Raw genomic sequence first — 72,089 nt, forward strand, 5'->3', positions numbered from 1 at the left:
GTTGCATGCCATCTTGGACAAAGTCTCCCATCCACTACATAATGTACTGGGTGAGCACCGGAGTACATTCAGCCAGAGACTCATTCCTCCAAGATGCAGCGCAGAGCATCATAGGAAGTCATTCCTGCCTGTGGCCATCAAACTTTACAACTCCTCCCTTGGAGGGTGTGACGAGAATACACATAAAATTAAGATGTTTGCTGGCCTGGGTTAGCATCAGTGGCATCAGCAGTTGGTCTGCCACCTGTCCTCAGGGGAAGGAGAGATAAAGAACAATGAAGCAGCATCTGGAGATGTGTAATGAAGGGACGGGAGAGAGAGAGCTGTCTGGAGCGGCTCCCCCTTTGAACCCTGAACTGTTTGAAGTGATGGACAGGCCATACCCCAGCAGGGAGATAAAAAGGGACAGGTTCGCTAAGGCAGGACACACAACACCGGAGATAACGAGACCCTGGAAGCGGTGCGCCTCTCACGAGTCGGTGGGAAGTACCAGACCTTAAACACACAGGGTGGAAAGGTACGATCAGCGGGAACCCGGTGTGTGTCCACCCTCGCTTGGGTGCCGGGTTCACTGCAGAGGATTGACCGCATCTGGAGGAGGGATCACAGTCGGTGACCTCAGGTGAAATCACAAAGGACCCACCCGAAAGCTCCTTGTGAGCAATATCGCTGGTCTGTGAGTGGAAGCCATTTCTGAATGATCAGTCGTTCTTGCTCTCTCTCTCTCTCTCTCCCCCCCCCCCACGTTGTCCATCGCCATGGCAACGATTACTGCGAACTGAACTATTAAATCGAACTGGACTTTTGTGTCACTTTGAAATTGGTCATTTACTCCTAGACAACGATAGAGCTTGATTGATCCTGTTATCTTAATTCTGTGCACATGTGTGTTTATCATTGCTGAACTGTTGCATTTATTTTCCTTTTGATTACTGTGTTGCTTGTTTCTTTAATAAAACTTTCTTAGTTCTAGTAATCCAGACTCCAACTGAGTGATCCATTTCTGCTGGTTTGGCAACCCAGTTACGGGGTACGTAACAAGGGTCAGACACCCTGAGCCAATAGGCTGGTCCTGGACTTATTTCATAATTTACTGGCATAATTTACATGTTACTATTTAACTATCTATGGTTCTATTACTATTTATTATTTATGGTGCAACTGTAATGAAAACCAGTTTCCCCCAGGATCAATAAAGTATGACTATGATTTTTAAAAGACCTTCTTGTACCTGGCTCTACCACCTTCACTGGCAATGCATTCCACGCACCCACCACTCTCTGTGTGAAAAACTTACCCCTGACATCCCCTTGTACCTACTTCCAAGCACCTTAAAACTATGCCCCCCTCCCTCGTGTTAGCCAGTTCAACCCTGGGAAAAGCCTCTGACTATCCACATGATCAATTCCCCTCATCATCTTATACAGCTCTATCAGGTAACCTTTCATCCTCCGTCGTTCCAAGGAGAAAAGGCTAAATTCACTCAACCTATTCTCTTGAGACACGCTCTCCAATCCAGGCAACATCCTTGTAAATCTCCTCTGTGCTCTCTCTATAGTATCCACATCCTTCCTGTAATGAGATGACCAGAACTGACCACAGTATTCTAAGTGGGGTCTGACCAAGGTCTGATACAGCTGTAACATTACCTCACAGGTCTTGACCTCAATCCCACAGTTGATGAACCTTCTTAACTACACTGTCAACCTGCGCAGCAGCTTTGAGTGTCCCATCGACACAGACCCCAAGATCTCTCTGATCCTCCACACTGTCTTACCATTAATATTATATTCTGTCCTCAAATTTGACGTACGGAAATGAACCACTTCACTCTTATCTGAGTTGAACTCCATCTGCTACTTCTCAGCCCAGTTCTGCATCTATCACTGTCCCGCTGTACCCTCTGACAACCTTCCAGACTATTCACAACATCCCCAACTTTTGTGTCATCACCAAACTTACTAAACCACCCTTCTACTTCCTCATCCAGGTCATTTATAAAATTCACGAAGAGAAGGGTCCAAGAACAGATCCCTGCAGAACACCACTGGGCTCCATCCTCCATGCAGAATATGAACTATCCACAATCAATCCTTGCCTGTGGTCAAGCCAATTCATGATCCACAAAGCAAGGTCCCCCTGGATCCCATGCCTCATTACTTTCTGAATGAGCTTTGCATGGGGAACCTTATTGAATGCCTGACTGAAATCCATATACACTACATCCACTGCTCCACCTTCATCACTGTGTTTTGTTACATCCCAAAGAATTCAATCAGGTTCGTAAGGCATGACCTGCCCTTGACAAAACCAGGCAGACTATCCCTGATCAGATCATGTCTCTCCAAATGTTCATAAATCCTGCCTCTCAGGATCTTCTCCAACAACTTGCCCACCACTGGGAAAAGGGGATGGGATGGTGAAGGACATGTGGGGGGCATTACCAGGGCCTCCTCCACTGTCATGATGAGTCTACGATTAGGTTGGAGGAACAACACCTTATATTCTGCCTGGGTAGCCTCCAGTCTGATGGCATCAACATCGATTTCTCGAACTTCCGGTAATGCCTCCAACCCCTCTCCTTCACTATTCCCCATCCCCCTTTTCCCTCTCCCACCTGATCTCCTTGCCCGCCCATCGCCTCCCTCTGCTGCTCCTCCCCCTTTTCTTTCTTCCGTGGCCTTCTGTCCTCTTCTGTCAGACTCCCCCTTCTCCAGTCTTATTTCTCTTTCACCGATCAACTTCCCAGCTCTTTACTTCATTCCTCCCCTTCAGGTTTCACCTATCACCGTGTGTTTTTCTCTCCCTTCCCCCACTTTTTAAATCTACCCCTCAGCTTTTTCCCTCCAGACCTGCCGAAGGGTCTCTGTCCGAAATGTCGTCTGTACTTTTTTCCATAGATGCTGCCTGGCCTGCTGAGTTCCTCCAGCATTTTGTGTGTTGCACCGTGTACATCGAGCCCTTCCTGGTGACTTGTGGTCAGTGGTGTTGGTCTGGAGGAATTGTGTCCGAGTTCATTAACGCAAAGTTCACATGCACAGGCGATAAACAAAGTCACTGACAGGAGCTTCGTGTTCCCTTGGACTGAAATCTGCAGCTCACGGAGGCGGTCCGTCAATCAGCAGGACCCGCTCTCATCGGCCGAGGAATGAGCCCCGCCCAGTGGGCCGTCCATTGCCACCGGGAGCGAGTGGGTCCGATCCGGGGACGGACCGCAAATCGGCAGCTGCACCTTGGGCAACCGCTGCAACACCGACCGGGGCTGCGCATCTTTTCCGTTGTGGAGGTGAGATGTTCCAGCTATACGGAAGGTGCCCGGCCTTTCCCCGCCGGGGATCGGGGCCTGCTGCCTGCAGCTGCCTCCAAAACCTGTCTCCTGCTGCAGGGAGACCGGAGCTGCGCCGCAGCAGCTGCTGATGGGTGGCTGGTGCTCTCACCTCTCTCCTGTGCAATCCGACAGACTGAAGGGCGAGGGAGGACAAGCACCGATGACCCCTTCTCCGGTCTTCAACCCTCCTCCTCTCCCTGGTCACGCCGCTCGGGTCTTCTGCCTGCTCTGGATCTTTACATTGCCAACTGCCGACAGGACATCAACCATCACCACTTCACCAATCCTTTCTCCAATTCCAACCTCACTACTTCCAAACGCTCTGCTCTCCACTCCCTCAGCACTAATCCTAACCTCACCCTCAAACCCGCAGATAAGTGGGGTGCTGTGGTAGTCTGGCATACTGACCTCTATCGTTCAGGCCCAGCGACAATTCTCAGACATCTCCTACTTACTTACCCCTCGAACAGGACCTCACTAAGGAGCACCAGGCCACTGTCTCCCACACCATCACCAACTTTATAAGCTCTGGGGATCTCCCATCCACTGCCTCCAACCTCATAGTTCCCACACCTCCCCTTTCCACCTCTTATCCAAGATCCACAAACCTGCCCGTCCAGGTAGACCTATTGTTTCAGCTTGTTCCTGCCCCACTGAACTCATATCGGCATACCTCGACTCGGTTTTATCCCTCCTGGTCCAGTCCCTTCCTACCTACAACAGTGGCACTTCACACACTCTGGATCTTTTCAATGATTTCACGTTCCCTGGCCCCAATCATCTGACTTTCACTTTGGTTGTCCTGTACCTATACACCTGCATACCCCACCAGGAAGACCTCAAAGCTCTCCATTTCTTTCTGGACACCAAACCACCCAGTTCTCCACCACCACTCTCCTCTGTCTGGCAGAACTTGTCCTTGCTCTCGGTAATGTCTCCTTTCGCTCCTCCCACTTCCTTCAAACAAAAGGGGTAGCCATGGGCACTCACAAGGATCCCAGCTATGTCTGCCTTTTATCAGCTACATGGAACAGTTTATGTTACTGGTATCTGTCCCCCACTTTTCCTATGCTACACTGATGACTGCAGAGGTGTTGCTTCCTGCACCGACTCTGAGCTCTTCGACTTCATCAACTTTGCCTCCAACGTCCACCCTGCCCTCAACTTTACCTGGTCCATTTCCAACACCTCCCTCCCCTTTCTCAACCTCACTGTCTCTATCTCTGGTGACAGCTTATTTACTGATGCCTGTTATAAACCCACGGACTCTCACAGCTACCTGGACTGTACCCCTTCCCACCCTGTTACTTGTAAAAATGCCATCCCTTCTCTCAGTTCCTTTATCTCCACCGCATCTACTTACAGGATGAGGCTTTTCATTCCAGAATTAAGGAGATGTCCTTCAAAGAAAGGGGCATCCCTTCCTCCACCATCAAAGCTGCCCTCAACTGCAACTCTTCCATTTTGCGCATATCTGCTCTCACCCCATCCTCCTGCCACCCCACCAGAGATAAGGTTCCTCTTGTCGTCACCGACCACCCCACCATCTCCTGCATCCAGCACATAATTCTCCATAACTTCCACCATCCCACTGCAAAGCACATCTTTCCCTCCCCCTCACTTTCTGCTTTCCACAGGTTTTTCCCCCTACATGACTGCCTTATCTATTCACCCCTCTCCACTGATCTCCCTCCTGGCAAATGGAACATGTGCTACACCTCCTCCCACACTACCGTTCAGGGCCCCAAACAGTCCTTCCAGGTGAGGCGACACTTTACCTGTGACTCCTGGTGTGGCCTCTTGTACATCCGTAAGACCCGGCGTAGATTGGGAGACTGCTTCGCTTAGCACCTATGCCCCATTTGCAGAAAAAGCATGATCTCCCAGTGGCCACCCATTTTAATTGCACTTCCCTTCCCATTCTGACATGTCAATCTATGGCCTTCTCTACTGTCGCGATGAGGCCACACGCAGGTTGGAGGAGCAACACCTTATATTCTACTTGGGTATCCTCCAACCTGATGGCATGAACATCGATTTCTCACCCTCTCCTTCACCATTCCCCATTCCCTTTTCCCTCTCTTACTTTATCTCCTTGCCTGCCCATCACCTTCCCCTATGCTCCTCCCCCTTTCCTTTTTTCCATGGCCTTCTGTCCTCTCCTTTTGGATTTCCCCTTCTCCAGCCAGGTATCTCTTTCACCAATCAAATTCCCAGCTCTTTACTTCACCACTCCCCCCTTCCCGGTTTTACCTATCACCTTGTGTTTCTCCCTCCCTCGCCCAACTTTTAACCCTGACTCCTCATCTGTTTCTCTCTGGTCTTGATGAAGGGTCTCGGCTCAAAACGTTGACTGTACTCTTTTCCTTAGATGCTGCCTGGAGCTGCTGAATTCCTCCAGCATTTTGTGTGTGCTGCAAAGGTAAACATATTTTTTAAGAAATTAAACTTTATTTATAATAAAATATCTGCAAGAGAATTAAACAGTTCAAATGATATTTAACATTCTTTATGTCATACGGTCAATACACTCAGCAGTGTTGACACTGTTTGAACCATTGTCATTCAGATCGCCTCGGGGATGTTGCAAATTTCAGTGTTCGTGGGGCTTCCCCACCTGACCCAGGCCCACCATGTGTGGTAGCAGAAGGAGCCTCAACTGTGGGCCTCCTCCCCAGAGACTTTGCACTGGCTGCACCGATATCCACTGTGTCCCTCAGCACGTCCTCCTGCAGCCTGGACTGTGCCTGTCGACAGTGTTCCCTTCCCGACATCTGGCTGTGCTGGGAGACCAACAGGTTTCGGGCAGAACAAACAGCGTCTCTCACTGAGTTGATGATCTTCCAGCAGCAGTTCCCGGGCTGAATGACTCAATGGAGAACGTGGTGAGTCAGTGTGTGTGGAAGTGAGAAACAGGAAGGGAACAAGTCCTCTGTTCGAAGCTAGGGGATTGGGAAGCTTTTAAAAACTAACAGAAGGTAACTAAAACAACCGGAATTCTGCAGATGCTGGAAATTCATGCAACACACATCAAAGTTGCTGGTGAACGCAGCAGGCCAGGCAGCATCTGTAGGAAGAGGTGCAGTCGACGTTTCAGGCCGAGACCCTTCGTCAGGACTAACTGAAGGAAGAGTGAGTAAGGGATTTGAAAGTTGGAGGGGGAGGGGGAGATCCAAAATGATAGGAGAAGACAGGAGGGGGAGGGATAGAGCCAAGAGCTGGACAGGTGATAGGCAAAAGGGATACGAGAGGATCATGGGACAGGAGGTCCGGGAAGAAAGACCGGGGGGGTACCCAGAGGATGGGCAAGAGGTATATTCAGAGGGACAGAGGGAGAAAAAGGAGAGTGAGAGAAAGAATGTGTGCATAAAAATGAGTAACAGATGGGGTACGAGGGGGAGGTGGGGCCTTAGCAGAAGTTAGAGAAGTCGATGTTCATGCCATCAGGTTGGAGGCTACCCAGACGGAATATAAGGTGTTGTTCCTCCAACCTGAGTGTGGCTTCATCTTTACAGTAGAGGAGGCCATGGATGGACATGTCAGAATGGGAATGGGATGTGGAATTAAAATGTGTGGCCACTGGGAGATCCTGCTTTCTCTGGTGGACAGAGCGTAGATGTTCAGCAAAGCGGTCTCCCAGTCTGCGTCGGGTCTCGCCAATATATAAAAGGCCACATCGGGAGCACCGGACGCAGTATATCACCCCAGTCGACTCACAGGTGAAGTGTCGCCTCACCTGGAAGGACTGTTTGGGGCCCTGAATGGTGGTAAGGGAGGAAGTGTAAGGGCATGTGTAGCACTTGTTCCGCTTACACGGATAAGTGCCAGGAGGGAGATCAGTGGGGAGGGATGGGGGGGACGAATGGACAAGGGAGTTGTGTAGGGAGCGATCCCTGCGGAATGCAGAGAGAGGAGGGGAGGGAAAGATGTGCTTAGTGGTGGGATCCCGTTGGAGGTGGCGGAAGTTATGGAGAATAATATGTTGGACCCGGAGGCTGGTGGGGTGGTAGTGAGGTGGTAGGTGAGAAGGTAACTAAAGGTGAAATATGAAGATGAACTGGTTAGTAATATAAAGGAGGATATCAAAAGTTTTATCAGATATTTAAGAGTAAAGGAGGGGTGAGAGTGAAGCACCTTCAATAACTCCAAAAGACTGAGGTTTGGTAAAATACTGAAAGGCTTTTATTTGCTGTACAATACAACCTCCATGACCTCCACGGTGAGTGTCTGCCCCAGACTGAGGGAGAGGGGCAAGGCGAACACCTTTATACAGGACTCTATGGGAGGAGCCACAGGGGCAGTCAGCAGAGGGGTGTGTCCAGGCAGTTAACCCAGTTACAACATATATATATGGTTTACCACAGAGAGTGAATATCAAAGCACTAGAAACTTACATTGGAAATGTTGGACAAAGACATTAAGTACATTGTATCAGTCTTCATTGTGGAAGACACCAGCAGTATGCCAGAATTTTGAGAGTGTCAGGGCACAGAAGTGAGTGTTGTCACTATCACTATGGAGAAGGACCGTGGAAAACAGAAAGATCTAAAAGTTGACAAGTCACCTGGAGCAGATGAGTGAGACCCAGAGGTTCTTAAAGAAGTAGCTGAAGTGATTGTGGAGACATTAGTGCTGATCTTTCAATTTTCACTTGTGCTTTTGGGGGACTGGAAAATTGCAAATGTCACTCCACTCTTTAAGAAGGGTGGGAGGCAAAAGACAGGAAATTATAGGTGATTTCTTCTGACTTCACTGGTTGGCTAGAGTCTGTTATTATGGATGAGGTTCCAGAGTAATTGAAGACACACGATAGCTTGAAATCAGCATGGTTTCCTTCGGGAGAAATCTTGCCTGACCAATCTGTTGCATTCTTTGAGGAAATAAGAGGAAGGTTAGACAAAGAAGAGTCAATAGATGTTGTTTACTCGGATGTTCAGAAGGCATTTGACAAGGAGCCGCACATGAGGCTGCTAAGCAAGATGAGAGTCCATGGAATTACAGGAAAGATACTAGCACTGATAGAAGATTGACTGACTCTCAGGAGATAAAGAGGGGGAATAAAGAGGTCCTTTACTGGTCAGGTTTCGATGACGAGTGGTGTCCGCAGGGGTCGGTGTTGGGACCGCTTCTTTTCATTTTGTTTGTCAGTGATATAGATGGCAGAATTGCTGGTTTTGTGGACAATACAAAGATAGCTGGAGGGGTTGGTAGTGTTGAGGAAACAGGGAGTCTGCAGTAGGCCTTAGATTGCAGAATGGCCGAGAAGTGGTAGCTGGAATATAGTGTCGGGAAGTACATGGTCATGCACATTGGTAGAGGGAATAAAGGTATTGAAGGAATTAAGGTGCTTGCAAGTAGGTACAGAGGAGAAGTTGGGTAAGTTTTTTACACAGAGAGTGGTGAGTGCGTGGAATAAGCTGCCGGTGATGGTGGTGGAGGCGGGTACGATAGGATCTTGTAAGAGATTCCTGGATAGGTATATGGAGCTTAGAAAGATGGAGTGCTATGGGTAATCCTACGTAATTTCTAAAGTAAATACATGTTCAGCACAGCATTGTGGGCCAAAGGGCCTGTATTGGGCTGTAGGTTTTCTATGTTTCTATTAAACGTGCAGCAAATTCAGAAATCAAAGGTGGAGAGAGACTTGGGAATCCTAGTGCAGTATTATCCAAAGCTTAACATGCAGGCTGAGTCAGTAGTCAGGAAGGCAAATGCAGTGTCAGCATTAATTTTGAGGGTACAAGAATGTAAAAGAAAAGATGTAATGCTGAGCCTTGATAAGGCATTGGTCAGACCCCATTTGGAGTATTGTGAGCAGCTTTGGCTCCTTGTATCAGAAGGGATGTGGTGACATTGGAGAGGGTCCAGAGGTCGTTCAGAAAAATGATCCTGGTAAAGAACGGGTTAGTTAGAAGAAGCATTTGATGGTTCTGTGCCTGCATTTGCTGCAGTTTAGAAAAATAATGTTATCTCATTGTGACCAATCAAATATTGGATGGCCTACAGAGAGTGGATTTGGAGAGGATGTCTCCAATAGTGGGAGAGTCTAGGACCAAGGGGCACAGACCCATAATACAAATATCTCCCTTTTGTACAGCGGTGATGGGGAATTTCTTTAGCCAGAAGATTGTGAAACTGGAATTCGTTGTCACAGAGAGATGTGGGGGCCAAGTCATTGAGTATATTTAAAGTTGAGGTTGATGGGATCTTGATTAGTAAGGGCGTCAAATTGTCTGGAGGAGGCAGGAGAATAGGATTGAGAGGGTAAATAAGTCAGCCATGATGGATTGACCACGAAGACTTGATGGGCCGAATGGTGTAATTCTGCTCCTATATTCTATGGTTTTCTGGTCAAACTCACTTTGATCCTGTCTGTCAGAAATTTTCCCATCACAAATGTGAGGCTCAGCAGCCTGGAGTTCCCTGGGTTGTCCTTCCAGCCCTTCTCAAGTTATGCCCGTGAGCCACCCTGCAGTCGTCCGGCCCCTCACCTGTGGCTAAGTGTGAAGTAAATTTCTCTGCTAAGACTCCTGCAATTTTGACCTGGTCCTGATGTCTTTATGGAGATAAAGGGCTGGAGAAGGGGCAGTCTGATAGGAGAGGACAGAAGGCCATGGAAGAAAGGGAAGGTGGAGGAGCACCAGAGGGAGGCGATTGGCAGGAAAGGAAATAAGGTGAGCGTGTGAAATGGGAATGGGGAATGGTGAGGGTGCGGACATTACGAGAAGTTCCAGAAATCAATGTTCATGCCGTCAGCTTGGGGGCTACCCAGATGAAATATTGGGTGTTGTTCCTCCAACCTGACTATGGTCTCATTGCGGTTGGAGAGAAAGTCATGGGAATGTGAAGTAGAATTTAAAGTGGATGGCCACCAGGAGATCCGGCTTTTTCCATTAGATGGGGCTAAGGTGCTTGACAAGGCAGACTCGCAATCTATGTCTGGTCTGGCCAATATACAGGAGGCCACACCAAGAACACCAGATACAGTAGATGACCCCAACAGACTCACAGGTGAAATATTGCCTCACCTGGAAGGACTGTTTAAGGCCCAGAATAGTAGTGAGGGAGGAGGTGTAGCACTTGTTCCACTTGCAAGGATCAGTGCCAGGAGGGAGAGCAGTGGGGAGGGACGAGCGGACAAAGGAGTTGCCTATGGAGTGATCACCATGGAGAGTGGGAGGGAAAGGTGTGCTTGGTGATGGGATCCCATTGAAGATGGCTGATGTTATGGAGAATTATGTAATTATGTGCTGGACACAGAGCCTGGCAGGGTGGTCTGTGAAAACAAGAAGAACCCTGCCCCTGGTGGGGTGGCAGGAGGATGGGATGAGGGCAAGCATGCACAAAATGGAAAAGATAAGGCTGCGGGCAGCATTGATGATGGAGGAAGGGAAGGCCCTTTCTTTGAAGAAGGAAGATATCTCCCTCGTTCTGGAATGAAAAGCCTCATCCTGAGAGCAGATGAGATGGAGACAAAGCAATTGAGAGAAGGGGATGGCAATTTTACAAGTATTACGGTGGAAGAGGTATAGTCCAGGTAGCTGTGAAAGTCCGAGGGGAAGTGTTTGGATCTGATGTCCAAAAACAAATGGAGAACTTTGAACCTTTCCTGTTGGGAGATGGAGGTGATTTGGAACTGGACATCCATAGTGATAATAAGACGATTGTGGCCAGAGAACCTGAAATCTTTGAAAAGACCAAGAGCGAGTGAAGTGTCACGGATGTAGGTAGGAAGGGACTGAACCATGGGAGATAGAACTGAGTCATGGTGAGCAGATATAAGCTCTATGGGGCTGCATACAAGCTCTGTGGGGCTGTATATCTAGATTCAGTTCTATTCCCCCTGGTCCAATCCCTTCATGCCTACATCCGTGACATCTGACAGGAGGCTTGTCACTGGTGGTGTCGATGCTGAATATGTTCTTTGTCATCTATATTAATAATTTGAATGATAATATGGTTAATTGGATCTGTAAGTTTCTGTATGACACCATTTTGTGGGCATTGTGCGCAGCAAGCAAGCAAGGACCAGCTGGGAAATCAGCTGGAAAATGGCAGATGGAATGTCATGCAGGCAAGTGTGAGGTGTTGCACTTTGAGAGGACAAATAAGGGTAGGAGTTGCACGGCGAGTGAGGGGACACTGAAGAGTGCAGTAGAACAAATAGATCTGGGAATGTGTATCCATAATTCTATCCTAATTCCTCCACCATGAACATCATGGTTAAATTCTGTCAATATTAACCTTCTCTGGAAGCGGTGGAATTTAGTGTACGTTGGAATGTCATTTAGTGTAATTTAGAATGCAGTAAACTCAGCCCAAAGCATCACGGGCACCTCCCTCCACATCGATCGTATCTATAGGAGCTGTCAAGAAGGCAACATCTGTCATCTGGGGAATGCCAGCTTCTGATGACTGTGATCGAACAGGAGGTACAGAAATCTTTAGTTCCACATCTCCAGGTTCAGGAACAGCTACTTCACTTGAACCATTCTGTTCTCAGACCATCGTCACAACCCTCAGTACAGCAACACAGGCCACTCTGATTGTACTAAAGTAGATTTTAAAAATTCTATCTGCATCCTTTGTACCATCAGGGAGGAGGTACAGGAGTCTGAAGCTGCAATCTCAACAATGTAGGAATAGCCTTTTCTCCTCTGAACAGACCATGATCCTACGAACACTGCCTCTCCATTTTGCTTTCTTCTGCCCCATTCATTCATTCATTCATTCTCTCTATTTCATTATCTGCCCGTTTATTATCCATCTACTCGTTTATTTGTCTATTTTTGTAGTAATTTATATTTTTATGTATTACTCTGTACTGCAGCTTAAAAATAAGGAATTTCATGACATTCTGTAAGTCAGTGATAATAATTCTGATTCTGACTCACTGGATATCTCCCTTTTACTGGAATTGAAATTGAAGCTGAAAGCAACAATGAGGAGGAAAACTGTACGTTGACCTTTATTTCAAGAGGATTTGAATCCGGGTCGAATTTAAACTATATTAGTGTAATTATGAAAGAATAGAAACATAGAAAACCTACAGCACTATACAGGCCCTTCGGCCCACAAAGCTGTGCCGAACATGCCCCTACCTTAGAACTACTTAGGCTTTACCCATAGCCTTCTATTTTTCTAAGCTCCATCTAGCCATCCAGGAGTCTCTTAAAAAACCCTATCATTTCTGCCTTCACCACCACCGCGGGCAGCCCATTCCACGCACTCACCACTCTGCATAAAAGACTTACCCCTGACATCTCCTCTGTACCTACTTCCAAGCACCTTAAAACTATGCCCTCTCGTGCGAGCCATTTCAGCCCTGGGGAAAAGCCTCTGACCATCCACACAATCAATACATCTCATTATCTTGTACACCTCTGTCAGGTCACCTCTCATCCTCCGTCACTCCAAGGAGAAAATGCCAAGTTCACTCAAACTATTCTCATAAGGCATGCTCCCCAATCCAGGCAACATCCTTGTAAATCCCCTCTGCACCCTTTCTATGGTTTCCACGTCCTTCCTGCAGTGAGGCGACCATAATTGAGCACAGTACTCCAAGTGGGGTCTGACCAGGGTCATATATAGCTGCAACATTACCTCTCGGCTCTTAAACTCAATACCACGATTGATGAAGACCAATGCACCGTATGCCTTCTTAACCACAGAGTCAACCTGCGCAGCTGCTTTGAGCGTCCTGTGGACTCAGACCCCAAGATCCCTCTGATCCTCCACACTGCCAAGAGTCTTACCATAAATGCTATATTCTGCCATCATACTTGGCCTACCAAAATCAACCACCTCTCACTTATCTGGGTTGAACTCCATCTGCCACTTCTCAGCCCACTTTTGCATCCTATCAATGTCCCGTTGTCACTTCTGACAGCCCTCCACACTATCCACAACACCCCAACCTTTGTGTCATCAACATGTCACAATTCAAACATGTTTTCTGTTCTGATAGCGAGAAAGAGGGTTCCTCACATCAGAGCAGGGCTGCACAGAGTTAAAACCAGGTAGTTTTCCTGAAGCCATGTTTGAGTAATCCCAGTGTATCCAACATCTCACAATGTCACGATGCCACCGGATCGACCTCTTTATTCTGAAGATTGTTTGCATACAGTTGAAATTATTTGAATCACAGTTTCTCAAAAATTGTGTTTCACCTCCTGCTCTTTACCTGTATGGATACCCATGCCCTTTCTATCCTCCCTCATTTCAGTCTGTCCACTGCTCTGAAGAACATTAGGAACAGAAGAGGAGGCCCTTCAGCCCCTCACAACTGCTCTCCTATTTAAATAACATCAACATCACTTCCCTTTATGTTGCCATTTCCACAATTCCTTTCACAACTCCACATCCTGCATCTTCCTCCTGCATTCCCCACACAGACCCTCATTCACACTCCCCACTTTGAGTCCTGGCATCCCCCTTCTCACTGCATCCTCTCTTCCCCCACCTCTATGCAGTCCTCAGCCCCAGTCTTTTCCACTCACTCACTCTCCAGCCCTGTAAACTTGATTCCATTTGCCAAAAGGCTCGAACCAAGAAGTCAAGAGTCAAAGGTCTTTACAGAAGTGTGGATTTCTTTCTGCCCCTCTGATTCTCAGACTTCCAGTGCCTTGTTCTCTCTATCTGGGACTGTGCGACACCGGATTCTGACAGTATAGATGTTAGTAAAACAACTTCCATGGATAGTCAGCATTGGCGGTTCAGTATCTGGAGTACAGCTGCTACAGGTGTGATAGAAATGGAGGTAAGAGAGTAGGAGAGACATGATGTTGTTTAGGGTGAGCATTACTGCAGAGTTTAGAGGGATATTCCTGGGGGAAATATGTAGTGAGGGTAAACTGGTAGAAATTGAAAGTAATAGGGAGGCACACACTGGAACAATTTTCACTGCAGTACTTCATGCGATAAACATGGGAGTGCATTCAGTGAGACGATATTGGTTGAAGTTATAAATGAGAGAAGGATCATCACTTTGTTGGGATTTGATAGGAGCCCAACAGTCACTGAGAATTGTGAGAGCCCAGTTGAACGGAGATTGCAGATTACTGTTGGAATATTAAAATTGCAATAAAGGTGATTTTAACAATCTTAATATTGACGGGGACGGACATAGTGCTGAGGGATTTGACAGGGCACAATTTGTGAAATAAGTTGCTGAATGTTATGTCAGGATATATGCAGACAGTTTGACTAGAGACGGGATTCCACTTGACCGCCTCCCAGTAAGTGAGGCTGGGAAAGTGGTTAATGTGTCACTTTGCGCCAGTGAACATCTTTCTATTTGTTTTGAAATAATTATGGGGAAATCGGACCAGTGCTGAGCCTGCATCTACCTGGAAAGCAGAGAATATGTCTCAAGATCTCACACTCACAAACTATGAGCTCAGACGTTTACATTTATCCACAGCCTCGTCTTCACTTCCACTAACACCCAGTTTCATCTGAACCTCCCTCAACTTTGATCCCTCTTGTTCTCCCCCTCGGGATTTCCCCTGCCCCTTACCTTTTGTGCACCCTTCCTCAGACCTCATGCCTCCAACATTTGCCCACCCCTCCCTTTGCTGCACCTTTTGCTACGTGGTACCTTCCTGTGACCCCTGCATTGGGCTCTCCTTCCCACCCGAGCGGGTGAGACGATCCTGGCCCAAAGATCAGACTGACGACGAGGATCGCCACCTGCTGCTGGGAACCGGTACTGCAGGAGGAGCCGACAAAAGGTCGCAACTCTGCCGGGACACGTATCGGCAGCAGGACCAACATTTACTGCCCTTGAGAAGGTCGAAATAAGCGACTTCAACTGCTGCGGTCTTTGTGTGTGTGTGTAAACCGATGCCTTAACAATAATGTTACATTGTATTTATTAGGGTTAGTATTCCAGTATTCCTGTCCTTTTCTCCCATTCCGACATGGCGGTCCTTTGCCTTCGATGAGCACACACTCAAGTAGGAGGAGAAACACCTAATACGCCGTCTGGGTAGCTCCAACCTGAAGGCATGAACATCGATTTTTCCAATTTCTAGTAGTTTCTCCCTCTCCCTCTCTCTTCTTGCATTCTCCATTCTGGTTCCACTGCCACCCCGTCTCTTCTCCGCACCGGTCTATCACCTCCCACTGGAACCCTCATCCTTCCCTTTATTCTGGGGTCCACTCTTCTCAACATCAGATTCATTTCAGCCCGTCACCTTTACTACCTGTCACCTCCCAGCTTCTCCTTTCATGCTCCCACCCCCGCCTCACCGATCCTTAGCCTCCCCCATCTAATTTTGGCTTCTACTACTTTCTTTCGAGTCCCGATGAAGGTTCTCGGCGCAAAATATTGACTGTTTATTCCTTTCATTTAATGCTGCCTGGCCCGCTCAGTTCCTCCAGCACTTTGTTTGTGATTCTTGGGATTTCCAGCATCTGCAGAATGTTTTGTGACAGATAAACCACAAGACCGTAAGACAGAGGAGCAGATTTCGGCGATTCAAACCATTGAGTCTGCTCCGCCATTCCTTCATACTGACTCCGGATCCCACTCAACCCCAAACACCTGCCTTCTCACCATATCCCTTGAAGAAACGATCAAATGCCGCCTAAAATATACCCATGGACTGGGCCTCCACGCAGTCTGTACAGAGCAATCCTCAGATTCACTACTCTCAACAACTTCTCCATTCGCTGTTCCGGCACTCTGGTTCCCATCCCCCTGCAACTCTAGTTTAAACCTCACCATGCAGCATTAACAAACTTTCCCACAAGCATATGAATCCCCTTCCAGTTCAGGTACAAACAGTCTCTGTGGTACAGGTCCCACCTCCACTGGAAGAGAGAACAATGATCCAAAAATGTTATACTCCCCTCCCTACACCAAATCCTCAGCCACGTGTTAAACTGTATAATCTTCCCAGTTCTCACTAGCACATGGCACAGGGAGCAATTCTGAGATTACAACCCTGAAGGTCCAGCCCTTTAACTCAGTACAGAACTCCCTGAGCAGAAGCTGTCACTCGCCCGACCCATGTCACTGGTACCGACATGGACCACGGCTTCTGGCTGCTCACCCTCTCACTTGAGAATGCTGACGACTCGATCCGAGATGTCCTGGACCCTGACAGTCCGGCGTTTTGTACCACCGCTACATGTCCCGTCTTTCCAAGATTCACCCTGACCTCCCTCTTCCAGTCAGCACCACCACCTCTTGTCCCAGTTACCCGGTCAGTCCCGGTGGACTTTAGCACCCGGGGGAGCCGGGGAACTCAGGATTCGCCGCCCGCGGCTGCTGCTGAATCCGCAGTGTTTCTGTTCCGTTGACGGATGCGATGAACGAGTTAAAATTAATGGATCGATAATTCTCACATCGTGTTTATTTCACTCTCAGCACATTTATATTTACACTGACTTACTGCTGACGTCGGTCCCGGACCCGACCTGTTTACAGACCTGGAGTGGAACCGGAGCAGATTCTGAGCCACTCGTTTTCATATCCAATCGCGAATGAAGGATAAAGTTTCTCCGTGAATTTATTCCCAGTGAAGGTGTGGAGATGGGACTTGGTCTCCGCGTTGTAAAATGAAACTGTCCCGGACTCGTAACTGAGATAAACTCCCACCCTCCTGGGGATGGGACCGGCAGGGAGAAGGGACACAGGGGAGGTGAGAACCCACATCTCGTCATCATCCCGCCCGATTCTCCAGAATCCGGTCTCGGGACTCAGTCTGACCGATCCCATCCTCTCCACGGACTCTGCGACGACTCCCAGATCCCACCATCGACTCCCCGTCACCTCCACCTCCCAGTAATGTCTCCCCGATGTGAATCCCTCCGATCCCAGCACACAAGCCCGGTCTGTGAACCTCTTCCCGGTGTCAGGGAGATCCCTCCGGGTCCCGGTCCGTTTTACACTCTTCCGATCCTCAGACACCTCGAGCTCCGGATTCGCCGTTTCCACATCCAGGGTGACAGAGACTGGGGGGAGAAGCAGAGAATTTGAGAGTCCCCGGGGATCGAGGGGGAGACTCGAGCATCGCGAACCCGGGAGAGGCCGCTGGGCCTCAGGCGCAGTCGAGTGGCCGACAGAAATCTTTCTCGGGGTTTTGCCTACTATAACGGATGGACAACTAATATATTCCCGAGGATTTTCCCCGGGATGGAGGGCGGAGTTTTCCCGCTCAAAACACATAAAATTCTGGAGGAACTCTTTCGTTTAAGCAGCAGATGTGGAAGGAGATGAACTGTGGATGTTTCAGGTCCAGACTACCTCAAGAAGAGAAAAGAAACAGGGAGATAGCCAGTGAAAACGTTTATGAGGAAGGGGTGGAGCAACACTGGAGTCAGATGAGGATGGGGTGAGTGAATACTGGAGGCATTTAAAGTGGAGGTAAGGCAGACTGTTCGGTCGAATTCACTCGTGCTGACCAACTTGTTTCAGCGAGCTAGACCCAATTGCCTATTATTCCTTTAACCCTTTCCTACCCACATACCAGTTCAATTCTCTTTAAAAGTGTTTAACTGCACCCACCTCTACACTTCCTCTGGGGCCTCCTAAGCTCCAGGGAAAATTCCCAGCCTATCCAGCCTCTCCTTATAACCCAAGCCCTCCAGTCCTAAATGTCCAACAATTTTAGAGTCCTCCACAAATCTATGAAACATGTCACCACTTCCACTTCCAAATCATTCATATGAATTATGAAATACAGTGGACCCATCACCCATCCCTGCAGAACACCACTGGACAAAGGCCAGGTAATTCTGTGTCCAATTGGACAGATTTGTAGTGTAGCCCATGTGATCTGACTCTCTGGAATATTCTACCATAAAGTACCTTGTCAAAAATCTCACTAAAGTCCATGTAGACAATGTCTACTGCATTTCCATCATTTGTCTTCTCCATCCATGTAGAAAGCCACACTGGGTATCCCTGTTAGGTCTTGCCCTTCCAAATGGACTTAGATCCTGTCGCTCAGAATCCCCACCACTGATATTACGCTCACCGGTCTGTACTTCCCAGGCTTTCCCCGACAGTCTATCTTCAATAAATGTTCAGCAATAGTCACCCTCCAGTCTTCTGGCCCCTCACCCGTACCTACTGATGATACACATATTGTGACGAGAGCCCGAGGCGAGGACGGTAAGGACCCAGGTGCTGGAGTATCCGAGACGAGAATCGATACACGATACGAGACTGAGACGAGAATCCAGAGTCCAGCTGACAACTGAGCACCGAACCTTCTCCTTCCACTGACTTCTGCGCTAATGGCAGCTCGCACCGGTCAGGAAGGTGCACTACCGCCACCTACTGGACTGGAGTATGATAGGAGCTGTCATGGGGATCAGGTGCTGCCCCCCAAACCTCTTTTAATTAAAAAGTTAACCAGGATCCTACATGATTTAGCCAACCTTGCTTCAGGTGCCAGAATATTCTGCAGCCTAGGAACCACAGATCTGCCCAGTAATTGATTAAACAGCTTCCTATGTTATACCAAATATCTGTGGCACACCATGATCTCATGTTCCACTGTCTCTGGTACCTTAAAAAAAATCACACGACTCATTCCCATACTTACCAACAAGCACCAAAGTGGAGAGCAAATCTGTGTGTCCTAACCTCAATATCACCAACCATGCATCTTCCCTCTTATTCCTTCCCAAATGGTGCCTCCCTTGAACTCATAGGCAGCCGTCAATCCCAGGAGAACATGGTTTTGCTCCTCTAGTGGACTGTGTCCTCTCCAGGGTGCAAGCCTGGATGGGAAGATCTGAAGAACTGGCTGTTGCCTATGCTGTGGGTTCCCCCTCTCCATGTCACTGATGGAGTCCAAGGGAAGGGCAAGCACCGATACAGCTTGGCACCAGTGTCATCACAGAGGTTGCCAGAGTGAAGTTGTAAACATATCAAACTAATGATAATAGCCATAACTTCTGCTGTATAGACAGATAATCTCGGGATTACTGCCTGTGCCACGCGACAGTGAGAGTAGGAATGCGATGAGGTGGAGGATAAATGCGTGGCTGAGGGATTGGAGCAGGGGGCAGGGATTCAAGTTTTTGGATCATTGGGACCTCTTTTGGTGCAGGCGTGACCTGTACAAAAAGGACGGGTTGCACTTGAATCCTAGGGGGACCAATATCCTGGCAGGGAGATTGGCGGGGGCTACTGAGGTGACTTTAAACTAGAATGGTTGGGGGGTGGGAATCAAATTAAAGAGGCTAGGCGTGAGGAGGTTAGTTCACTACAGGGGGATGGGAACCAGTGCAGAGAGGCAGAGGGGTGTAAAGTGAGGGTAGAAACAAAAAGTACTATGGAGAAAAGTAAAAGTGGCAGGCCGACAAATCCAGGGCAAGCATTAAAAAGGGCCACTTTTCAGCATAATTGTATAAGGGCTAAGAGAGTTGTAAAAGAGCGCCTGAAGGCTTTGTGTGTCAATGCAAGGAGCATTCGTAATAAGGTGGATGAATTGAAAGTGCAGATTGTTATTAATGATTATGATATAGTTGGGATCACAGAGACATGGCTCCAGGGTGACCAGGGATGGGAGCTCAATGTTCGGGGATATTCAATATTCAGGAGGGATAGACATGAAGGAAGGGGAGGTGGGGTGGCGTTGCTGGTTAAAGAAGAGATTAACACAATAGAAAGGAAGGACATAAGCCGGGAAGATGTGGAATCGATATGGGTAGAGCTGCGTAACACTAAGGGGCAGAAGACGCTGGTGGGAGTTGTATACAGGCCACCTAACAGTAGTAGTGAGGTCGGAGATGGTATTAAACAGGAAATTAGAAATGTGTGCAATAAAGGAACAGCAGTTATAATGGGTGACTTCAATCTACATGTAGATTGGGTGAACCAAATTGGTAAAGGAGCTGAGGAAGAGGATTTCTTGGAATGTATGCGAGATGGTTTCTTGAACCAACATGTCGGGGAACCGACTAGAGAGCAGGCTATTCTGGACTGGGTTTTGAGCAATGAGGAAGGGTTAATTAGCAATCTTGTTGTGAGAGGCCCCTTGGGTAAGAGTGACCATAATATGGTGGAATTCTTCATTAAGATGGAGAGTGACATAGTTAATTCAGAAACAAAGATTCTGAACTTAAAGAGGGGTAACTTTGAAGGTATGAGACGTGAATTAGCTAAGATAGACTGGCAAATGACACTTAAAGGATTGACGGTGGATATGCAATGGCAAGCATTTAAAGGTTGCATGGATGAACTGCAACAAATGTTCATCCCAGTTTGGCAAAAGAATAAATCAAAGAAGGTAGTGCACCCGTGGCTGACAAGAGAAATTAGGGATAGTATCAATTCCAAAGAAGAAGCATACAAATTAGCCAGAGAAAGTGGCTCACCTGAGGACTGGGAGAAATTCAGAGTTCAGCAGAGGAGGAAAAAGGGCTTAATTAGGAAGGGGAAAAAAGATTATGAGAAAAAACTGGCAGGCAACATAAAAACGGACTGTAAAAGCTTTTATAGATATGTAAAAAGGAAAAGACTGGTAAAGACAAATGTAGGTCCCCTGCGGACAGAAACAGGTGAATTGATTATGGGGAGCAAGGACATGGCAGACCAATTGAATAATTACTTTGGTTCTGTCTTCACTAAGGAAGACATAAATAATCTTCCAGAAATAGTAGGGGACAGTGGGTCCAGTGAGATGGAGGAACTGAGCGAAATACATGTTAGTAGGGAAGTGGTGTTAGGTAAATTGAAGGGATTGAAGGCAGATAAGTCCCCAGGGCCAGATGGTCTGCATCCCAGGGTGCTTAAGGAAGTAGCCCAAGAAATAGTGGATGCATTAGTGATAATTTTTCAAAACTCGTTAGATTCTGGACTAGTTCCTGAAGATTGGAGGGTGGCTAATGTAACTCCACTTTTTAAAAAAGGAGGGAGAGAAAAACCGGGGAATTATAGACCGGTTAGCCTAACGTTGGTGGTGGGGAAACTGCTGGAGTCAGTTATCAAGGATGTGATAACAGCACATTTGGAAAGCGGTAAAATGATTGGACAAAGTCAGCATGGATTTGTGAAAGGAAAATCATGTCTGACGAATCTCATAGAATTTTTTGAGGATGTAACTAGTAGAGTGGATAGGGGAGAACCAGTGGATGTGGTATATTTGGATTTTCAGAAGGCTTTTGACAAGGTCCCACACAGGAGATTAGTGTGCAAACTTAAAGCACACGGTATTGGGGGTAAGGTATTGGTGTGGGTGGAGAGTTGGTTAGCAGACAGGAAGCAAAGAGTGGGAATAAACGGGACCTTTTCAGAATGGCAGGCGGTGACTAGTGGGGTACCGCAAGGCTCAGTGCTGGGACCCCAGTTGTTTACAATATATATTAATGACTTGGATGAGGGAATTAAATGCAGCATCTCTAAGTTTGCGGATGACACGAAGCTGGGTGGCAGTGTTAGCTGTGAGGAGGATGCTAAGAGGATGCAGGGTGACTTGGATAGGTTGGGTGAGTGGGCAAATTCATGGCAGATGCAATTTAATGTGGATAAATGTGAAGTTATCCACTTTGGTGGCAAAAATAGGAAAACAGATTATTATCTGAATGGTGGCCGATTAGGAAAAGGGGAGGTGCAACGAGACCTGGGTGTCATTATACACCAGTCATTGAAAGTGGGCATGCAGGTACAGCAGGCGGTGAAAAAGGCGAATGGTATGCTGGCATTTATAGCAAGAGGATTCGAGTACAGGAGCAGGGAGATACTACTGCAGTTGTACAAGGCCTTGGTGAGACCACACCTGGAGTATTGTGTGCAGTTTTGGTCCCCTAATCTGAGGAAAGACATCCTTGCCATAGAGGGAGTACAGAGAAGGTTCACCAGATTAATTCCTGGGATGGCAGGACTTTCATATGAAGAAAGACTGGATGAACTGGGCTTGTACTCGTTGGAATTTAGAAGATTGAGGGGAGATCTGATTGAAACGTATAAGATCCTAAAGGGATTGGACAGGCTAGATGCAGGAAGATTGTTCCCGATGTTGGGGAAGTCCAGAACGAGGGGTCACAGTTTGAGGATAGAGGGGAACCTTTTAGGACCGAGATTAGGAAAAACTTCTTCACACAGAGAGTGGTGAATCTGTGGAATTCTCTGCCACAGGAAACAGTTGAGGTCAGTTCATTGGCTATATTTAAGAGGGAGTTAGATATGGCCCTTGTGGCTACGGGGGTCAGGGGGTATGGAGGGAAGGCTGGGCCGGTGTTCTGAGTTGGATGATCAGCCATGATCATAATAAATGGCGGTGCAGGCTCGAAGGGCCGAATGGCCTACTCCTGCACCTATTTTCTATGTTTCTATAATCTACCTGTCAGCCTTTTCCCCACCTCAACACTAAACCAGGGGATAAATATCCCAGAGCCACCCATTACTGACTGGGTCTTTAGAACCAGCAGTGAAAAGAGGCAAAAGGGCAAAATACTGCTGCCATAAATGACTAGACACCCTCTCATCACCCACAAGACCCTGTCTATCCCCCAATAATGACAAATCTATTTCCACATCTGGAAATATCCAAATTTGAAATCCTTGCCAGGCCACTGGCAGGTTAATCTGCAAATTGACAAGATCATACTCCCGCACATCTTCCCTAATTATCCACCCAAAACATTTACCAACTCTCTTAGTATATTCCCAGTAATCCATTAAAACCAAATAAATCAAATGGGACGTCCTCCACCTTGCTGAGAAAGTCCCCCATGCAAGGCTCAATTTTTCACTCCACTGGTCAAGAGGCATCTCTCCTAGTTCAACCCCAAATGCATCTCTTGGTGGAATGCTCCACTACAGATTCTAAGTGCCTTGACCTGTAGAACATCCCATCAAAATAAAACTGCACAAGCTTCCTCACTATAAATCATACAACCATTGCCCAGAAAAGAGGGTATTAAAGCATGACAAATTATCAATAACACACACCAAGAGGCTCCCCAGTAATATCCAGCCACAAACTGCATAAAGGTAATGACCTGCTTACATTTATCCTTCAAGAACTTTAAATCTGTTCTCCAAGTCAGTCTTGCATCCAACAATAACCCCAAATATTTAAACACGGGAATCCTAGACAGTGAACATCCATACAGAGTCATGTGAGTATTATCCAACCCATGTTCTGAATGAAAACCATATATTCTGACTTAGAAACTGAAAATTTAAAACCCCAGTTCAAAGAGCATTACTGATAATGCTGTTTGTACAGACTGAGCACGGAACCTCAGTTCAGGTGCTCTTTAAATATTAAAATCCTGGTGCCAATTAGTGGAGTGGGACTGAATTTTTAAAGGGGCTGCACCAGCTCTCCATATTCCGGAGAGTCGGAATGTCTAAACCATGGAAGCTTACATGGTCGGATGCGGATCAGAACATACATCTCCAAATGGGGGCCAACAATTTCTTCCTGAGCTTCCCACAATGTCCTGGGATACACTCGTTCAGGACCTGGGGATTTATCTACCTTTCTGCATTTTAGGACCTGCAGCACATTTGCTTCTGTAATGTGGTAGAGAATGAGTTTGATCATCTTCTGTAACACGGGGGAATTGAGGGCCCTGTGGAACTGGCACAGCAGAGGAGCTGAGGCCTGGGACAGGGAAATGATGACAGGGAAGGTTTAGAAGGATACGGGCCAAATGCAGGTGAATGGTCCGACAGGTGATCTGACAGAAATAGATCAGGTTATGAGGGGTGGAGAGTGAGCAGGCAGTTGGAATCTTCTTCCCACGGCAGGGGGATCAAATACAAGGGATCACATGTCTGAGGTGGGAGGAAGGAGTTTAAAGATGAGTTTATTTGAACAGTGAGTGGTTGATGTTGGAACTTGCTGCCAGAGGAGGTGTTGGAATCAGATACAATCACTGTGTTTCAGAGACATTCAGACAGACACTTCAATAGAAACGGCAAGGAAGGAGACTGATCTAATGCCAGCCAGTGGGATGAGTATAGATGGGTAAATAGGTTAGCACAGAGTTGATGGGTTGAAGGGCCTATTTCTGTGCTGTTAGACGATGACTCTGTGACTTTAAATGAACTAAATGACTGAGACCCCACAGCCCTCCGGTGCAGAGAATTCCAAAGCTACCCCATCCTCTGGGGGTTCACCATCCTGAGACAGTGACCCCTGACCCTCGACTCCTCAGACAAGGGAAACATCCTCCCTGCATCCTGTCTGTTGAACCCGGGAAGAATTTTGTGTTTCCCTGATATCTCCTCTCATTCATCTGAACAGAGAACATAGAACAGTACAGCACAGGAACAGACCCTTCATTCAATGTAACAGTGACTGATCGATACTGGCATCAATTCCTCTTCTGTACCAGTTCCCGAAAAACTCAATCTCTCAATCTTTCAAAAGTTTCTCTAAATCCACCTTAAATATATTGAATTATGGGGCCTCACACAATCTTCTGGAGGAACGCAGTGGGTCGGGTGGGAGAAAAGGGACTGTCGACGTTTCGGGTCAAACCCCTACATCAGGACTGAGAGTGGAGAGGGGAGACAGAGGATAAAATGAGAGGGAGATGGAGCAAGGAGAGAGTGTGAAGGAAACCCTCAGTAAAAGAGGTGATAATGGGAACTATTAGGAGGGAGATGAATGGCAGATAGAACCAGAACCGGATGGGCCAGTGGTGAGAAGCGTGTGGATGAACTGTTAATGCAGATGGAAAGAGAAGATCTTTGTCCCCCTTGCCACAAACCCACCTCCACCACCCCATCACCCACATTCCACTCTCAGTCCTGATCCAGGGTTTCAGCCCATTCAGAATCATTGTGGTCATTGATATCTGGAGTTACAGGAGGTGGGAGAGGCATTTCACGTACTTCCCGTGGAGACAGGTATGGGAGATGGGGAATTAAGACAAATGAGTCGCTATGTCTTGGAACGTATCCATATTACTAAACAGGAATGTCGATTGGATTCACAATTCGCTTGGCCACAGAAGACAGAGGGCTGTGGAAGAAGAGTGAGTGATATATGTGGCCTGCACACTTGAATTGGCACAAATCTGGTGGAGTTGTGGATAGCAAGAAGATTGTTGAAGGATGCAGTAGGACAAGGATCAGTTGGAGATCTGGATGGAGAAATGGCTGATGGAGTTTAACTTGGAGCAGTGAGGTCCAAGACCACAGCTCCCTCAAGGGGCAACACAAGTGCAGAGTGTGGTCAGGATGGTGTAGGACAAGCTTGTCTTCACCAGTCAGGGCATTGAACGTGGAAGTTGGCAAGTCCTGTTGCAGCTATTGATACCTTGGTGAGGTCTCACTTGGTCTCACAAGAGATCAGAGAGGCAGGACTCTGATGTAGGGTCTCCACCTGAAACTTTGACCATCTCTTTGTCTCTGCAGACTCTTCCTGACCTGCTGAGTTCCTCCAAATGCTTGTTTTTGGCTTTGGAGTATTAATAATAATAATAAATACATTGTCCCAATAGTAATGTCAACAACTGGTATCACCCCAAAGTCACCAGATAATGCTATTATCAGGCCTACACAGGAATATTTCTGTAAATCTTCGGAAGGCCACAATTACTAAACACCACTAGAATAGTCTGAAAGTTCCTAGCAATTGAGAAATTAGTGTGCTTGGCTGTGCCCGTTCCTCAGGCTTTACCAGCTTGATCTGAGAGAAAAATAGAAGAACAAAAGTACAAAGAAGAATTAATTTACTGAGCACTTTTCGTACAAATGATGTAACTCAAAGTGCTTCACAATGGGATAAAGTGGAGACGTGAAACATGTCTGTTGAATGCCAGGTTAAATAAATAGGAGTATTGAGGAAATGGATACAACAGCAATGTTTAAGAGGCGATTCGACCGACAGATGAACAGGCAGGGAATGGAGGGATGTGGAACATGGTCAGGCAGGTGGAATTAGTTTAATTTGGTCTGATGGTCAGCACAGACACAGTGTGACCAGGTTACTGAGGGAACTGAGAAAATACATCGTGGAGGCTCTGGTCACAAAGAGTGAACAAGGGAAGATTGAACTCTGAGAAACGCCTGATCACAGCTCTCTGACCTGAGGAGTTTCAGAGACAGAGGAGTGTATGGAACAGGGAAATTCAAGGGCAGAAAATGAACACGTGATCACTCCGGCATTGAGGTATAGGACAGTTTTAAGGGGTTCTATGTGTATTTTAAGTGAAAGGGTAGCTCGTGAAAGAATTGGTTTCTTTAATGAACAATCTGGAGCCACTGTGGTGGGAAGTGGTTTTAAATGAATATTTTTCATCTGTATTTTCCAGGGAGAAGGTCACGGAATCTAAGGAATTCTGGAAAATAAGTTTGGAGATGACATTTTGGAACATATCACATTACAAAAGAGGAGGTGCTGGTGAAATCTTGACCGAGGTCAACACTGGTTGGTGTGTCTGGGTTCAGTCTGATAATGATTCAATGTGGTGGTTTGATAACAACAGTGAGACTCGTGAGTCCAGCAGGGGGCAGACCTGAGTCTGCAGTCACAGACCGGTCTGACAGGGTCAGTGGTTCATGAGGGACTTGTGTGTACCTTTCTGACAATACTGGACACCACACTGATACAAGTTTTATTTTATTTTAAAGATAAAGTACGGAACAGGCCTTTCTTGCCCAATGAGCCACACTGAGCAGCAACCCTCCTATTTGACTCGAGTCTAATCACAGGACAAATTTCAATGCCCAACTAACTTACCAACTGCAACATCTTTAGGCTGTGGGAGGAAACCGGAGCACCAAGAGGAAACCCATGTGGTCAAGAGGAGAACGTACAAATCCTTACATCGGACGCTGGAATTGAACTCGAAATCTGACACCCAGGGCTGGAATAACTTTTCACTAACCACTATGCTACAGTGCCTGCCCTTTATTCCCTATAATGTCATTAAATGAATATTAATTTCCCAGATTAAGTGGCCGAGTTCATACTCGTGTCCTGTAGGGTTTGTACAGTCTGGATGGGAACAGGATACAGTGAGACATCTAACAGTCCCATGTATTGGTTGTATTGTGCCCCTGTGTCGGTGTGTTCAGGGGTCAGACATCTCCAGCTGACCATGTGACACTGATGTTTCCCAGCAGGTAGGATTGAAGCTGGAATAAAACTACAGTCCCCCTTCAGCCCATTGTTACAGACAATCTTTGCTTCTCATTCTAATTAATTGTGTCTTGTAAACAAGGACAAACAAATCAGTGTAAGTTTTACCTCGATTGATGGCATCAAGTGTTTCTCTCAGTGCTGAGTTCAATAAATAGAGGTGATCGAATTTTTCAACTGGAAGGGCACCGTCTGTCACTAAGAATTCCTGGATGTCGTCACTAATTCTGCAAATATAAAATTGTTGGTTATGAACTGCAATGCTGAACTAGTTTACAAATCCATACAGAGATTCAGGAAAGAGCAGATCCTACCTCCTCTTCCGAAGAGTTTCCTCCTGAAATAAATAAAATACAAATCTGAATAGACTGGGACTTACAGTCCTCATCCTGAATTTCAACCAAATCATTACAAGATGTTGTAAATTCTCATTCCTACAGTCACACGCATGTATGAACAACACAGAACCACTTGGTAAATGACCAGGAGTATTTCTGAAAATGTAAAAACAGTGTCGGATTCCCTTAATTCTCTAATCTAATGGAAAGCACATTTACCTATTGATGATAAATCTGATGTATGGGTCACATTCTGGAATTGATCCTTTACTCTCACTGATTGACAGAGAGACCCTCACACCCATGGCACCAGACACACTCACAGTGTGTGACTAGAACTGGATATTAATGCACGTTTCAGGGATATTTGATATGGGAATTGAGGAATCAATCACTAGTTCATTATTATCTTCAGAGTAACTCATTCACAAGATGATTGCAGATGGTCCAGTGACATACCGATATTGTGGAAGTCCAGTTTTGGGACAACAACAGTCCTGAACTTCCAAACATTTCTCTGCCGTAAATCAGTTTACAACCAATTGTAAATGTCACAGTTACTTCAAATGTATTGATCGCAATTTTGTCTACTTTTACAAAAGCAAAAAGAAATATAATCACTCACCTTCAGAAATCTCACACTATCTTTTTGATCCATCTGTTCCTCTAACCTTGAGATCTCCTCCTGAATAGAATCTAAATTCTTTTGAATCTCTCGAAGATTTTTCTCCATTGGATTTAGGATCCTCTCCTCTTCTTCCCTGAGATCTCTGAGTATGCGCTGCTCTTTCTCAGTGAGAATCTGGTGCAGTTCAGCAAACTGTGATGTGACGTGGGACTGAAGGATGTGTGACTGTTTCTGTCAAGTGAAAGGTGAAGATTAACTTACTATATTGTTTTGTTGTATTTCCTTCTGACATGGAAGGTGTGCATTCAAATCATGACATATATATTGGTTCTCAGAGCAATCCCATCAATCCCATTTCCTCATGTTGTCCTGAACCCATTTCTCCCTCACGTGCCCATTAACTCCGACCTGAGTCACATACCCCATTTCAAGCTCAAAGTTCAATGCAAGTTTACTATCAAAGTACAGATGTGTCACTGCGTACAACCCTGAGATTCCTTTTCTTGCAGGTAGTCACACTAAATACACGAAACACAATTGAATCAATGAAGGACTGCACCCATCAATGTGCAAAGAAAAAGCAACAAATGTCCAAATACAAGAAGAAAGACAAAAAAATCCATCATAATAAATAAATAAATTAATTAATTAATAAACAATCTAGAGAATGTGAGATGAAGAGTCTTTGATCGTGAGTCCAGTTCAGTGGGAACCGTTCAGTGACGGGTGAGTGAAGTTATCCCCACTGGTTCAAGAGCCTGGTGGTTCAGTTGTAATTGTTTCTGAACCTGGTGGTGCTGGATCTAAAGTTCCTGTACCTTGTTTTTGATGGCAGCTGTGAGATGAGAGCATGGCCTAGACCAGGCGTCCCCAACCTTTTTTTGCACTGCGGACCAGTTTATTATTGACAATATTCTTGCGGACTGGCCAACCGGGGGCTGCGGTAGGCTTGCCAACAGACAAGATTAGCAGTCAAATATGTTGTGTTAGCCCCAAGAAAGACTACAATGACCATGAAGCCTTGCGCGGGCACCAGTGCGCGTGCGTGACCTGCTGATTTTCTTTCCACAAATTGTCTTTGGCGATTCTGTGCCGGGGTGGGGGTGTTAATCATGACCGGAATATAGGTGATAAGTGGCTAATACACTCAATTTCGTTTCTAAAAGGGATTATCTAACAAATTTAATATTAAACACACAGCGCATATTTTCCTCGCATGAATATAGTGATAAGTCAATTATCGGGAGGACAGGGGAGCTTGAAGTAAGTGTTGAACGAACTTCCAGTAGAACTGGTAGAGGCAGGTTCGATATTATCATTTAAAGAAAAATTGGATGGGTATATGGACAGGAAAGGAATGGAGGATTATGGGTTGAGTGCAGGCAGGTGGGACTAGGTGAGAGTAGCGTTCGGCACGGACTAGAAGGGCAGAGATGGCCTGTTTCTGTGTTGTAATTGCTATATGGTTATATAAGTCACTTAGAAGTCAATAGCATTATAACATTTTAATTAACATTTGGATATTAAACACACAGCACATATTTTCCCCGTATGAACATATAAAATAATTGCAACATACCAATATCGCTGAATCAGTGGGAGCCCTGGGCTTGTTTTCTTGCAGCAAGATGGTCCTATCGAGGGGTGATAGGAGACAGAGATACTCGAAGGGGGTTCCTTATGTCCAGTCTATTCCGCAATTTTGTTTTCGTTTCATTCATTGCTGGGATATGTTGGAAATGGACGCAATGTTTTCAGTGCTTTCATGGCTATCTCAGGATATTTAGCCTTGAATTTGATCCAGAATGTTATGTCAAACGCAAACACGAGGAATTCTGCAGATGCTGGAAATTCAAACAACGCACATCAAAGTTGCTGGTGAACACTGCAGGCCAGGCAGCATCTCTAGGAAGAGGTACAGTCAATGTTTCGGGCTGAGACCCTTCCTCAGGACCCGAAACATCAACTGTACCTCTTCCTAGATATGCTGCCTGGCCTGCTGGATTCACCAGCAACATTGACATGTTATGTCAAACATACTTTTCAGCCGCCGTCATTTGCAAGCTTGAGGAGGTGATCTCCTCCCCGCGCTGACATCGATGACGCGCAGGTAATGACCTTGCGTGTGTTCAAGCACAACAGTGCGTGACAGGGAATGAGGAAAGGTGCAACTGACTCATATCGCCAAATCATATCGTTTCCTCATGGCCCAGTAGCACATGCTCTGCGGCCTGGTGGTTGGGGACCGCTGCCTAGACGATTTGGGTCGATGATGAAGGATGCTGTTTTCCTGTGACAATGCTCCAAGTAGATGTGCTCAATGGTGGGGAGGGCTTCACCCTGATAGACTGGGTCATGTCCACTTTATTCTAGGTTTTACTGTACCACGGCATTGGCATTTACATACCAAGCCACGATGAAACCTATAAATATAGTCCCTTCCACAGATCTATCGAAATTTGTCACAGTCCTAGACGTAATGCCGAATATTCACAAACTTCTAAGAAAGCAGGGGTGCTGCCGAGATTTCTTTGTTATGCCACTTACCTGCTTGACTTCGAACAGATCCTTTGAAAAATGGTAACACCAAGGAATATAATGTTGCTGACCCTCTCCTCCTCTGATACATCAGTGAGGACTGGCTTATGTACCTCTGGTTTCTTCCTGCTGAAGTCAATGATCTCCTTGGTCTTGCTGACATTGAGTGAGAGGTTGTTGTTATGACACCACTCAGCCATATTTTCCATGTCCCTCCAATATCTTGATTTGTCAGCACCCTTCATTTGGCCAATGACTGTGGTGTTATCAGCAAACTTAACTATGGCACTGGAGTTGCACTTCACCTTCCAGTCATAATGTGAGTAGAGCAGGGGGCTGACACATAACATAGTGGTGTTCCTGTACTGAGGAAATGGTGGAGATTATTTTACCAATCTGAATTGACTGCAGTCTGAAAATTGAGGATCCAGTTGCACAAGGACGTATTGAGACCTAGGACATGAATTTTATTGATCAGCTTTGAGAGGCCGAGCTGCAGTCCTGATGTACAGTGCCGATAAAAGGTATTCACTGCGCCCCCCCCCAAGAAGTTTTCATGTTTTATGTTTTTCAACATTGAATCACAGTGGATTTAATTGGGCTTTTTTGACACTGTGCAACAGAAAAAGACTCCTTTGTATCAAAGTGAAAACAGATCCATACAAAGTGATCTAAATTAATTATAAATATAGAATACAAAATCAGTGATTGCATAAGTATTCACGCCCTTCAAGTCAGCATTTAGGAGATGTACCTTTGGCAGCAATTATAGCCTCGAGTCTGTGTGGATAGGTCTCTATCAGCCTTGCACATCTGGACACTGCAATTTTCCCCCATTCTTCTTTACAAAACTACTCAACCTCTGTCAGATTGCATGAGGATCGTGAGTGAACAGCCCTTTTCAAGTCCAGCCATAAATTCTTAATTGGATTGAGGACTGGACTCTGACTTGGCCAATCCTGGACATCAGCATTATTCCTTTTAAGCCATTTCTGTGTAGCTTTGGCTTTGTGCTTGCAGCCATTCTCTCGATGGAAAACGAACCTTCTCCCAAGTCACAGTTCTCTTGCAGACTGCATCAGGAGTTCCCTTGGATTTCCTTTTATCTTGCTGCATTCATTTTACCCTCTACCTTCACAAGCCTTCCAGGGCCTGCTGCAGTGAAGCATACCCACAGCATGATCCAGCCAACACTATGTTTCACAGTAGCGATGATGTGTTATTGACGATGGGCGGTGTTCGGCTTACACCAAACATAGCGTATAGTCTGATGGCTAAAAAGCTCAATTTTCATTTCGTCAGACCATAGAACCTTCTTCCAGCTGACTTCAGAGTCTCCCACATGCCTTCTGGCAAACTCAAGGGGAGATTTCATTTGAGATTTTTTTTTCCTAGTAGCTTTCAGTTGTTGTATGTTCAGTCTCTCACATCTCAGCCACTGAAGCTTGTAATTTGCCAGACCAGAAGATTACTGACCTGGTTCATCCAGGTTTCTGGTTAGGGAAAATTCTGAATTATTTAGTGGGGACAACTCATATACAACTGTTTTTATAAAGTCTGTGATAGCCGTGATTTATTCATTCAGACTGTCTGTTGAGTCTTTGAACACGGCCCAGTCTACCAACTTTAGCAAACCTGCAGCCGCTCCTCAGCCTCACACAACTACCTCAGTGTTGTCCTCATCTCTGGAGTCTTGCTCTTTACCCTCTGCCTGGATGCAGGTCAGAGGAGGGCGGCCAAGTGATCAGATTTCCCGAACTGTGGTCCAGGCATGCAGTCTAGGGAAGCTTTCCTCATCATAGTGTGACAGTGGGCAAGAGTGTTGGGACCCCTGGTGCTGTAAGTGATATGTTGATGATAATTAGGCAAAGTCTTCTTAAAACAAGCCTGATTGAAGTCCCCGACGATTAGTTGAAAGTCATCAGGATGGGCTGTTGCCAGTTTGATAATTGCAATCATTTGGGGGCGGAAGGGGTGATAGATAGGACGTACAGAGAGGTAATTACACCCAAGATGCAGGACACACTAGGGAACTCAGCTAGTGAGGTGTTAGGGGTGGAACTGAGATATTAGAAAGGTATGACTGTGTCAATGGGGATATATTAAAGACCACCCAACAGTCTGAGGGAGGGATTTACAGGAACAACTTTGTAAAGAGAATTGTTGCAAGAAAGACAAGGTTGTTGTAGCAGGTGATTTTAACTTCCCACATATTGACTGGGAATCCAATACTGTAAAAGGAATGGATGGGACAGAGTCTGTCAAATGTGTTCAGGTCAGTTTCTTTCATTAGTATGCAGAAGTCCTGACTAGAGAGCGTGTGATTCTGGATCTGCTGTTAGGGAATCAGACAGGGCAGGTGACAGAAGCTTGTGTAGGGCAACACTTTGGATCAAGTGACCACAAAGCCATTAATTTCAAAGTAAATATGCAAAGAGATGTGCCTGGTCTGCAGGTTCAGATTCAGAATTGGAAAAAGACCAGTTTTGAAGGTATCAGAATGATCAGAAATGTGGATACAGACGCTCTGTTTTCCAGCAAAGCTGTACTTGGAAAGTAGGAGGCCTTCAAAAGGAAAATTTTGAGTATACAAAACTTTTATGCACCTGTCAGAATAAAAGAAAGATAACAAGTGTAGGGAACCTTGGTTTTTGAGGGATATTGACGCCCTCGTTAAGCAGCTATAAACAAGTAGGAACAACTGAAGTGCTAATGGGGTGCAAGAAATGCAAGAGAACATTTAAAAAAATAAATCAGTAAGGCAAAAAGCAGGGATGAAATTGCTCCAGCAGACAAGGTGAAAGAGAACCCCAAGGGATTCTACAGGCATGTTGAGAGCAAAAGGATTGCCTGGGATAAAATTGACCCCACGGAAGACCAGAATGGTAATGCATGTGTGGAGCCAAAATGGATGGGAGCAATCTTTGGTGCATTACTCGGGAGATGGATAAAGAGCCTATACAAGTGAGGCAAAGCAGCATCAACTTCATGGACCCTGTACAGATTACAGAGGAGTAGTTGTTTGCTACCCTGAGGCAAATCAAGGTGGATAAATCCCCAGGGCCTAACAAGGTGCTCCCTCGGACCCGACAGGAAGCAAGTGCAGAAATTACCAGATCCTAGCAGAGGGGCTATTAAAACATCATTAGTGTCAGAAGAGGTACCAGAGGTTCAGAGGATAGCCAATGTTGTCCCACTATTTATAAACGGCTCTGAACAGAAACCAGGAAATTATAGACAATAGACAATAGGTGCAGAAGTAGACCATTCGGACCTACGAGCCTGCACCGCCATTCTGAGATCATGGCTGATCATCTACTATCAATACCCGGTTCCTGCCTTGTCCCCATAATCCTTGATTCCCCTATCCATAAGATAACCTATCTAGCTCCTTCTTGAAAGCATCCAGAGAATTGGCCTCCACTGCCTTCTGAGGCAGTGCGTTCCACACCTCCACAACTCTCTGGGAGGACAAGTTCCTCCTCAACTCTGTCCCAAATGACCTACCCCTTATTCTTAAACCATGCCCTCTGGTACTGGACTTTCCCAGCATCTGGAACATATTTCCTGCCTCTATCTTGTCCAATCCCTTAATAATCTTATATGTCTCAATCAGATCCCCCCTCAATCTCTTCAATTCCAGCGTGTACAAGTCCAGCCTCTCTAACCTCTCTGCGTAAGATGGTCCAGACATCCCAGGAATTAACCTAGTGAACCTACGCTGTACCTCCTCCACAGCCAGGATGTCCTTCCTTAACCCTGGAGACCAAAACTGCACACAATACTCTAGATGTGGTCTCACCAGGGCCCTGTACAAATGCAAAAGGATTTCTTTGCTCTTGTACTCAATTCCCTTTGTAATAAAGGCCGACATTCCATTAGCCTTCTTCACTGCCTGCTGCACTTGCTCATTCACCTTCAGACACCGATGAACAAGTACTCCTAGATCTCTTTGTATTTCTCCCTTACCTAACTCCACACAGTTCAGATAATAATCTGCCTTCCTGTTCTTGCTCCCAAAGTGAATAACCTCACACTTATTCACATTAAACGCCATCTGACAAGTTTCTGACCACTCACCCAGCCTATCCAAGTCACCTTGAATTCTCCTAACATCCTCATCACATGTCACACTGCCACCCAGCTTAGTATCATCAGCAAACTTGCTAATGTTATTCACAATGCCTTCATCTAAATCATTGACGTAAATCGTAAACAGTTGTGGTCCCAATACCGAGCCCTGTGGCACCCCACTAGTCACCACCTGCCATTCCGAGAAACACCCATTCACTGCTACCCTTTGCTTTCTATCTGCCAACCAGTTTTCTATCCATGTCAATATCCTCCCCCCAATGCCATGAGCTCTGATTTTACCCACCAATCTCCTATGTGGTACCTTATCAAATGCCTTCTGAAAGTCAAGATACACCACATCCACTGGATCTCCTGCATCTATCTTCCTGGTTACATCCTCAAAAAACTCCAATAGATTAGTTAAGCATGACTTGCCCTTGGTAAATCCATGCTGGCTCGGCCCAATCCTATCACTGCTATCAAGATATGCTGCTATTTCATCTTTAATAATGGACTCCAGCATCTTCCCCACGTCTGATGTTAGGCTAACAGGGCGATAGTTCTCTGTTTTCTCCCTCCCTCCTTTCTTAAAAAGTGGGATAACATTAGCCATTTGCCAATCCTCAGGAACTGATCCTGAATCTCAGCAACATTGTAAAATGATCACCAATGCATTCGCAATTTCCAGAACCACCTCCTTTAGTACCCAAGGATGCAGACCATCTGGACCTGGGGATTTCTTAGTCTTCAGTCCCATCAGTCTACTCATCACCGTTTTCTTCCTAATATCAATTTGTTTCAGTTCCTCTGTTACCCTACGTCCTTGGCCCATCCATACAGAGAGGCTTTGAGGAAAGAGAAGCAGAATAAACGGTGTAAAGACAGTAAGGTAGAAGGGCTGAAATGTGTGTACCTCAATGCAAGAAGCATCAGGAACAAAGGTGATGAACTGAGAGCTTGGATACATACATGGAATTATGATGTAGTGGCCATTGCAGAGACTTGGCTGGCACAAGGGCAGGAATGGATTCTCAATATTCCTGGATTTCAGTGCTTTAAAAGGGATAGAGAGGGCGGAAAAAGGGGAGGAGGGGTGGCATTACTGGTCAGGGATACTATTACAGCTACAGAAAGGGTGGGTAATGTAGCAGGATCCTCTTTTGAATCAATATGGGTGGAAGTCAGGAACAGGAAGGGAGCAGTTACTCTAATGGGGTATTCTATAGGCCCCCTGGTAGCAGCAGAGATACAGAGCAGCAGATTGGGAGGCAGATTTTGGAAAGGTGCAAAAATAACAGGGTTGTTATCATGGGTGACTTTAACTTCCCTAATATTGATTGGCACCTGATTAGTTCCAAGGGTTCGGATGGGGCAGAATTTGTTAAGTGTGTCCAGGATGGATTCCTGTCACAGTTTGTGGACAGGCTGACCAGAGGGAATGCCATACTAGATCTAGTACTAGGTAATGAACCAGGTCAGGTCACAGATCTCTCAGTGGGTGAACATCTGGGGGACAGTGACCACCGCTCCCTGGCCTTTATAATTATCATGGAAAAGGATAGAATCAAAGAGGACAGGAAAATTTTTAATTAGGGAAAGGCAAATTATGAGGCTGTAAGGCTAGAACTTGCGGGTGTGAATTGGGATGATGTTTTTGCAGGGAAATGTACTATGGACATATGGTCAATGTTTAGAGATCTCTTGCGGGATGGAAGGGATAAATTTGTCTTGGTGAGGAAGATAAAGAATGGTAGGGTGAAGGAACCATGGGTGACAAGTGAGGTGGAAAATCTAGTCAGGAGGAAGAAGACAGCATACATGAGGTTTAGGAAGCAAGGATCAGATGGGTCTATTGAGGAATATAGGGAAGCAAGAAAGGAGCTTAAGAAGGGGCTGAGAAGAGCAAGAAGGGGCATGAGAAGGCCTTGGCGAGTAGGGTAAAGGAAAACCCCAAGGCATTCTTCAATTATGTGAAGAAAAAAAGGATGACAGGAGTGAAGGTAGGACCGATTAGAGATAAAGGTGGGAAGATGTTCCTGGATGCTGTGGAAGTGAGCGAGGTCCTCAATGAATACTTCTCTTCGGTATTCACCAATGAGAGGGAACTTGATGATGGTGAGGACAATATGAGTGAGGTTGATGTTCTGGAGCATGTTGATATTAAGGGAGAGGAGGTGTTGGAGTTGTTAAAATACATTAGGACAGATAAGTCCCCGGAGCCTGACGGAATATTCCCCAGGCTGCTCCACGAGGTGAGAGAAGAGATTGCTGAGCCTCTGGCTAGGATCTTTATGTCCTCGTTGTCCACGGGAATGGTACCGGAGGATTGGAGGGAGACGAATGTTGTTCCCTTGTTCAAAAAAGGTAGTAGGGATAGTCTGGGTAATTATAGACCAGTGAGCCTTACGTCTGTGGTGGGAAAGCTGTTGGAAAAGATTCTTAGAGATAGGATCTATAGGCATTTAGAGAATCATGGTCTGATCAGGGACAGTCAGCATGGCTTTGTGAAGGGCAGATCGTGTCTAACAAGCCTGATAGAGTTCTTTGAGGAGGTGACCAGACATATAGATGAGGGTAGTGCAGTGGATGTGATCTATATGGATTTTAGTAAGACATTTGACAAGGTTCCACACTGTAGGTTTATTCAGGAAGTTAGAAGGCATGGGATCCAGGGAAGTTTGGCCAGGTGGATTCAGAATTGGCTTGCCTGCAGAAGGCAGGGGGTGGTGATGGAGGGAGTACATTCAGATTGGAGGATTGTGACTAGTGGTGTCCCACAAGGATCTGTTCTGGGACCTCTACTTTTCGTGATTTTTATTAACAACCTGGATGTGGGGGTAGAAGGGTGGGTTGGCAAGTTTGCAGACGACACAAAGGTTGGTGGTGTTGTAGATAGTGTAGAGGATTGTCAAAGATTGCAGAGAGACATTGATAGGTTGCAGAAGTGGGCTGAGAAGTGGCAGATGGAGTTCAACCCGGAGAAGTGTGAGCTGGTACACCTTGGAAGGAGAAACTCCAAGGCAGAGTACAAAGTAAATGGCAGGATACTTGGTAGTGTGGAGGAGCAGAGGGATCTCGGGGTACATGTCCACAGATCCCTGAAAGTTGCCTCACAGCTGGATAGGGTAGTTAAGAAAGCTTATGGGGTGTTAGCTTTCAGAAGTCGAGGGATAGAGTTTAAGAGTCGCAATGTAATGATGCAGCTCTATAAAACTCTGGTTAGGCCACACTTGGAGTACTGTGTCCAGTTCTGGTCACCTCACTATAGGAAGGATGTGGAAGCATTAGAAAGGGTACAGAGGAGATTTACCAGGATGCTGCCTGGTTTAGAAAGTATGCATTATGATCAGAGATTAAGGGAGCTAGGGCTTTACTCTTTGGAGAGAAGGAGGATGAGGGGAGACATGATAGAGGTGTACAAGATAATAAGAGGAATAGATAGAGTGGATAGCCAGCGCCTCTTCCCCAGGGCACCACTGCTCAATAAAAGAGGACATGGCTTTAAGGTAAGGGGTGGGAAGTTCAAGGGGGATATTAGAGGAAGGTTTTTTACTCAGAGAGTGGTTGGTGCATGGAATGCACTGCCTGAGTCAGTGGTGGAGGCAGATACACTAGTGAAGTTTAAGAGACTACTAGACAGGTATATGGAGGAAGTTAAGGTGGGGGCTAATATGAGAGGCCGGGTTTGAGGGTCGGCACAACATTGTGGGCTGAAGGGCCTGTACTGTGCTGTACTATTCTATGTTCTATGTTCTATGTTCTATACATCTGGGAGATTGCTTGTGTCTTCCCTAGTAAGACAGATCCAAAGTACTTATTAAATTTGTCTGCCATTTCTCTGTTTCCCATAACAATTTCTCCCAATTCATTCTTCAAGGGCCCAACATTGTTCTTAACTATCTTCCTTCTCTTCACATACCTAAAAAAAAACTTTTGATATCCTCCTTTATATTCCTAGCTAGCTTGCGTTCATACCTCATTTTTTCTCCCCGTATTGCCTTTTTAGTTAAGTTCTGTTGCTCCTCAAAAATTTCCCAATCATCCATCTTCCCATTCACCTTAGCTCTGTTATACTTCTTTTTTAATGCTATGCTATCTCTGACTTCCTTTGTCAACCACTGTGGCCACTTTCCCCCATTCAAATCCTTCCTTCTCCGGGGGATAAAATGATTTTGCACCTTGTGCATTATTCCCAAGAATACCTGCCATTGCTGTTCCACTGTCTTTTCTGCTAGGATATCTGACCAGTCAACTTTGGCCAGCTCCTCCCTCATGGTTCCATAGTCTCCTTTGTTCAACTGCAATACTGACACTTCTGGTCTGCCCGTATCCTCTCAACTTGCAGATAAAAACTGATCATATTATGGTCACTACCTCCTAATGGCTCCTTTACTTCAAGATCACTTATCAAATCCTGTTCATTGCACAACACTAAATCCAGAATAGCCTTATCCCTGGTCAGCTCTCATACAAGCTGCTCCAAAAATGCATCCTGTAGGCACTCTACAAACTCCCTATCCTGGGGTCCAGTACCAACCTGATTTTCCCAGTTCACCTGCATGTTGAAATCCCCCATAACTACTGCGACATTTCCTTTGCCACAGGCCATTGTTAACTCCCTATTCAACTTGCACCCAATATCCATGCTACTGTTTGGGGGCCTGTAGATAACACCTATTAGGGTCTTTTTGCCCTTACTGTTCTTCAGTTCTATCCACACTGACTCTACTTCTCCTGATTCTATGTCCCCCCTTGCAAGGGACTGAATCTCATTCCTCACCAACAGGGCCACCCCACCCCCTCTGCCCACCTTTCCATCCCTTTGATAGCATGTATACCCTTGTACATTCATTTCCCAGGTCTGATCCCCCTGCAGCCATGGTAAGTGGCACTTCACCATGGCACTTCTGAGTGCTTCATGGTATTATAGGCTGGTAAGTCTGATATCAGTTGTGGAAAAGCCCTTGGAACATTTTCTAAGGAACCAGATAAAGGTATTTGGATTGACATGGACTCATAAAGGACAATGACATGGCTTTGTGTGTGGTAGGTCATGGTAACCAAACTTATAGAGTTTTTCTGGGAACTAACCAGGAATTTACATGAAGGTGAGGCAGTGTAAGTTGTCGACATGGACATTAGAAAAGCATTTAACAAGGTCACGCATGGGAGGTTGATCAAGAAGGTTCAGTCACTCAACATTCCGGATGAGGTAGTAAATGGGATGAAACATCGGCTTTGTGGGAGAAGCCAGAGCATGGTAGTAGAGTGTTGCCTCTCTGACTGGAGGCCTGCGACCAGTGGTGTGCCACAGGGATCGGTGCTAGGTCTTTGGTTGTTTGTGTTTCTCTTCTATATCAATGATCTGGATGATAATGTGGTTAACTGGATCAGCAAATTTGCAGATGACCCCAAGATTGGGAGTGTAGTGGACAGTGAGGACAACTATCATGGCTTGTAGAGGGGCCTGCATCAGCTGGGAAATGGGATGAAAAATGGCAGAAAGAATCTAATGCAGACAAGGGCAAGGTTTTGCACTTCAGTAGGACCAACCAGGGTAGGTCCAACATGGTGAATGTAGGACACTGAGGAGTGCGGTAGAACAAAGGAATCTGGGAATACAACCCCATAATTAGTTGAAAGTGGTGTCTGAGGTAGATAAGGTCCAATGAAAGCTTTTGTCACATTCACCTTCATAAATCAATGATTTGAGTGCAGGAGATGGGATGTTATGTTGAAGTTGTAGAAGACATAGTTGTGACATACAGTAATGTGGAGTACTGCATGCAATTATGGTCACCTATCTACAGGAAAGATTAAATTAGGCTCATAATTAAATTATGAGAGGTATAGGTAGGGTAAATGCAAGGAGGCTTTTTCCACTCAGGTTGGTTGAATACAACCAGAAGTCATGGCTTAATGGTGAAAAGTAAGAAATTTAACCTTCTTCCACTTAAACGTGCCATAATTGCATGTTTGACAGCTATGTCAGCAGAGTACTTCAGAAGACAGAAAAATTGCAAATTAATTAAAACGTTTAAAAAGTGCGTTGCTTAAAAGGAAATTACAGACTACAGTTTGCAGTGAGAGAACATTTAGAAGAAATACATTTAGAAGTTTTGTCAGCAGCCCGCAGAACATTGCTGAGGCTCACCAATGCCGTCTTTGAAGAAGTCAATGGGGTTAAATATATGAACCATTTAACCAACTTGTCTCTGGGATGTGACTGAAACTGGTGTGGTCACAGGGAGAATATGCAAACTCCACACAGAGAGCACCAGATGTCAGATCGAACCCAAATCACTGGATCTGCAATACTCAGCTATTCTACACTAAAGGGAACAAACCTACAGAACAATATATGAAATTCAACTCAGAAGCCTCACCCGGACTACGGAAATCTTCTCCTTCTGTTGCTGCTCCATTTCCTCAAAGTCTGCTTCGTTTTTTGTGAGAGAGTCGAAGGAAGATCTAACCCGATCCTGGGAATTAAAGAGTGAATGGATTGGACACAATACATGGCACAACAGAAACAGACGGTCGAAAGTGGCTTGTTTTTACCTTGTAGACTTGAACGGCTTCTTTAACCGGCATGAAGTTGTGGGACTTGTGTTCCCGCGCAGTCACACAGATCAGGCAGATCAGTGTCTTGTCCGTCTCACAAAACAGCTTCAGTTCTTCCTCATGTTCCTCGCAGTAAAGTTTACTTTCCTTCTCTTTCGGATTTAGATTTAGTTTTCGAGCTTTCTCAGACAGATTTGCTAAGGCCCGATTGACCTTAAGGGTGCGGTCTGCAATGTTCTCTCTACATTCCGGACAGGAGTTTCTTTCCTGCCTTTCCCAACACTGTGTGATACAGGTGCGACAGTAGTTGTGTCCACACGGCAGAGTGACAGGTTCAGTGAAGAAATCCAGGCAGATGGGACAAATTACCTCCTCCGTTAAACTCTCGACCTGTCGATCCGAAGCCATGTTAACGTCCGGTACTTCCTGGTTCAGAATGCCTTCACTTTCGGGGACCTGCTGAGTCCCTGCGGTACCGAGACTGTCCACTACACGCGCCATTCTCAGTGATGAACGGTCCTGCTGTAGCGGTTCGGCCTGAAATGTCGACTGTACTCGTCTCTACAGATGTCCCTGGCCTGCTGAGTTCCTCCAGCATTTTGTGTGTGTTGAACGAACATGATATTGCTGCAAGTGTTCAACGGGAAGGAATGGCAGCCATTTCTACATCAGGGTGGGATCAGAAACACAGTAAACAGGTCGGAGTATTAAAGAAACAGAGAGAAGAGGCTGGTTCATTGCAAGACAGGACTGAAAGGGACAATTCCTGAAAAGCGAGACAGTTTTCAGATGAAGCATTTTGACCCGATTCGTCGGCTGTCGATGTCCCTCTGAAGATCTTGCTTGACCCGATGATTCCCTCCTTGTAATTTTTTGCTCGAGGACCAAGGAGAGTCAAACTAGGGTGTAAAACAGTAGTTAAGTGTAAACTTACAGCAACTATTAAATAAGTTAATGCCATGAAACTGGAGATGGGGACAGAATATTGTGTTGCGAGGAGACAAATGCCGGTGGCGATGACCGAGATGTGACTGCAGGAGAAAGCACAGGACTGGATATTATACATCACAGGGTGGAAAACATTTAGTTTTTTGTGTGAAGTCCTGATTTCTACTCCCCTTCATGTGAAGCAGTTTCCTGACTTCACCCATGTATGGCCCGGCTCCAATAAAAGGTCCGATCTCATGCGTGGAAATCGTTTCCCTCGGCCTGTCCTGTGAAACCTTTCAGCCCCAGAGAGCAGGTTTCCCCAATTGCCGCCCAGTCCCACACTGATCATCAGGCGGCTTCCACAGCAGCGGCTCCTTCCACGGCGGGTGGGGGCTGACTGTTGTGGGGCCTAGCCTCCAGCTTATTTTTTTATTAGCAGAAGATAATTTATTCGTAATAAGATCATTTACAAGGACAAACCGCTCCATTCCTTTCCATTCCGTACAGACATGGTCAATGCTGCCCATACTGTTCTGGAACTGCTGTCATTCATGTGACACTTTGCGGTTTTATATTAAATACTACAACCATTGAGGGGCTTCCACCCCCACCCGACCCCTCCCTCTCCAGTAGGAGAAGAACCCGACAACGTGGTCCTTCCCCACCGAGCCCTCGCGATGGCTGCACCGAGCTTCAGTGCGACCCTCGGCACGTACTCCTGTGGCCTGCAATGTGCCAGTTGTCAGAATTCTTCCATGGAAATATCGATATTCTGGGATACCAACAAGTTTCGGGATGACCAAAGAGCGTCTTCCGCCGAGTTGGTGATCTGTCAGCAACACTTGATGTTTGTCTCCGTGTGCGTCCCCGGGAACAGCCGCAGATCAGAGAGTCCTCTGTCAAACAGCGACACAGACCCTTTCATATTCCGCCAGACCCTTTACGCAAACCCACAGTGTGTAAGGAGATGGATGACAGTCTTTTCCCCGCTACAGCCGTCCCGCGGGCAGCGGGTTGTCATGATAATGTTCTGGGCAGGCAGAAATGATCTGACCCTCTCAACCTCTTGGTGCTTGTTGGTTAAGCCTATTGGTGAGGCCTGCGGTGAGGCCAAAAAGTTTGAACAGTCTGCTCGGGAAACCACCCCACCGTGTCCATTGAGTTCTCCTCCTGCAGTGTCTGTAGAAAGTTCCGTGCTGACCACCGCCGAATGGTCTTGTGGTCAAAGGTGTTGGTGTGGACTAACTTTTCCTTTTTTTAAAATATATTTTTTATTGAAGTTCATCATCAAACAAACATTTCCATCAGATGTATTTCAGATACTGTACATATACATCATATAATCATATTGTCACAAATCTCGACATAATATTTATCTAAGGTATACCCTTATAGAAAGGAGAGGAAAGAAAGAACAATCGAAAGAAAAAAACTATGTACAAAGTAGGGAGTGATTTTTTTTTGACAACATAGTCATTGACTTGTGAGAATAAAATCAGGCCTACGAGGTGTTATGTAGTGAAACCATTTTTCCCAGTATGAATCAAATTGTTCCAACTTATGATTAACAGTTGCTGTTATCTTCTCCATTTTGTAAATATCCATTGTAATTTCCATCCATACATTTAAAGTTGGGCACTCCTGTGATAACCATTTCCTGGTACGGGTCCTTTTACCAGCCACCAGCATTATATTCATTAAATCTTTGTCTCTTTTCAACTATTCTTGAGGTATATACCCAAAATATATGGTCTTACTCTCTAAGGGTATTTCACATTTAAAGATGTCTTATAGGGCATTATGTATCCCACTCCAATAGTTTTTGATACCGGGGCATTCCCAGAAAATATAATAATGGTTTGCATTTTGATTTCCACTATTTCATAGAAACATAGAAACATGGAAAATAGGTGCAGGAGTAGGCCATTCGGCCCTTCGAGCCTGCACCGCCATTCAGTACGATCATGGCTGATCATCCAACTCAGAACCCGGTACCTGCCTTCTCTCCATACCCCCTGGTCCCTTTAGCCACAAGGGTCATATCTAACGTCCTCTTAAATATAGCCAATGCACTGGTCTCAACTCTTTCCTGTGGCAGAGAATTCCACAGATTCACCATTCTCTGTGTGAAGACGTTTTTCCTCATCTCGATCCTAAAAGGCTTCCCCTTTAGCCTCAAACTGTGACCCCTCGTTCTGGACTTCCCCAAAATCGGGAACAATCTTCCTACATCTAGCCTGTCCAATCCCTTTAGAATTTTATACGTTTCAATAAGATCCCCCCTCAATCTTCTAAATTCCAAAGAGTATAAGCCTAGTCGATCTAGTCTTTCTTCGTATGAAAGTCCTGCCATCCCAGGAATCAATCTGGTGAACCTTCTTTGTACTCCCTCTATGGCAAGAATGTCTTTCCTCAGATTAGGGGACCAAAACTGCACACAATACTCCAGGTGTGGTCTCACCAAGGCCTTGTACAACTGCAGTAGTACCTCCCTGCTCCTGTACTCGAATCCTCTTGCTATGAATGCCAGCATACCATTCGCCTTTTTCACCGCCTGTTGTACCTGCATGCCCACTTTCAATGACTGGTGTACAATGACACCCAGGTCTCGTTGCATCCCCCCTTTTCCTAATCAGCCACCATTCAGATATTAGTCTATTTTCCTGTTCTTGCCAACAAAGTCGATATCCTCACATTTATCCACATTAAATTGCATCTACCATGAATTTGCCCATTCACCTAAGTCACCTCTTAGCATCCTGCTCATCCAAGTCCAAGTCACCTCTTAGCATCCTGCTCATAGCTAACACTGCCGCCCAGCTTCATGTCATCCGCAAACTTGCAGATGCTGCATTTAATTCCCCTCGCCTAAGTCATTTATATATATTGTAAACAACTGGGGTCCCAGTACTGAGCCTTGCAGTACCCCACTGTTCACTGCCTGCTATTCTGAAAAGGTCCCGTTTATTTCCACTCTTTGCTTCCTGTCTGCCAACCAGTTCTCCATCCGCATCAATACCATACCCCCAATACCGCGTGCTTTAAGTTTGCACACTAATCTCCTGTTTGGGACCTTGTCAAAAGTCTTTTGAAAATCCAAATATACCACATCCACTGGTTCTCCCCTATTTCTATTTCTCCAGCAAACAGGGAGGTTACTATCATAATGGGATTTCTGAGAGGGTGTAAGAAAATATCTTATCAAGTTTTTCCACCTGAACTCCCTCCATTTCTGTGAACTGGTACACTTCCATTGATTCCTCCATATTATTGTCCATTCTTCCTCAGGTATATTATCCCTCCTTCCTTCTCCCATTTTGTTATAATGTATGAAGTCGAATGTGTTTTAAGATTTGAAACACCCGTATATACACTTGAAATGATTCTACTACCGTTGCCTGAATTATATGTACTTGCCTTGCTTACATTTTTAACCATCTTATTAACATACTGTCGCATCTGTAAATACCGGTAAAAGTTTTCTTTTTCTAATAAGTGTTTCTCTTTGAGCATTTCAAAACTGAACAGTGTTCCTTCTTTCATTATATTGCAAATAGCTGTTATTCCTTTAGGGGTCCAATCCTTAAATCTAGCATCCAGTTTATTTGGCATAAAATCCGAGTCATAAGCACACCATTTAAGAATTGCAATGTCTCTCTCTAGTTTATATCCTTTTATGATAGTTTTCCATATTTAAAGAGTCAATTTCATCCACGGTTTATCAATAGTATTTATGTAACTTTGTAGGTTGATATCAGCCAAAATTGCCTGTATGGGGATGGAAAGTATCCTCTCTTCAATGTTTTTCCATTGAGCGCCATATGATGGGTTGCACCAGCATATCACAGCTCTCAACTGTGCTGCTAAATAGTAATCTCTAAGAGAAGATAGGCCTCATTCTACCTTTTCCTTGGCTAATTGCAAAGTTTTGAGACAATCCCTAGGCCTTTTACCTTGCCATATATATCTTCAAAGCATCTTGTTCCATTCATTGAATTGATTTTGGTTAATCTCTATTGGTAGGGTTTGAAATTGATATAGTAGTCTGGGCAGTATATTCATTTTAATAGATTCAATCCTTGAACTGAGACTAAGAAAAAGAATTAGTTTCCATCTTGTTATATCTTCCTTAATTTATATAATTAATAATTTATATATATATATACATAATGATGCCCAAATATTTGACAGACTCTATCTGCCATGCCAATGGATATCTACTTTCAATTTCTCGTGGTGGGCTATAGTTATATGAAAGTAGCTGGGTTTTATCTATGTTAATCTTTTATCCTGATAATTGGCCACATTGTTCAGAGGATTGCATCAATTTAGGTCAAGAGTATGTTGGTTGCCCTAGATAGATCAAAATGTCATCCGTGTAACAGGCCAATTTATGCTCTGTCCCTTTAATAGTAATTCCCCCGATATCTTCGAAGAGTAGTGGCGACCATGCACAACCCTGTCTTGTGCCCCTTTCTAGGGTAAAACTATTACATAAATATCCATTGATTTTAATCCTAGCAGTAGGATTGTCGTGTAGTGCCTGCATAGTTTTAATAATTGTGTCATGTAAACCAAATCTATGTAAAACTCTGTAAAGAAAATTCCATTTAACCGAATCAAATGCCTTTTCAGCGTCCACGCTTATCTCTATTGCTTCAGTTTCATTTTTTTAATATGATCCATAATGTGAAGTGTCCTTCATATATTGTCTTGTGTTTGGCGTTGTTGTATACAATCTGTCTGATCATTATGTATCAGTGCGGGTAGAAACTCTTCTAATCGTTTGGCCACGATGGAGGTAAATATTCTATAATCCACATTAAGAACAGATATTGGTCTAAATGACCCACATTCCATTTTATCCTTGCCTTCTTTCGGTATAGCTGAGATTATCGCCTCATTCCAGCTGGGTGGCATTTGCGCCTTTCTTATGGCCCTGTTCAGTGTGGGGAGTAAAACAGGAATTAACTCATTTCTAAATTCCTAATACCACTCTGCCATATATCCATCTGATCCTGGTGACTTGCTCAATTTAAGCCTACTAATTGCAGTTTTTAGTTCAGCTTCACTTATGTCAGCAGTCATCGTTCTATTTCGTTCTTCGCTTAAAGTGGGTAACACTAAAGAATTCAGGAAGGTGTCAATTTGGGCTATGCTTCCCCCTGGAACTTTGGAATATAAAGTTTTGTAAAACATTTCAAAAGCTTCTTGAATTTCACTTAGCTTATTTTTTATCACTTTTGTTCTTGGATCCCTAATTCTATAAATTGTATTTTCTGCTATCTTTTTTTCAGTTTCCACGCCAGTATTGTCATTGATTTAGATCCACTTTCATAGTGACTCTGATTCAGAAACATTAATTTTTTTCTAATTTCTTGTGTAGCCAAACTATTAATTTAATTCTTATTTTTTAAAATTTCCTCTAATGTATCCTGTGCCAAACTCAATTTGTGTTTTTTTTCTAGTTCCTTCAGCTGATTTTGTAATTCCTCTAATGTTTTCTTCCCTTTTTTTCTTATATGAAGATATCGCTATAATTTCCCCTCTTAATACAGCCTTCAGAGTATGCCATAGAATGGGAGGTGGAACCTCTCCATTAACATTCAATTCTAAGTAAAGACCAATTTCTTTTTAATTTGTTCCTTAAAATAGGGATTATTGAGTAGACTCGCATTTAGTTTCCAAATAGTATTCTTTGGTTGTAGGTCAAAATCAACAGATAAATATATAGGTGCATGGTGTCTTACATCTATGGTCCCAATTCCACTGGTGATTATTTTGTCTTTATCTTTTCCAAACGTTATGAAATAGTCTATTCTTGTATATACGGAATGAGGGGCAGAATAATGAGTGTAATCCCTTCTGTCCTGGAAAAGGTCCCTCCATATATCAATTAGACCAACATCCTCAAAACGAGTGTTAATTTTCTTATGTAAGGACTTTGTCCCATAAGCTTTTCTATCGGAAGAGTCTAACTTTGGTTGTAATTGTAAATTTAAGTCTCCCCCACATATCAAGAGACCTTCTGTTTCCTTTACCATAATATTAGTAATTTTCTGGAATAGACTAATATCACTTCCTGGGGGTGAGTATATATTCAATAAAGTAACGGGATTTCCGTCTATGTGAAAAAGGAGGGAGGAGAAGATAGCGGCCGTTCCGATTGAATATCGTATGTGTAACTAGAGGGGCTGTACATCAATCCGGATTTGATGGAGACAGCCGTGAGAAGCGCGGAGGAACACCTGGAGTAACTTCTGAAATGCCTGCTCCGCTGCCGCTGCTACTGTGCGATCGAGAATTTCCGAAGACGAAGGCCCCAAATCCTCGGCTTTGCCTATTGCCTGTTGCCGGGGCCGGGGTCGGAACGCTCGGCAGAGATGGTGCTCGGTGTCGGAGAGGTGGTCGGAGGCTCGGAGTTTTCGGACGGACTCGTCGGACTGTGGTCGGATGCTTTCAGTATGCTGCATCGGCAAGTTGGCGGCGCTGGAGGTTTACCGTCTGTGTGACATGATGGGACTTCCGAGAGACTTTGAGACTATTACCGTGCCATGGTCTGTTCTTATCAAATTACGGTTGCACTGTTGTAACTATATGTTATAATTATGTGGTTTTTGTTAGTTTTTAAGTCGGTTTGTCATGTGTTTCTGTGATATCATTCTGGAAAAACATTGTATCATTTTTAATGCATGCATTACTAAATGACAATAAAAGGGGACTGCGTGTCATCATAATCTAATTTACACCACACGCTGCATCCGCAAAGCAAACAGCATTATGAAGGATCCCACGCACTCCTCATATAAACTCTTCTCCCTCCTGCCATCTGGAAAAAGGCACCAAAGCATTCAGGCTGTCACGACCAGACTATGTAACAGTTTCTTCCCCCAAGCCATCAGACTCCTCAATACCCAGAGCCTGGACTGACACCAACCTACTGCCCTCTACTGTGCCTATTGTCTTGTTTAATATTTATTATTATTTATCGTAGTGCCTGCACTGTTTTGTGGACTTTATGTAGTCCTGGATAGTTCTGTAGTCTAGTGTAGTTTTTGAGTTTTTTTTTCTTACGTAGTTCAGTAGATTTTGTATTGTTTCATGTAGCACCATGGTCCTGGAAAACGTTGTCTCATTTTTACTATATTCTGTACCAGCAGTTATGGTTGAAATGACGATGAAAAGTGACTTGACTTGACTTGACTTTATTCCCCCTTACCAGAATCTATCTGCCCTCCTTATCTCCTATTTCGAATACTTTTTTTTCAAAATTTAGCTTGCTTGAGATGAGAATAGCAACTCCCCTTCTATGTCCCAATTTATATGAGGAGAAAAACAAATTAGTGAAACCCATTCTCTTTAATCCTCCATGCTCATTATCACTTAAGTGAGTTTCCTGTAAATATACTACATGGGCTTGTTCTTTTTTTTCATTATTGATAGTATTTTACTGCGGTTGATTGGATTTAACAGCCCATTGACATTAAAAGAAATGAATTTTACTTTGTCCTTAGCCATGTGTATTTATCTGTTAGTATATCATTGACATTTGCAGAATATAACTTAATCGATCTACTCCCTGAACAAATAAGAGCCAAGAAACGCGAATAATAAAAAAAAGATAATGAAGGTGTGATTCCAAGGCTGTGGTCTCTAGATGACCCTGGGCTGAGCTAGTGGGGGATATCCCCTCCTACCTGTGAGTTGACGGCCCCCGCTATAGTACCTATAAAAGTAAGTAAAAAATCTAGGTCCATTATACAGAAATGATTTCCTTGTGTATTCCTCCCATGTATATATTCTCATTTAGGTGGGGAAAAAGGAGTGAATGAATGAATTTTAAAAAGTTGACTAATATAAAATCCACATTATAATACGTATTTCTCGAGATAGGTATATTACCGTCTATTTTTGCTTCCGTTTAGTTTATCAGCACTTTTAAAGTTAGCCAAACCTTATGGCTCTTCTGGAGGAGGTGAGGGCTGTCTTCGGAGAACTCACAGTCTCTTCCTAATATACTTCTCCCGTCCTCCTCCCGTCCCCTGCCTTCTCGGTTTTCTTACTATTTCCCAAGCAGATCGGGATATCTGCTCAGCCAGGCTTTCCCTCGGTCTGACCACGCTAATGGACAGTCCTCTGTTCTTCATGTCTGCAGTCGCCTTTTCCACCGTCTGATATAGCTGTATCCCTCCTTCGTAAAATACCCTCAGTTTAGCAGGGTACGGGGTTTGGAATTTAATCTTTTCTTGCTTTAATATTCGTTTCGCTTCGGAATATACCTTCCGTTTCTGTAAGGACCGCCGGGGGGTAATCTTGATCGAAGTATATTAACTTCCCGTTCCAAAACACCTTCTTCTTACCCCATGCCCTTCGTAGAATCTCTGCCTTGCTCTTGAATCGAAGGAATCTAAGTACTATTGAGCGCGGCTTACATTCTCTGTCTCCGGGAGACCTCGGGACGAGGCGCACGATGCGCTCTTTCGATTTCAATCTCCGTAGTCGGGGGAATCTCCAGAGCGTCCCGCGGCAACTTTTCTACAAACTCCGTCATCGACCTCTGCTCCTTCGGGAACACTATAAATCCTGACATTTTTCCGTGGCGATCTTCCCTCCTGGTCAAGCAATTTACTTTCCTGTTGATTTAATATTTTTATTGTCTTACTTAGTATCTGTTCCACGTTTTGCATGCGATCTTCCACCTTCTGAATTTGCGTCTCTACCATCGCTATTTTCTGATTGACATTGGCGAGCTCTGACTTTATATCATTTAGTTGCTGTTTTATATCTTTTTGGACTTCCCTTATCTCTTCCAAAATCCTTATCATATTTGCCGCTTCGCCTGAACGAGGCCCCGCGTCAGCTTCGCCGCCACGCGCACGTGTAGGAGAGCCGCGCGTTGTACTTCTCTCTCCCTTAGGCTCCGCAGTGACGCTTTTTTATCCCCATCCTTTTTCCCCATTCTTGCCACCGCCCCCCCCCATCAATTCAGATATTTTCGAAAGATCTTATATTTAATGGATTAACGGAGCCAAATATGCTTTTTTTCCCCCAGAGGAGCTATTGATTTAAGCTCACTGGAACCTCGGTGTGGACTAACTTTTCAATGGAGAGCAGGTATGCAGCACCGTCCATCTGACAGGGGCGCGGTGCGGCACCGTCCAGCCGACCATCTTTCGCAACATCAGTGACAGACGGAACATCAAGACTTGGTGAGCACGTATTTAGATTCCAGACGCAGCCTGATGTAGCCACGCACGAAAATGATTACCAGAGTGAGGACGACATTGAGGATATTTTCGTTCCCGTTTTCAAGGAATTTGTGCACTGTGATCCATCTGATCCGCTCCATCTTGGATCCCCAGATGAACCTGAAGACGGGTTCGCGTGATTCCCAAACTGGAGGAGCGGGACGTGGGCCACACCTGCGCCAGGTACAGCAGCCCTGAGAGCGCCTCACACCTGATGACGAGGTTGTTTCCAGATACCGACATAGAGAGCCAACCCCACAGTCTCAGTTTATGTTTTACCTCCGCAGTCCGCTCCAGCCAATTTTTGTTGCAGGCTTCGAACCCGCCGACTCAGATCACCAGCACCTTCACGTATTCGGACCTGATGGTGAAGAGGGCACTGGATCGGTTGAGTCAGTTACCGAAGAGCAGGGCCGCGTTCTTCGTGCAGTTAACCGAGGCCCTGATACCAATTTAAACTAGTCGCAAATGCTGATCGATCTGCGAACTGACCTCAGATCAGAGCAGAAGACGGTTCGTGCACAGGGAGGTGTTCACTTGGATCTCTCCACTACCCGGCAGTGTCAGTCCTCTTGTGCTCTTTTCCTTCCTGATGGATTCTGCAAAGTGTTCTCTGAAGCACACAAACAAGACAGGGGAGAGTGAGCAACCTTGCCTGACTCCAGACTTTATGGGAAAGCTAGCTGCCTCCCAGACATTGAACTGACTGCGCTGCTGGTATCTGTGTAGAGCAGTTGGATCCATTGCCTGACTCCCTCCCCAGATCCCATTTTGGAGAGTCCGTCCATCAAGTATTTGAGTGATATCCTGTCAAAGGCTTTCTCGTGGTCCAAGCGGACTAGGCAGGCGTCAACCGCCCCCCCCCCCACCCCCGCCCTGAACGAAGGTGAGAGTGTCCCTCAGCAGCACGAATTTGTCAAAGATCTTCCTGCCAAGTACAGCGCAGGCTTGGTATGGGTGGATCACCCGTCCCAGAACAGACCTGACTCTGCTGGCGATGGCAAGGGACAGGATCTTATAGTCTACATTCAAGAGCGAAATGTATCTCCAATTCTTGATGTTATCCCTTTCCCCTTCTGCTTGTGGATGACGGTAATGATGCCTTTCCTTACGGATTTCAACATGTTGTCAGGTAACTGCATAGCATTGTACACATCCAGCTGGTCTGGGCCCATCCAGTCCAACAGAGCCGAGCTCAACCCAGCCGATAATCCGTCGTTGCTGGAAGTTTTATTCGAGTCAAAGGAACGGATGGAGCTCTTCCAGTGTCAGTGGCCGGTCCAGACTCTCCCGGTTGCTGTTGTCTAACACCTGCGTGATAGATAATAGGACGTTCGGGAGTCTGTGCACTCTGTGGCCTTTCTGTCATACAGGACGTGATAGAAGGACCAGCAGATCCTCAGTAGGTCTGCCTGTGAGGATGCTTCCTAGTATTTCCTCTTCCATAAAGCTGTGTATCACAGAGCTCCCCTCCCTGTCATAAGGGGGCACTGGGAGTGGACCCAAGTGCAAGACATAGACAATGAAGTACAAGGAACAGGACAAGGTTAGTCAAGAAAGTAAGGGAAGGGAAATGGGGAAAAAAGGACGCTGTACATGACACAGGCCCTGGACGAGACAATGATTCAGGGCCTGGGCTAGGACTTGACTTTTGTTTAAAAGAGGAGTGGAATTACAATCATAATATAATTTATTATTAACTTATCCTATTGAAGGATATTTGTTTAAATTTAAAAGTCAGTTTTATATTTTTGGGGATAAAAATAATAGGCTATTAGCTTCCCAATTAAGGGCTGCTAAAGCTAAAAGACAAATTTTAAAGATTCGTAAAGATAATGGAGATATAGTAAGTAATTATGAAGATATTAATAATATATAGCAGGATTTTTATTCTAATCTTTATAAATCTCAGTTTCCAGCAGATCCCTCTAAAATGAAAGCTTTTTTATATAAGATTAAATTTCCTCAAATTACTGCTGAAGATCAACAGATCCTTAATGCTCCAATTGTTGAGCATGAAATTCAGAAAGCTATATGGTCAATGCAATCAGGTAAAGCTCCTGGACTCGATGGTTATTCGGTAGGATTTTACAAAAAAATTGAAAAATTACTTTCTCCATACCTTTTGGAAATATTTAATGAATCTTTTGTGAAAGGTAATTTACCCTCTTCTTTTTATGAAGCTTCTGTTTCTTTAATCCTTAAGAAAGATAAAGATCCTACTGAATGCTCATCTTATAGACCTATTTCGCTATTAAATGTGGATGCTAAAATTCTTTCTAAGATAATGGCTAACCGTTTGGAAAACATTTTATCTAAAATTATCTCTATGGATCAAACAGGCTTTATTAGAGGCCGTTATTCTTTTTCTAATGTTCAAAGATTGATGAGCGTTATATATTCACCATTATCCAAAACACCCCAATGTATTATTTCTCTGGATGCAGAAAAGGCCTTTGATAGAGTTGAATGGACTTGTTTAATGTATTAGAGAAATTTGGCTTTGGTAATAATTTTAATAAGTGGATTCAAGTGATCTCTAAGAACCCTATCGCTACCGTTTTTAATAATAATCTTAGGTCTCCCTTTTTTATTCACTTTCACGACGTGCTTGACAAGGGTGTCCATTAAATCCTTTATTTAATCTCGCATTATAGCCTTTGGCTATAACAATTCGCGAAGCTAAAAATATTCATGGTATTTCTATAAATGGGACCATACATAAGATTTCTCTTTATGCAGATGATCTTTTTGTTTATATCTCGAATCCTGAAGAATTTATTCCTAATCTTTTAGAATTATTAAATGATTTTGGAAAAATTTCAGGATATAAACTTAATTTAAATAAAAGTGAATTGTTCCCTTTAAATGTTCCTGTTTTTATATATAAGGATATTCCATTTATAATTGTGAATTCTTTTAATTATTTGGGTATTATCATTACAAAAAATATAAGGATCTTTATAAAGCTAATGTAGTTCCTTTATTGGACTCTATGAAACAATTATTTTCTAGAAGGAATCCTCTTACACTTTCTTTAATAGGTCGTATTCATGCCGTGAAAATGATGATTTTACCTAGAATTTTATATATTTTTCAAAATATACCTATTTTCCTAACCAAAATTGTTTTGATCAAATTGATTCTACTATTTCGTCCTTTATTTGGAATAATAAAAAAAACAAGAGTTAATAAGTTCCATTTACAAAAATCTAAAAAAGATGGTGGTCTCGCGCTACCTAATTTAAAATTGTGTTATTGGGCTGTTAATATTTGACAATTATGTTTTTGGTTATATTGGCTCGATAAGAACCAAAAACCAGCTTGGATTGATTTGGAATTTAAAGCTATCAATCAATTTTATTTAACTTCACTATTAGGAGCTCCATTACCTTTACAACTTGCTAAAATTTTCAGTTTAAATCTCTACCCTGTTATTAAACAGTCCTTATGGATTTGGTTTCAGTTTCGCAACTCTTTTAATTTAAACAATTTAAATTGTCTAGTCCTGTATTTCAAAATTTGTTATTTAAACCTTCAATTACTGAGCCCATCTTTCTTTTATGGAGAAATAAGGGGATTCGTTCGTTTGCAGATTTATTTAGTGATGGTCGATTGATGTTCTTTTGAAGAGTTAATTAGCAACTATTCTCTCTCTCATACACATTTCTTGCAATATTTACAGGTTAGACATTTTTTACAAAAATATGTTTCTACGTTTCCATATATGCAAGAATCTGATCTGTTGGACACTATTTTGAATATGAATCCCTTAGTGAGAGGCTCCATTGGTAGAATTTATTTTTACTACAAAAAGATAACCTCTCACAAGATTAAACAAGGTTGGGAGAGAGAACTTAATATGACTTTTGTTAATGAAGTTTGGTTGCGAGTTCTGAAAATGGTTAATTCTTCTTCGATATGTGCCAATCATTGTTTAATTCAGTTTAACATTGTTCACCGTTATTATTTAACAAAGGAGAGGTTATTCTCTAATATAGATAATTATTGTGATAGGTGCAACAATGAAGTAGCTACTTTGTCACATATGTTCTGGTCATGTCCCTCATTGAAATCTTTTTGGAAATCTTTATTTTCTACAATTTCTGAAGCTTTGAAAATTAATTTACAACCTAATACATTGACTGCTCTATTTGGAATAGTTCCACATCATATTCAGGATATTTCATTTTCAAACCAACATGCAATTGCATTCGTTACATTGTTGGCAGGAAGAGCTATTTTATTGAAGTGGAAAGATACCTCTGCTCCTACACTAACTCAATGGTTTTCCCAAGTAATGTTATGTCTTAGTTTGGAAAAAATTAGAAGTAGAACTTTTGATCCCCGATTTGATTTTGAGAGGGGGTGGGGCTCTTTTGCTAAATATTATCATTTAATTTGAATTAATTTACATGGTTTCCTTCCAGTTTTATGTTATATAAATGTGATTTGGCGGTTATTGTTTTCTTTTTCTTCATATATATATGTATATATATTATATAAATGATTGTAAGACGTATTACTCCAGGAGTTGGTTCCTAATGGGTTTTTTTTCTCTTTTTTTTTGTTTTGTAGTTAGTAGGTTTTTTTTAAGTTAGTTGGGGTTCTCTTTTTTCCTTCTTTTTCTTTATAATTTTTTTTCATTCGCATGTATAAGTTTTTTTCTTCAGCTTTATGAAATATATAGATACACTAATTTGTTGAATTTCTGTATTTTATAGCTGTAGAAGATTATATATAAATAAAAAGATTTAAAAATGAAATGACTTGGATAGCAGAACCAGGACATGGAAATGGGAACTAGGAGCCTGGGCTTGGACTCCGAGCCGGAGACTGGACTAGGACACAGAACCTGGGTCTTGACTCGGGCTCAGACTCCAGAACTAGGCGAGGATGAGACGAGGCTACAGGACAAGGAGCGGCAACAGGACTGGACGTGAGACTCCTGGACAGGACAAGGGAACCCCAGCATTGGGCTGGGCAAGGTACTTCTCAGCTGGGCAAGGCAAATGGACAAGACGAGAACACAAAGCTGTGGCTTGGACAGGACAAGGTTCTTGGACGTGGCTAGGGCTGGACGAGACCCCGAAGCTTTGACTTGGTCGAGGGAGAGACAGGAATGCAGAGCCTTGGTCGAGGGAGAGACAGGAACGCAGAGCCCAGAGCCTTGGTAATCTTGAGAGACAGGAATGCAGGACACAGAGCCTTGGTCTTGAGAGACAGGAACATGGAACACAGAGCCGGGACCCCTCCTGGAGAACAGGACGTAAGGCCGGGACTCATACACAGAACACAGAACTGGGACCCCTCCCAAAACTAGGTAGCAGCAAACAGCCGGACCTACCTAGCGAAGGCGTAGACACAAAGATGGTTCCCAACACTACGTAGCAGCAAATGGCCAGACCTACCCAGCGAAGGCGTGGACACAACGTCAGTTCAAAACAACGAAAGGCAGTTCCTCATCCTGCTCCAGCGGTTGAACCTGACAGTGGTGAAAGCGAGGGTTACAGGCAAAGCAAGGCTTCAGGCGAGGCTAGGCTTTAAGCGAGGCAACAGAAGGAAGGGGGAAGGGAAGGGATTCAAACAAGGGGTTTGGACAGGAATAATCCAGCAGCCAGAGGCTGAATCCTGAAGCTATTTATGAAGCCAGCCCAAACGAGATACAGCTACCTCAACAGAAACTGGGGAAAACCGGAAAAGCTGGAATAAGGAGCATCGACCGGACCATGAACCGGAATGCGGACATCACGGACCGGACCATGACAACAGAACGAATAACTCCAGCAGTTGATTTTGACAAACAGAGCAAGTATACAGACTGAGCAACTGGTAGACGCAGCCACCAGCCTTAAACACCTCTCAATCAGTCTCAGGTGTGTCCACTAAGTCGATTGAGATTCCTCCGGGTGATGAGGAGCAAAGATCTCCTCCCAGACAGATGACATCATTGCTCTTGGAGGTGGCGGCGCCGCCTGCTGGGCGCATGAGGTGTTACACCCTGTCTGCAGTTTACACAGTTGTCTCTGAACCTGCCTTGCTGTCTGAGCCCCTTTGGGACAATGAATTTCGTGATGTTCTCCTTCGTCATTTCCTACCAGTGAATAAGGGAATGAAAGGGTCATTGATGAAGCAGCTGGGTACATTTGGGCCTAAGACACTGCCCTGAGGAGTTCCCGCAGAGTTGTCCTGTGGCTGAGATGTTCGGCCTCCAAACACCAAAATCACTTTCTTTGTGCCGGGGATGTTTCCAGCCCCCTGGAGGGGTTTTCCCTGATTCCCATTGATTACCTCATTATTCCTTTCGTTGCACCATTTGTTTTATAATTTATTGTTATTTTATGTCTTTGCATTGTACTCCTGCTGCAAAACAACACATTTCACATCAGATATGACAGAGATAATAAACCTGATTATCGGTTCCCTAAGCTTGTCTTGGCCGGGGGCGGGGTGGGGGTGGTGGTGGGAACTGAGGATAAGCTCCCACTAACTATTAAATACCTCCAATGGTGTATATCTTAAATAACCTCTGACAAACAAGTCTAGATCCGGGTATTCACCCTTGGCTTATCTACTAAACCCGGCGGAACCGTTTCTACTGATAGAAGGGGCAAAGGCGAGTTTATGGCGCCTTAAAACCCGTCATTCAGGAAGATGGGCTCATCAGCCATTTTTCGCAGCTCACCGAAAAGGAAAACTGATCTCAAAACCTCTGTTATCTTGCGACCGTACCGCTCATGGGAAAGCCTTCTGGAGTAAACTCCGGGCAACACTCACAACACGCTGGAGGAACTCAACAGGTCGGGCAGCATCTGTGGAAACGATCAGTAGACGTTTCGGGCCGGAACCCTTCGTCAGGACTGTAGAGGGAAGAGGCAGAGGCCCGAAAAGAAGGTGGGGGGAGGGTGGGAAGGAGAAGGCTGTTAGGTTCCAGGTGGAAAAACCAGTACGGGGAATGACAAAGGGGTGGGGGAGGGGAACCAGGGAGGTGTTAGGCAGGAAAGGTGAAGAAGGAATAGGGAAAAACACAATGGGTAGTAGAAGGAGACGGAACCATGAGGGAGGTGATAGGCAGCTGGGGGATGGGACAGAGTGACATAGGGATAGAGGAAGGGAGGGGGAGGGAATTACCAGAAGTTGGAGAATTCTATGTTCATACCAAGGGGCTGGAGACTACCTAGACAGTATATGAGGTGTTGCTCCTCCAACCTGAGTTTAGCCTCATCATGGCAGTAGAAGAGGCCATGTATGGACACGTCCGAATGGGAATGGGAAGCAGAGTTGAAGTGGATGGCTACTGGGAGATCCTGTCTGTTGTGGCGGACGGAGCGGAGGTACTCGATGAAGCGGTCCCCCAATCCGCGTCGGGTTTCACCGATGTAGTGGAGGCCTCACCGGGAGCACCGGATGCAGCGGTCCCCAAACACCGGGCTAAACTCAGGTTGGAGGAGCAACACCTCATATACCGTCCAGGTAGACTCCAGCCCCTTGGTATGAACATAGAATTCTCCAACTTCCGGTAATTCCCTCCACCTCCCTTCCTCTATCTCTATGTCACTCTGCCCCTCCCCCAGGTGCCTATCACCTCCCTCATGGTTCCGCCTCCTTCTACTGCCCATTGTGTTTACCCCTATTCCTTCTTCACCTTTCCTGTCTATCCCCTCCCTGCTCCCCCTCCCCCACCCCTTTATCTTTCCCCTTACTGGTTTTTCACCTGGAACCTACCAGCCTTCTCCCTCCCACCCTCGCCCCACCTTCCTTATAGGGCCTCTGCCCCTTCCCTCTACGGTCCTGACGAAGGGTTCCGGCCCGAAACGTCTACTGATCGTTTCTACGGATGCTGCCCGAACTGCTGAGTTCCTCCAGCGTGTTGTGAGTGTTGCTTTGACCCCAGCATCTGCAGATTATTTTGTGTTTTAAACTCCGAGCAAAATATCCAGAGCTGGACACCTTTTGAGTTAAATACTGACTGGCAACTCCTGCGACGCCACTGGTGCTAAACTGTATCGGTCCATCTCACTTCTGATGTTGTTGGAGAGTCCCGACTGTCTACGTTCTCTACGTGGGGGTCTTCTTTCACTTTACTGATTGCCCGCCACCGCTCTCCCAATCACTTCGAAATCACGTGTCTGACACCTCCTTGATTCACCTGGATTGAGTTTTATCTCCCAGACTCACGCGTCGTCTATCTGGTAACGCGCCCAATTCCCGAATGATATTCTCCGTTCCCTTTCCCTTTCCCAATCACCAGACCGTCGCCCAAACAAATCACTGAACTCCTCCCCCATTTTGTCCATCACCATTTCACCTTCCCAGACACGTCCCCATAATCCACGACGAGCTCCTAATGACCCGCCTGATCCGACCTCTTCCAAATTTGTGCATGACGCCCTCCCAACACACCGATGATCTCCCCGTCCACCCTTCCGATTCCCTCGACCACTCCTCCCCTGTACAACTCTGAACAAAACTCCCTCCCTCCACAACGTGGAATATTACAGAACGCAGGACCCTCAAGTAAGGCCAGGGTTGCAATATTTTAGCCTCCCTCTCAAAACAAGAGACATGTAACCTGCCGCCCTCAGTGCTGATGTTCCTGTTTCCGGTGATCTCAGTGTCATTGAGTCACTCAGCACGAAAACTGCTGTTGGAAGATCATCAACTCAGTGAGAGACGCTCTTTGGTCTGCCCGAAACCTGTTGGTCTTCCAGCACAGCGCGGTATCAGTAAGGGGATGTTGCCGACTGGTATATTTCAGGCTGTAGGAGGACGTGCTTCGGGACGCAGTAAATTTCAGTGCAGCCGATGCACTCTGTGGGGAAGGACCACAGTCGAGACTCTTTTCGGTACCGCACTCGGTGCATCGTCCGCGGGGCAAGCTGAGTGGTAATGGTTTATACAGTGTATAGTGTTAACATGATTGAATATATTGACCATATGATACCAAGAATGTAAAACAATTTTTCCACCATGCTTTGTCTTTTCTACATACTTTATTATGAAGAGTTAATTTTTAAAATACAAAATACGGCTCAGAAACAGACCTGCTCCACTCGATTCATCGCCAGTCGTTACCCATCCACTTACACAAATCCTACACTGCAGCTCCCACATTCGTCTCTTCAGTCCCATCAGTTCTGGAGTGGAAGCGAGAAATGGGAGACTGGCTCAACTCTGGGAGACTGGAGAAGGTGCACCGCCCTGTGCGGCCAGGAGGTGGCAGAATTGCTCCGCTTATTCGTCCTCACACTCTGCTCTCACAGTTTGTAAAACGAAGCTTGTGAAAGCAACATTCTCTGTAATTTTTCTCTGTAGTATTTCAATCCTATTTACACCTTTCCTGTAGACAACTGCACACAATGCTCCTAATCTGAATGTCCTGACCAGCCGTATCACCGAATGGTTCCGGAAGCTGTCCACAAAGGACTGCGGGGACCGCTGAGAGTATCATCGGGGTCTCTATTCATTCACCAGAGATAGTTATCAGAATCAGGTTTAATATCACCGGCATATGTCATGAAGTTTGATAATTTTACGGCAGGAGTACAATCAAATACATGATACATAAATATAGAGAATTATGTGTGATATATATTATATTATATATTAAATAGTTACGTTAAAGTAAGTAGTGGAAAAAACACAGAAATGAAAATGTAGTGAGGCAGTGTTCATGGGTTCAATGTCCATTTAGACATTGGATGGGAAAGGGGAAGAAGCTGTTCCTGAATCGCTGAGTGTGAACCTTCAGCCTTCCTTGCTGGTGATAACATGGGAAGAGGGCATGTTATCGGTGGTGGGGTCCTGACTGATGGAGTGCAAACTTCGGGCCTTTAGCATTGTTAATGATACTCCCTTCCGTCCAGCAATCTCTTTGACCAGCAGGCTGGAGGTTCCGTAGCAATAGGACAAGCGCTGTTAGGATAGGAAACGGCTCCTGCTCCCAGGATATAAGACCACTGATCACTGCCAGCACCCAGGTCTCAGCACGTATAAAGCGCCCAGAGTTATACATTGTTAAATGTTCAACTTGCGTCGTAAACGCGCCTTATTTATTAATTTATTCCGTGTGTGTGTGTGTGTGTGTGTGTGTGTGTGTGTGTGTGTGTGGGAGAGAGAGAGAGAGAGAGAGAGAGAGAGTGAGTGTGAGCGGTGAGAGAGAGAGAGGGACAGTTAGTCAGAAAGATAGAGGGTTTGGAGAAAGAGAGGGGGAGAGAGAGAAACAGACAGCAGGAGGGAGAGAGAGATGGGGAGAGGGATAAAGACACTGGGGAGGGGGAGAGGAGAGAGGAGGGCGAGGGGGAAACAGACGAGGAGAGCAAGTGATGTACAGAGTGATGAGGAGTGAGAGAGATGGGGAGGCAGAAAGAGAGAACTGGCGAGATGCAGGGAGAGAGAAATGAAAAGGGACGAAGAGACAGGAATCGAGAGAAGGACAGATAAGAGACGGAGACGGATTCGACAGAAGCATTTAACAGCCGGACGGATTTTGCCAAGTTTAGTGATTCTCTTGTGAGAATATAGAGCGGAAGAACTGAGGTTAATGAGATGTTTTTCCTGAGGTTTTAGTTTTTGAAACCTCTCTACAAAGGGCGCTGGAAGGAGAGTCCTTCAATATTTCTGAAACAGAGGAAGATTACTGATAAGCGGGGTGAGGGCGGGGTTTGAAAGATTACTTCACGAAGGGCAAAAATGCAGAGTTGAGATTTCAATTGGATCAGCCCTGCCTTGATGGAAAGCCGGATATAGAAGAGGTGAATGGCCTCTCTCGAATTCGTGTGACCAAAGAACATGCTGCAGTGAAATCTTTGAGAAACAGCTGGGAGAAATCCCCTGACAACCTTCAGTCGCCGCAAAACGGGTGGCTGTTTCAGAGGGCAAACGCGTAAACAGTGGGCGGAAGGTCCACGCGAGAATGGTTGAATTAGAATGTGCGTTCTGCTCCCCCATCCCCGAACCCCAACATGCACCGTTAAATAAGAAAATGTCGCCACTCACTCGCATTTCTGCTCCCCAGGAAGTGTCACGGAAAGAACAGTATAACGCGCAGCTGGAGAAGGAGAACCCGACGCTGATCGGACAGCTGCTGGATGGCAGATTCCAGTACTAGGCTCAGCCAGCAATTTCCACCTAATGAACCATCGCTCGGCTGAGTCCGGGTGCGGGTGGGAGCTTTGCCAACTGCTCTCGGCCAAGGGAAACCGAGAAATCGAGGGAGAAGGGATTAAAATTAAACTCAGGACATGCATTGCGCAGGAACTAGGATGACAAGCTCTGTTGATGAGGAGCAACACAAATAAAAGTTGCTGTTGAACGCAGCAGGCCAGGCAGCATCTCTAGTAAGAAGTGGGTTTTAGCGCAAGAGTAAACGGGGGTAAGTGATTCTTCGATCCCTTAAGGAATGGGCTACACTCGTCGCCGTGGCTATCGCTCGAGGTCGAGGATGATGGTCTTCGTTCTGAAGAAGTGACCCACAGAGCGAAGACGCCTGTGCGTGTGTTTGTTTAACGTGTACTTGATGTTGCACTCCAAGAAGCACACAATACTTCACAAATCAACCAACTGATTCCAATGGCACGGAAACCACGACGATTAGAGCTGATGGATTTGTTGCAGTCTTCATCTGCCTTCACAGCCGTTGAGTTCGAAGTAACTTCGTGCGCCTGTTCCACCGCTGAGGTCTTGGTTGGATTGTGTCAGGGACCTCACCCTCGACCTTACCGCCATGGGTGACCCTACCAGGAGCATAGCTCCAGACGGGATCGCTCTCGGGATCTCAGGACCACACAAGCTTCTCCACCACGACAAGGTGACAATCCACGGAGAAGTAAGATACCCAGGATAAGAGGTCGGGTCTGAAAGAAGGGTAAAGTAGGGAGAAAATTTGAGTGGTGGGAAATTTGCCAAGTTCAGGAGACATGCACAGCACTATCGGCTATGGAGAGGGTCCAGCAGGTTTTAAAACAAACACTGTAGGTGCTGAAAGTCTGGAATAAAGCGGGAAACGTGATGGGAGCGTGGGAACTCAGGGACGGTCGGGAGCTGATTGCTGCGTCAATTGTTGTTGATGTATTTTTCAAGCTGCACATTAGCCGTTTGTGATGACTTTGGGACGCCGCCCATTCACAACGGCCGATCACTGGTTCCCCCACCACCGCCCCATTCATAAAACCACAATGTGGAACTTCACGTCGTCGAAATTCCAGAGTACAAAACCTCAATTGAAGATGTATTGAACATACATTAATAGGCATTTACGCACAGGTAGAAGAACACCAACTAGCCCAGGGTGCCCCCCCCCCCACCCCCGTACAGTACATTATAGCCTCGACTGTGCAGACAGGTACATGGATAGTCAGAACAATACAACCGCTGTGAATGAGCGAGTCCATTCCAACCACGGTCCCCACCCAGTTCGTTCCAATTCCCTGCTTTTGGCACTTTATTCCGAGAAGCCCTGTCCCTCCATGTTCGACACAATTACTTATTAAATGATAGTATTGCACCTGCCTCAGCCACTTCCTCTGGCAGCTCGGTGCATATATTCACCACCCTCTGGGTGAAAGAGATGACCGTTTTAAATATTTCCCCTTTCACTGCTAAATCTATGCGAGAAATGCAACTCTATTCTACTCTGGAGAATTCTATTGTATTTCTATGTTTTTGTGTAAATGCCTGTAAAAAACCGAATCTTAAGGTTGTCTACGGTAACCTTTACGAACTTGGATAATAAATTTAAATATAGAAACATAGAAAGCCTACATGTCATGGTCCGGATCGGAGTCCCTTTAAATTTATCTTGCTTATGTTACGATCCGGACCTTTGATTCCCTGTTTTCCCGTGTCCCTCGACTTTGGTGATTAGAATCCATTAACGCTCGCTGAACCAGTAGTTTACGGTCTCCGGCTTTCAGCCATTCGGCGCGGGAGCGTCTGCAAAGTCATCTAAGGTATGGTGTGCCGATGTTGTCTGGCTGGAGCAAGCCTAGTCTCTGCCGAAGCGAGCGCCGGTAATTCGCCTTTTCCTCACCGGAGCAACCCTGTCCAGTTACCTCGCCAAAGCGAGCCCCCAAAGTTTCCTCACCGAGGTGGGTCCGTCAGTTAACCCGCCGGAGGGAATCAAGAACTGCTGTCTACTGTTCCCGGGCCGAGTCGAGAGCTGGCCACTACCCGGAGGCTCCGAGTCTCGTCCTGGCCCCGGCGGCATTCTAGCACCAACTCCAGTCCTGGCCCTGGCGGTCTGTGATTCCTGTCTTCCCCCTTGTCTGAATCCCTTCTCTGCCCCTCTTGCCTCTCCCCCTCGTCTGCAGCCCCCACCTGCACTTCGGTCTAGTTCCATCACCGGAGCTAGATAGGTACTCTCTGGTGTTCATTCGTGTTGGTCTTGTCTTGTCTTGTCCTGTCCTCGCCTCCATGGGGTAAGTCAGGCCGTCTTGCCGTTGCTCCGCAGGGGGTCATGTTCTATCTTGTCTTGTCCTCGCCTCTATAGGGTAACTCAGGCTGTCTTTCCGTTGCCCCGCGGAGGGTCATGAGTCCCTGCCCTATGTCCTGTACCCAAGGAGGGGTCCCGGCTCTCTGTTCTGTGTATGAGTCCCGGCCCTATGTCCTGAATCCAAGGAGGAGTCCCGTCTCTTTGTTCTGTGTATGTGTCCATGGTTCCATATACCTGCTCTCCCGAGACCGAGACTCTGTTTTCCATGTTCCTCCTCTCCCTAGCCTATGTCATGTCCATGCCCTAGCTTCTTCATGTCTCTTCTAGTTCTGGGAGCCGATTCCGAGTCCTAGCCCAGACCCATGGGCCCAGCCAAGTCGTAGTCCTCAGTCCGCTAATCCTACTCCTGCCTTGCTCTCCTGGTTTTGAACAATATATTAAATTTAATTAACCTCACAAGATGAGTCTTGTATTTGGGTCCACCCTTGCTCCCTATGTCTCTGCCATTGTGACACTACAGCACAATATAGGCCCTTCAGCCCACAAAGCTGTGCCGAACATATCTTTACTATAGGGTTACACATAGCCCTCTATTTTTCAATGCTCCGTATACCTATCCAGGAGTCTTTTAAAAGATCCTATTGTATCTGCCTCCACCACTGTTGCCGGCAGCCCATTCCACGCACTCACTACTCTCTGCATAAAATACTTACCCCTCATATCTCCTCTGTATCTACTTCCAAGCACCTTAAAATTGTGCCCTCTCAAGTTAGCCATTTCAGTCCTGGGAAAAAGTCTCTGACTATCCACACGATCAATGCCTCTCATCATCTTATACACCTCTCATCCTCTGTTGCTCCAAGGAGAAAAAGCCGAGTTCACTCAACCTATTCTCATAAGGCATGCTCCCCAATCCAGGCAACATTCTTGTAAGTCTCCTCTGCACCCTTTCTATGGTTTCCACATCCTTCCTGTAGTGAGGTGACCAGAACTGAGCACAGTGTCACAACCACGGATTCGGCAGCGCAGTAGATACGGCAATTGCACTTGTGAATTTGCACGTGTCAGATAATTATTATTTTATCGTGATAGTATTTAACTCCATTCTTGTCGTTGTAGTGCTTGTCGAGACTTGGACAAAGTGGAGCGATGCTTCGCCTCTGTTTTGTATTTGGCCTTCCCTGAGTTAGTGGACTTCCAAATCAACTGGCTCTAGCGGTATTCCTTTAATGTTTTGATGTTCTTTTCCGCCGCAGTATAGGCTTCGTTTTCCTTTGAGAGTTTTAGTTAACGGCTTTGTTTGGCCTAGCGTTTATTGTTTTATTTTCCCTTTGACGCTGTTCGTATTAAAGTCTGTGAACTATCGACCTGCTTCAGTGTCTCTCACTCTGCACTTGGACCATGTCCGAACGTGTGGTGACACACAGAACTCCAAAACTCTGTTCTCTAATCACTGAACACCGTTTTTCCACCCCGCGACCCGCCCCCCCCGCCCACTTACCTCCTAAAGCTGCCAAATCACTTTGAACACTTGCACAAAAATAACATTTCTGCCTCAAACAAAAGGCTAAAAATACTCGGCAGGTCAAACGGCAGCTGTGAGGAGAGAATCTGTTTCACATCACCTTGTGATTGGATGGACTAGAATATAAAAGCAAGCATGCCAAGACTTTACAAGGTACAGGTGATGCCTCCCTTGGACGATTGTGAGCAGCTTTGGGCCACTTATCTGAGAAAAGATGTGCTGAAACAGGAGAGGGTTCACGAACATGATTCCAGCAGTAAACGGCTTGTCACTTGAAGAGCATTTGATGACTTTGGGCCAGTATTCACTGGAATTCAGAAGGATATGGAGTGACCTCAGTGAAAACTATCGAATGGGGAAAGCCTTGAATGGCTGGATGTGAAGAAGATGCTTTTTATGTTGGGAGAGTCTAAGACCAGAGGACACTGCTTCAGAACAGAGAGGCATACTTTTAGAACAGAGATGAGGAGGAATTTCTTTAACCAGAGAGTGGTGAATCTGTGGAATTTGTTGCCACAGGCAGCTGTGGAGCCCAAGTCTTCATGTATATTTAAGGCAGAAGGTGATAGATTCTTGATTGATCAGGGCATGGAGGGATATGGGGTGAAGGCAGGAGATTGATGCTGAGAGGAAAATGGGATCAGCCATGATGAAATGGCAAAGCAGCCTCAGTAGCCCAAATGGCCTAATTCTGCTCCTATATCTTAGTCCTATGGGCTTCAGAGAGCATGCAGAATTCCATAGATCTCAGAGTTGAAGGTGTATGATGTGTTGGTCTGTTTCATATTTTTACTGTTACGCTATATGTATTTCATTTTGGCACTCTGTTCTGTTTTCATGCTTGTTTGGGTTACTGTTGAAGATTAGAGATGAGGAGTAATGTGTGCCATCCAATTAGGATGGTCGAATCAGGGGGAGGTTTCTCTGGTGAGGGACACTGAGGTTGGGCTTGGGGCTACTGTTTGAGAGGAGATGAAGAGAGAAGACCCTGGGGAGAACCAGTCGTAGCATACGATCTGGTGGGAGAGAGGACCTGTTTGTTCGAGATGGATGGTGAGCGACAGTCGGAAGGTGGTATGTGTTTTTACGTTGGCCGAGGGTGACAGAGAAGTTGAAGATGAGCTCCAACTTGTGCACATTTGACTGTTTAACTAGAATGGGCCCTTTTCTTTTTGCTGTTCTTAACTAACCCTTCAGTTAAGATTTATAAATATAATTCCTTTAATCATATGCAGTGTACTGTTATTTCGTGTCGTTAGTTGGTAACAGGGTAGCCAATGACACAGCAAACACACAAACCAGGGTTTGGGGTGGGATTGAGTGCACCTCAATCTCATGAGTTTGATGGGGCTGGAACTTGTCTTCCCCAGACTTATGCAGCTGAGGAAACCAGGGTGTTTCAGTCTTCATTACTCAGGGGACCAGTTCCAGAGCCACAGACGAGGTTGCAGTTCTATAAAATTCCGGTTGGGTGACACATGGACTGTTGTGTTCACGTCTGGTCACCGGGTTACAGGGAGGATGTGGAAACTTCAGAGGGGGTGCAGACAACAATAACCAGAAGGCTGCCTGGATCAGGGAGCATTTCTCATGAGGACAGGTTAAGTGAGCTGCGGCTTTTCTCTTTGGCGAGAAGAAGTCTGAGAGTTGACTTGATAGAGTTGTACAGGGTAGTTAAGAGGCATCGATAGAGTGGACAGCCAGAGACTTTTTCCCAGGGCGGAAATGGCTAGTAAGAGAGGGCATAATTTTAGGGTGATTGTGGTAATGTGAGGAGGCTGACACACGGGCAGACACCATACGGCCTTTGACAGATAAGAGTCAGGGCCCTGTGCCATGGAATGCAAGTCAGCTAGGGATCCTCCACTGCTGCCAATTTCCTCCACTGTGATGTCCACTGCCACTGTGATGTGTCATCATCTTCCACCTGCTCCACTGCTGAACTCTGGTTTCAGTGACTTCTTGTCCGGAACCTTCCCCTCTGACCTTTCCACCATGGGTGGCCCTTCCAGGAGCTGAGCTCCACAAGTCATCACTGTTGAGATCTCCGGAACTCGCAGGTCTCTCCACCATGACAAGGTGATGATTCTCAGAGAAGAAAATTACTTGCATTTCTGCGTACCTTTGAAATCCTTCCCACTCCCCCCACCTCATATCACTCTTCATTACTTCACATAAACATCACCTTTTCAGAGAGACTTATTTTACCTTTGGTTACATTAAGGCAATTACAAACTGTATTTTAACCATTTGTTATTTCATGAGGCAAAGTGATTCAAACTGTTGAACTGACAGAAGTCAGTATTATCAACAGGATCTGGTCAAGCAACACACACAAAATGCTGGAGAAACTCAGCAGCCCAGGCAAGATCTATGGAAAAAAGTAGTTGACCTTTCGGGCCGAGACCCTTCAACAGGACTGCACCCAAAACACTGACTGTACTTTTTTCCACAGATGCTTCCTGGCCTGCCTACCTCCTCCAGCATTTTGTGTGTGTTGCTTGGATTTCCAGCATCTGCAGATTCTCTCTTGTTTGTGATCATCAGGTCAAACTCATTTTTGCAACAAATGTTATCAGTTAATAACTCTGCAAATTAAAGTAATAATTCACATCAGCAGAACCAATTCACAGCCTCAAGTTTATAGTGTCACTTGGTCACAGATTAAAAACGCGAAACATTCTTACAACAAAACAACAGTTTTTTATTTGTACTCATGCCAGCTCTAAACTGGAAGATGGAGGAGAGGGGTGGGGTGGGGAAATGGCCAATGTGTGCCAGTGCACAATGGGAGAAGGCTGAATGAATGCTGGGAGGGAGCAAGTAAACAGGACGGCAGGTGGGGAGAAAAAGGATCGGGGGTTGGTGGTGGGGGGAGTCAAGATGGGAATAACTGAATCAATTTCCCAAACAACCAGAAAAATGTGGAGATTGTCATAGACTGACGTGGCTGTAACTGACTGCACTACTGGGCAGTCAGTTTATGATGTCAACACATCGTTGTGAGGGAGGCCTTCATTAAATATTCAGTTTTTGTTCATTGTTGGCACTGCCTTGTGATGTGCAGCAGAACGCAAATCCTTTCCCAACTCCACGGCGTGGGAAATCCCAAAACCTAGACTTAATGCAGGTACTGGAAGTGGATTCCGGCTTGTCACTGCGAGGGGAGAGAACCTGCAAAAGATTTCCTGTAAACTCCCAGGGGAACAGATGGCGGCTGGGGGATGTTCACAGCCTTGGGCCACAAGCCATCATCTGGATATTCTGAAGGGGGTGGGTGGCTGAAATCCAAGCCCACCCCTCTGAAAAATCCCTGGTGGTTCAGGGGCACAGCGGGTGAAGATGCTGCATCACGGCTCCAGACCCGGGTTTGCACCCAACCCCACCCGGCAACTAGAACAAAGATTGGTAGCTAATCAGTTCCTCCTCAAACCACCTCACATTGCAACGTCCTGAAGCTCCCTCTTCCCCACATCCATTAGCTACTGAAGCTTGTTGCTTCCCTTCTCACCCTTCTTCCAAACGAGCTCAGCCTGACCACTTTGTCACAATAAATCTCTGCAGCAGATCATTCAGGTGAAGCCCAGAAACTTAAAACCTGGAGACCATCTTGAGCTGCGAGTGAGAGGGAGAACAGGAGGGAACAAGTTTGCCGACAGTTTCTGGTGGGCTGGTTAGGAGACAGACACGAGGTCTGTCTGCAGGGCTGCATGGCCTCAGTAAATGAGGAGATGGAAAGGTGATAGGTGATGGACGATTAGGAGAGGGAGGAAAAGGCAGGGCAAACGGACAACAACTTGGAGAAATGAACAAGATGGAAAGTGAAACAGAGGCACTGAGGTCAAAAAACATTAGATTATGAGGACACTCAGTCCTCATTTATTGTCATTTAGAAATGATACAACGTTCCTCCGGTATGCTATCACGGAAACACAAGACAGACCAAGACTAAAACTGACAAAAACCACATAATTATAACATGGAATTGAAGGTGAAAGATTGAAGGGAGAAATCAGAAGGAGAGGAAAGAGAGGGAGAGCTCAGGAAAACAATGGAGAAGTAATTACACAGAACGAGGGAGAAAAAGGAGTGAGAAGAGGTGGAAGAGAGTGAAACGGAGAGAGAATAATGGGAAGAGTTGGGGGTAGAGAAAGAGAGAATGCATGCCACTCTGAGAGACAGAATAGGGAGAGGGTGAGTGCAGGTAATTCCCTCTGAGGTGGAAATGGACCAACCTTTGTCACCCATAGATCAGGGAACGGTGGGGAATAGTGCACAGATGGGACTGAATGGAAAGGAGTGAGACAGCAGGCACTTCATGTCACCCATCACCAACCTGTCCACACCAGAGCTGGGTTTGTCCCCGGAAAGTCAGGTCTGGTGCCAAGAAGGGCCACACCATCCTTCAGGCAGGTGCGTCACAGGAGAGCGGTTAAAATCCCGGCACACTCCCTGCTGCACTCAGCAGCTCAGATCATCTTCGCAAAGTTCCTCATGGCCTCTTCCACCTTCTGCAGTTCAGTTTCACTTTGCTTCAACTGTGGAAGGAAAGGAGAAAATCAAATCCAGCTCAGGATACACTGCACGATAACGTTCAGGTGAGGTGGAGAGACTGCAGGAAGCTCAGCCCCTCGACCACATTCCATCATTCAAAGAGGACCATGGCTGACTTACAGTCCAAACCACCCTCATCTCGCGATTCCTTCATATCTCAAGTGAGTGGAGATATAGTAGTCCTGAATTTAAAACAGGTTAAACACAATCCCAGCAGAGGGTCGATACAGAAAACATTTCCCCCTGCACTGCTCTATCACACATTTCCAGCATAGGTACACAGCTCAAAGCTCTCTCCTCACACTACCAAGGTAGGTACACTGTGCAAAGCTCTCTCCACACACTCCCAGCACAGGTTAGATTCAGAGTAAGACTTTCTCTCCAGTCGCATCACATGCTCCCAGGGAGTGGTTCAACACAGGTCAGATTTAGATCTATTTTGACAAAGACCACAAGCACAGAACTCACATTCTTAATTTTCAGATTCAGGTATGTTTCAAACTGTGGGAGGGGTTTCTGTCTCTGGAACCATACATCCAGTGACTGCCTTCAGCTGACGGACACTTCCCATGAATCACATAGACTGAGTGGGACCACCCACAGGGTCCAGTGTGAGAGATGGCCACACCTCCCTCGATCACTGCAGACCAGATCGACAAGGTTAACCTGTGTGTGAACACTCCAACTGACCCTGGGCACAAGCTACTTGGTGCTGTAGTCAGCTTTCGACATTTTCTCCGAGTTTTGCAATCTTCTTCAACTTCTTCCTTCTTGGTTCTGAGTTTTGTGACCTCCTTTCACTGTACATGTGACAGTAATAGATAGCAGTGTCTGTATAACAGTGTGGCAGCTGGATGCTGGG

The 72,089-nt window shown here is 45.5% G+C and overlaps 1 protein-coding gene across 1 annotated transcript; it reads right to left on the minus strand.

Annotated features, from left to right (window-relative positions):
* Window positions 1–16,681: 16,681 nt before the first annotated feature.
* LOC140198219 (zinc-binding protein A33-like) lies at window positions 16,682–41,982 on the minus strand. The gene is made up of 6 exons (XM_072259262.1): window positions 41,536–41,982; window positions 41,361–41,456; window positions 28,360–28,593; window positions 27,711–27,733; window positions 27,505–27,623; window positions 16,682–17,290 (listed from the first exon to the last, which is right to left on the minus strand). Exons 1-6 carry the CDS (start codon window positions 41,944–41,946, stop codon window positions 16,758–16,760), a joined length of 1,416 nt encoding a protein of 471 aa, XP_072115363.1. The 5' UTR covers window positions 41,947–41,982; the 3' UTR covers window positions 16,682–16,757.
* Window positions 41,983–72,089: the final 30,107 nt, after the last annotated feature.

This window comes from Mobula birostris, chromosome 5 (genome assembly GCF_030028105.1).
Source record: "Mobula birostris isolate sMobBir1 chromosome 5, sMobBir1.hap1, whole genome shotgun sequence".
Lineage (NCBI taxonomy): Eukaryota > Metazoa > Chordata > Chondrichthyes > Myliobatiformes > Myliobatidae > Mobula > Mobula birostris.

Coding starts and splice junctions, on each gene's coding strand:
- LOC140198219 (XM_072259262.1), bottom strand. CDS start 41,946: ATGGCTTCGGATCGACAGGTCGAGAGTTTAACGGAGGAGGTAATTTGT. Junction 41,457..41,535: donor AAGCCGTTCAAGTCTACAAG/GTAAAAACAAGC, acceptor TTTAATTCCCAG/GATCGGGTTAGATCTTCCTT. Junction 27,624..27,710: donor GAAACTCTTCGGAAGAGGAG/GTAGGATCTGCT, acceptor TTATATTTGCAG/AATTAGTGACGACATCCAGG.